At 31.1% G+C, this 72089-nt stretch overlaps 6 protein-coding genes across 22 annotated transcripts in view; 4 read left to right on the plus strand and 2 right to left on the minus strand.

The window, feature by feature from the left end:
• Positions 1-6200: 6200 nt before the first annotated feature.
• On the minus strand, positions 6201-6731 carry LOC150024800 (uncharacterized). Its single transcript, XM_090296169.1, has one exon. It carries the CDS (start codon positions 6729-6731, stop codon positions 6201-6203), a length of 531 nt encoding a protein of 176 aa, XP_090152295.1.
• Positions 6732-6748: 17 nt separating this feature from the next.
• LOC137822187 (uncharacterized) lies at positions 6749-9988 on the minus strand. The gene is made up of 4 exons (XM_090296170.1): positions 8699-9988; positions 8279-8574; positions 6879-8196; positions 6749-6820 (listed from the first exon to the last, which is right to left on the minus strand). The coding sequence occupies exons 1-4, from the start codon at positions 9986-9988 to the stop codon at positions 6749-6751; spliced, it is 2976 nt and encodes a 991-aa protein (XP_090152296.1).
• An 11156-nt stretch (positions 9989-21144) lies between these two features.
• LOC137818275 (helicase with zinc finger protein) lies at positions 21145-28071 on the plus strand. 5 transcript variants are annotated; one of them, XM_090296312.1, is made up of 9 exons: positions 21145-21795; positions 22512-22636; positions 23836-23991; positions 24158-24263; positions 24625-24807; positions 25646-25819; positions 26279-26592; positions 27040-27129; positions 27703-28071. In XM_090296312.1, exons 6-9 carry the CDS (start codon positions 25665-25667, stop codon positions 27762-27764), a joined length of 621 nt encoding a protein of 206 aa, XP_090152438.1. In that variant the 5' UTR covers positions 21145-21795; positions 22512-22636; positions 23836-23991; positions 24158-24263; positions 24625-24807; positions 25646-25664; the 3' UTR covers positions 27765-28071. The 5 variants fall into 5 exon arrangements, with proteins under 5 accessions (XP_090152438.1, XP_068477691.1, XP_090152437.1 ...); XM_068621590.2 differs by having other exon boundaries at positions 21145-21607; positions 25651-25819; XM_090296311.1 differs by having other exon boundaries at positions 21167-21607.
• Positions 28072-44475: 16404 nt separating this feature from the next.
• LOC137818666 (cyclic nucleotide-gated ion channel 1) lies at positions 44476-50322 on the plus strand. 2 transcript variants are annotated; one of them, XM_068622220.2, is made up of 9 exons: positions 44476-44615; positions 45253-45324; positions 45934-46426; positions 47255-47467; positions 47553-47851; positions 48127-48238; positions 48519-48755; positions 49079-49476; positions 49833-50322. In XM_068622220.2, exons 2-9 carry the CDS (start codon positions 45296-45298, stop codon positions 50131-50133), a joined length of 2082 nt encoding a protein of 693 aa, XP_068478321.1. In that variant the 5' UTR covers positions 44476-44615; positions 45253-45295; the 3' UTR covers positions 50134-50322. The 2 variants fall into 2 exon arrangements, with proteins under 2 accessions (XP_068478321.1, XP_068478322.1); XM_068622221.2 differs by having other exon boundaries at positions 44586-44830.
• Positions 50323-69201: 18879 nt separating this feature from the next.
• On the plus strand, positions 69202-69888 carry LOC137819169 (uncharacterized). The gene is made up of 2 exons (XM_090296399.1): positions 69202-69442; positions 69541-69888. Exons 1-2 carry the CDS (start codon positions 69269-69271, stop codon positions 69733-69735), a joined length of 369 nt encoding a protein of 122 aa, XP_090152525.1. The 5' UTR covers positions 69202-69268; the 3' UTR covers positions 69736-69888.
• A 108-nt stretch (positions 69889-69996) lies between these two features.
• Positions 69997-72089, plus strand: part of LOC150024801 (peroxidase 4-like) — a 5443-nt gene continuing 3350 nt past the window's right edge. For 8 of the 12 annotated variants that reach the window (XR_016516274.1, XR_016516276.1, XR_016516279.1 and 5 more), the window contains exons 1-3: positions 70001-70767; positions 71387-71414; positions 71542-71843. Coding sequence is in view for 5 of the 12 variants with exons in the window: in XM_090296403.1 (XP_090152529.1) it covers positions 71835-71843 (9 nt within the window). In the remaining 7 variants the exon portion in view is untranslated. Of the gene's footprint in view, positions 70768-71386; positions 71415-71541; positions 71844-72089 lie in introns of all 12 variants that reach the window. The other 4 variants (XM_090296402.1, XR_016516280.1, XM_090296404.1 and 1 more) reach the window with 4 other exon arrangements.

Consider the following 72089-nt stretch of genomic DNA (forward strand, 5'->3'; position numbering starts at 1 on the left):
GTGTGCAACAGGATAGAATGAAAACCTAATAGTTGCCCGTGTGGATGTAGGTTGCAGTTGGCGACCAAACCACGTTAAATCATGTGTTGTTTATTTTATGCAGTTGATTTGTGATTGTGTGTGTTGCTTCCACGAGCATTTTTTCCATCAAGTGGTATCAAGAGCCTTGGTTCGTTTACACACTAGAGATCCGATCAGCAGAAATTAATCGACGAGACGTGAAAATTGCGGCTGCAGTAGCATCCCAAAGTTAGGGTTTCGCAGAGGCGGCAGTAGTGTCCCAAAGCTAGGGTTTCACAGAGGTGGCAACAGCATCCCAAAGCTAGGGTTTCGCAGGGGCTGCAGCAGCGTCCCAAGGCTTAGGGTTTCACAGCGGTGCAAGGAGGAGGCTCCCAGATCTGCTTCACAACAGCGGTGAGCAGCAACGGTGGTGGTGCAGAGCGCCAGTGCAGTGAGGACTGCGACCAGGTCTGTTGGTGAGTGATTTTGGGTGGTGCAATTTTTGTGGTCTTGATTTAAAAAATAAAAAATAAAAATTGTCAAGATCTGAAATTAGTTGTACCGAGTATCTCGACTAGTCGTTTGAGATGGCAGAAGACGAGAAGTTTCGAATTAAAAATTCGATGGTACAAATTTCAGTTGGTGGAAAATGCAAATTGAGGATTTGCGAGTTCAGTTACTGAGCACATCAATATTCGATCTTAGCTAGACTTATGTCAGTGGGCATTAAGTTCGATGATAAAGTTCAAGCTTTACTACTGTTATTGTCTTTGCTTGACAGTTGGTCCAGAACGGTTACAGCAGTTACCAGTTCAGTGGGATCCAACGGATTCACTTTTGAGAAGATTCGTGATCTCATTCTTGGTGAGGATGTCCAAAGAATGAGTTCTGGGGAATTATCTAATGAATCGCTATATGTCATCAGAGGTAAGAAAAATATCAGAGATAGTGGGAGCAAGAACAAAAGAAGGAGTCAGTCAAAGACTCGAGATTGCTCAAGTGTAACATGTTGGAATTAGAAGGAGGTGGGGCATTTCAGGAATCAATGCCCAAATGATAAACAAGTCAACATTGCAGAAGACTCCGCGAACGAGGACCTTTTAGTCTGTTGTGTGGATAGCAGTATGGATTCCTGGGTCATGGATTTTGAAGCATTGCAGAATCTAGTTATTAGAGACTTTGGAAAGGTAAGACTAGCGGACAACATAACTCTTGATGTTACGGGCATGGGTGACATAGTGTTGATGACACCAGTTGGTTTATGGACTTTGAAGGATGTCAAAGTTGTTCCAAGCTTGAGGAAAAGTTTGATTTCTGTTAGGCAGTTGGACGAACAGGGACATGAAGTGAAGTTCGGAAATCAACAGTGGAAGGTCATCAAAGGAAATCTTGTCATGGCCTGCGGAAGAAAGAGAGGTTAGTTGTATATGGTCGGATTACCGTGTCTGAGGGAGTGACCATCCCAGTGCAGAAGATAAACAAAGTCCGGTTCACAGAATCTCGTGGGCAGAAGAGGGTTGTCTTTACAAGAGAGAAACTCAGAGCCACAAGTCAGATTCAGGATGAACGAGCATGGAAAGGTTCAGGTTGACCAGTCAGAGGTACTTGTGGCAGTGGGAGCACGGGTTGTGTTTCAGCTGAGGTTCCTAGACGACAGTGGGTTAGGAGAACCAGTATTCCAGGGGTTGAAACTTCTCCAGAAAAATTCTTGTTGAATATGAAGAGTGTTTGTTCTCAGGTTGTTCCTGTAAGTGGGAGTCGATAGGAACAGAGAACGGGTCAGTGACTGACGTGTTGAAACTCAGGGGAGTTTTAACGAAGTCTTCAAAATGATTAAGAAGGCTAGTGGCAACTAGAGGTGTTCCGACAGATTACAAAAGTACATGTACACAGTTGAAGCACAGGTGAACATTGTTCCGTGACTTCAAGTGGGAGATTGTTGGGTATGAAGTCAGGACCAATTGAGTTGGGTTGAGTAGACACCATGTTTTAGTGAGTGGGCTTAATCATTGTGTCCCTTTATTATCTCTATTTAAATAGATCATTGTACTTGTAATTAGTGTGCAACAGGATAGAATGAAAACCTAATAGTTGCCCGTGTGGATATACGTTGCAGTTGGCGACCAAACCACGTTAAATCATGTGTTGTTTATTTTCTGCAGTTGATTTGTGATTGTGTGTGTAGCTTCCGCGTGCGTTTTTTCCATCAATTTTTTAATAGATGAGTGCCCTAATCTTTTTTTTTTCTTTGTCCTTTCTCCTAACCCCAATATCCTCTTTATTTTACATTTTGAACCAATGGGAAAAATTGCATAAGTGACTCATTAAGCTAGAACTTGGTTAAGAAAGTGCCCATGTGTCATACCTTTTAGAAAAGAGATATTTTCTAGGACTTATTTCTTGGTAGAGCATCCAAAAACATTTAAGGGCTTAATATCTTAAAGGAGAGAAAATTTACTTTATCTCTTCTTCACTTCAAACATTTGAGCATCCAACCTCTAAGAGGATTGTGAATTAATCCAATTTCTTCCTCAGTGAAATTATAAACCATGGATTGAGTGGAAAGTTTTAAAGCCTTAACTATCAAATGAACATTTAAGTGATAATATTTCATCTTAGCATTAAATGTCACTATTTCAATATTGTCTCAATGATAATACATTGTGAGAGTGACATTACACCACTAACAAACATCAAATCCAATTAAACTGAAATCTTACATAATTATGTAATTGTCAAGTGCTTTTCTAATAAATAATAAAATAAAAAAAACCAATAGTACATGTAAAAAATAACCCATAAAATTAAAGAATTCTTTTTATTACAACTTTTAAAATTTTCTTAACCAATTGTTCCCCTTAATTCCAATAATACACATGTCTAAATCAATTCAAATATCACACTGGAGTTCAAAACCTCACATTCTTCAACTTTAACTCAACAACATATTGAAATAGTATAATATTTCAATTTTCTTCACATACATCTTACATTGTTCACATATTTCTTTTATCAAATATTGAAATTATTACTAAGCATTTTATAATAACTTCTCTTACTTCTAAAATCACAATCTAAAAAGTTTTTTAAAATAATAAAAAAAAATATTATAAAAATATTTTAGGTTAACTTATCAGTGACGTAAATATTATAACGTTGAAAATTCGTTTGTTAATAAAATAACATTGATAAGAATTCCAATAAATACTTTATTACAAATATTTAAGAAGTATAAAGTTGATATTGGAGATCAAATTAATTTTACATTATAGTATGTACACGAAAACCATATTTAACAGTTTAATTCATAAACCAATTTTTTTTTTCCAATATATTTTAAACGGACAGAATTTTAAACTTGTCCAAAACAACCAAAATTCTAATATCATCTTTGTATAAATTTAAAGTTAATAAAAAATGTTTATGTCCTAAAAAAATCTGGTATTTATTTTTAAAAAAATATATAAAATCAATTAGTGATGTTTCATTTTTAACTTAATTTATCTTGACATTGACATTTTCTTCTGTCATAATTAATTTTTAAAATTCAGTGATAAATAAATTAAAAAACCACAGCTCTCAAATTAATACATTCATTTTTTATACTATTTTTTAAGTATATACAACTAAATTTTCTTAATTTGAATTTAGTGGCTATTCCCTTATAGAACAAAAAATTACATTCAAAACCAATTAAAAGACACTGTTTTTTATTTTTATTTTACCACACCTTTAAAATAACTTTATAAATCTATTGAATTTTTGTGTGTATTATTTACTCTTTTAGTTTTATTTTTAATTTCAAATTATAGTACTTATAAAATATTCAGTTTGCATTTTAAATAAGAGAGTGAAGATGTTATTTACTTTATTATCTTAGGTCACCATCAGCCAAATCCAAAGTTGATAACTTAATAAAATTTAAACACTGAATTAGTTTAAACCTACATCATTAAGACACCTAAAGTTTAACTATATGACTAGCTACATTAGTTATTTAATTTTCAGGTCAATTTTTATTATGGATTTATTAAAACCCTAAAACGACACTGTCTCTTCAATTAATACATGGTGTTTTTAGTGCAGCAATTTGATGGCCAAATCTGAGTCTTGTAATTCATAACAACCAATAGCATCTCTCTATTTGGATATTTAAATACTAAAAAATATTATTACAGAGAAAAGAAAAAAAAAGAAAAAAAGTAATAAACGAATATGCTAGTGACAGTCATGGCTGAACGAGCACCGACAAATAATGCTCTTGCATCTTACACCTCAATAATCTCGACTTGTGTAACATCCTTAGTTTTACCCATATATAATATAATAAAAGTAAAACAAGCAATATCTAATTACAAATAACATATACTACTTTCTCATATGTGTATCTCAAAAGAAATATCCCTCTTCATAGGGATTTAATATATATACATCAAAAGTTTTAACAACAAAACAAAACATTTAAATAAAACTATCTCATTCTCCAGCTGTTCACTAAGGAGCTCTATCACCTGAAATCTCATCTGCTCCCATGTAAAACACGATCATCACAGATAAAGAAACAAACACAAACAAATAACAGGTAAGCTATCTATATAAAAAGTTTTGATATAATTTAAATTTCAAATTAATAAGCATAATTCATCAATTCTCATATGATTTCTCAAACCATCAAGAGTCTATTACATTCATAAAATTCATCTTTCATATGTCAGACTTTTACGGACTCACAACACATAGACACTTGACTCTACTTCCGGAAGACTCGTGTATTGAAATTAGCATCCAGAGACCTGCACCTGTCATACTACTGCTGTGAAACCCACACAGCCATGCACATAATTATCTCAATATCTCATCATCTCATCATCTTCATATGACAGGGTAAATCCATTTGATATGCTCTGATCAGTTCTTTCAAACCTCAGAATCAGCCAAATGGACCTCCTTCGACTCTCACCAACTGAATAACTTCATCTATTTGATTCCATTATATCAGTAGAGTCAGGATCGTCTCATTCACAGGACACTCACAAATCAATACACCTTAATAACAATCTCAACATGGTATTTCCTTTCCTGAAAATACTACGTCTTGATCACACTTTAACCTCATTACATACATCATTTAACATATCAATGCACCACTCAATCACTTCATATATATAAACTTTCTAAACAATCCAAATATATCTCAAACTTTACTTAAAACACATAATTAATTCCAAATATATGCTCTTTAAATCAATCATCATCTGAAATCACACAACCACTTCTCATCAAACATCTCACTTAAGTAATTCAACCAAAATATTCAAAAAGAATAGTTCAACTCATTTATATTATCATTCAAACACTTTCAATTCTCAATCACAAAGTTTCAACAAATTATTCCCATAACAGATTCAAAATCAACCATTCCAGTCAATATATTACTTTACTCTTCAAGAGAGACAATCCTGCAAGCAAAAACAATTGGAATTGGTGACCACGTCACCTCCACACATCCAGAATCTTCTAACCTAGGGTTTTATTGAAAATAATAAGACTAGCTTCCCTTACCTGAACTTTAGTTGATGCTCACTAAGAGCTCCAAATCTACCCAAAAGCTTAAAGGTAATTAACCTGCACCACAGAGTCCTAATCAAAATCTAACTATATAACTAGGACCTTGAGTTAACAGAGATTAACCCTAAAGCTAAAAGAGTCACACGTAAAACTCATGTAGACAACCTATCAAGTTCAAAATTTGACTCAAAGAAAAGGGCCAAAAATGAACTTACTCTATTTAGGATTTTGATCGGGCAATCTTGTAGAGTTCATTGACAGGAGTTCAATGACAGACTCCGATCGTCAAACTGATAACTGAGGATGTCAGAATCATAGAGAGAAGGAGAGGAAAGGAAAAGGGTACGAAAATAAACTTACTCTATCAGAGATTTTGATCGGGCAGTCTTGTAGTCTTGGCTGCCAGGAGTCTAATGGCGTACTCTGATCGTCAAACAGATGAACGAGGAGGTCAAAATCTTAGAGAGAAGGGAGAGAAAGGAAAAGGGAAACTTTTAGAGAGATGGTGGTTATTTTAAAATGAAACCTGATAACTGAATTTTCTATTTATATGTCATTTTCATTTTAATAATAAAATATTCAGGTATCATTTAAAATATATCACTTCTACTCTAAGGTTATTTTCTAGATCCTTACATTCTCCCTAACAAGAAAAAATTTTCGTCCCCGAAAATTGACTTACCAGAAAAGAGATATGGATAGGTTTCTCTAATGGTTTCTTCTAATTCCCAAGTTGAATCACTAGATTTATCATCCCACACCACCTTCACCATACTGATGGTCTTGCCTCTGAGCTGTTTACTCTGATGGTCTTCAATCCTGACTGGTTTTGCTTCAAAAGACAAGTTATCCTTGATTTGCACATTATCCACTTCCAACACATGACTAGGGTCTGGGATGTACTTCCTTAGCTGTGATACGTGAAAGACATTATGCAGGTTTGCTAATTGAGGAGGTAGAGCAATCTCATAAGCCACTGGACCTATCTTCTTTAGGATCTGATATGGTCCAACAAACTTAGGAGATAACTTCCTTGATTTGATAGCTCGTCCTACACCTTTGGTTGGTGTCACTCTCATGAACACATGATCTCCAGCTGCAAACTCCAAAGGCTTTCTCCTCTTATCTGCATATGATTTCTGCCTACTTTGAGAAGCTTTCATTTTGTCTTGTATCTGTTTCACCTTCTCAGTGGTCTGTTGACCATCCTTATACCAACATAAAGGAGTTCTGCATTTCCTCCCATACAAAGCTGCATATGGTGCCATCCCAATACTGGCATGATAACTATTATTATAAGTAAACTCCACCAGAGGCAACATCTCATCCCAACTTCCCAGATGATCCAAGATACATGTCCTCAACAGATCTTCTAAGGATTGGATCGTCCTCTCAGACTGCACATCTGTTTGAGGATGATATGCAGAGCTCATTCTCAATCTAGTTCCCAAAGAATCTTGTAAACTCTGCCAAAACCGTGAAGTAAACCTAGGATCTCTATCTGAAACAATACTAGAAGGCACCCCATGCAATCTTACAATCTCTTTGATGTATAATTGTGCCAACTTAGTCATAGATATTCTCAAATTAACTGGAAGAAAATGAGCGCTCTTCGTCAGTCGATCAACTATTACCCATATTGCATCATGACCCCTTACTGATCTTGGTAAATGAGTAACGAAATCCATAACAATGCTATCCCATTTCCACTCAGGAACATCTAACTGTTGTAACAAACCACCAGGTCTCTGATGTTCTACCTTTGCCTTCTGACATGTTAAACACGTAGCAACATATAGAACTATTTCTTTCTTCATGCAAGACCACCAAAATGACTCCTTCAAATCTTGGTACATCTTATTCATACCGGGATGTAGACTAAGATAACTCTTGTGACCCTCTTCTAGGATCATTCTCTTAAGTTCTTCATTTGCAGGTATGCAAATTCTGCCATTAAATCTTAAGATTTCATCTTCTCCCATCACAAAGTCTTTAGCCTGATCTGTACCTAGTAAATCCATAGTACGCTTCAGAGTAGGATCCTCTAACTGCTTTTCCTTTATCATTCCAAGAAAATCATTAGTTATAGTTAACTTACTACAACTAATATGATCAACATGAAATTTCACTCCTAAATTTAGATCTCTGAATTGCTCAATCAACTTTTGTTCTTCAATCATCATGGTTGACACCTGTACTGACTTTCTACTCAAAGCATCTGCAACTACATTAGCCTTCCCTGGATGATACATCAGTTGGAAATCATAATCCTTCAAAAACTCCATCCATCTTCTTTGTCTCATATTCAACTCTTTTTGATCAAACAAGTATTTCAAACTTTTATGGTCACTGAACACCTGAAATTGAGCTCCATATAAATAATGCCTCCAAATCTTCAAAGCAAACACCACAGCTGCCAACTCTAAGTCATGAGTTGGATAATTTCTCTCATGAACTTTGAGTTGCCTTGAAGCATATGCAACTGGTCTTTTCTCTTGCATCAAGACACAACCCAAACCCTGATGTGAAGCATCACAGTAAACTTCAAAAGGTTTTCCTGTATCAAGAATCACTAACACCGGAGCACTAGTTAACCTTTTCCTCAGCTCTATGAAACTCTCCTCACATCTGTCAGTCCAAGCAAAAGGTTGATCTTTGCGGGTTAGTTGAGTCAAAGGTAGCTACTACCTTGGAAAAATCTTCAACTTGCTTCTTTAGTTCAATCAACTCAGTTGGAGCCATTCTGTAAGATGCCATTGACACTGGCCCAGCTTCAGGTACCAAATCAATAGAGAATTCTACTTCTCTCTTAGGAGGTAATCCAGGTATTTCTTCTGGAAATACATCCATGAAATCCTTCACCACATGTATACTACTCATTTCTTCTTTATTCTTAACTTCCATCTGAGTTAAGATTACAAAACACTTTGATCCTTCTTTCAATTCTGACCACACCTGCTGAGCAGACATCACATATGACTTCTTGGAATCTGAAAACACTATTTTCTGTTGACCACAATCTATGACAATGTGATTGGCTGATAGCCAATCCATCCCTAAGATAACATCTAAGTCTTGAAGAGGTAGACAGATCAAATTTATTTTTGAACCTGCGTCCCTCTACTATTACTGGACATTCAGAGCAAACTGTAGAGGTCAAAACTTTTCCTGATGTTGGTGTAGAGACCAACAATTCAAACGACAACTCCTTTACTAGAAGACCCAACTCCGCTACACATAAACTTGACACAAAAGAGTGTGTCGCTCCAGAATCAAATAAAACTTTCACATATCTACCAGCTATATAACATACACCTTGTACCAAGTTACCTGACTGAGATGCTTCAGCTCCTGACATAGCAAACACCCTTCCAGTTGCTTGGAGTCTACCACCTCCTCCTCTTCCTGACTGCAAGTTACCTCCAGGAATTATCCTCCTCCTATTAGGGCAATCTTTTGATAGATGTCCTTCTTTCTGACAAGTATAACACTTCCTCTCTGATGAAAGTTGAGGACAATCTTTCTTCAAATGGGGTCCAACACAGTGATAACATGTGGGTCTCCATGGTTGTTGTTGCTGAAACTGTGGTAGAGATGTTCCTGTCCTATGTTGTGGAGGTCTAGCATAAGGTTTATGTTGTTGATGCTGCACCTTGGCCTTCCCACTGGAAGACCCTCCTTGGTGTGATCTGATCACCCTGGAATCACCATTTTCCAGGGTCTCCACCATCTTCACCTTCTCCACCAAGGCGGGAAACTCTCTAATGCACATAGGAGCTATAGTCTTCTTCAGCTCATGTTTTAGACCTTCTTCAAACTTCCTATACCTCCAAGCCTCAGAGGTAGCTTGGGTGTAGAATTTGGCTAGGTACTCAAACCTAGTAGCATATGCATTCACTGACATCTCTCCCTGTTCCAACATGAGGAATTCAGCTTCCTTTGCAAACCTTGCACTATCTGGAAAATATTTCTCTAAAAACTTCACTCTGAAACTCTCCCAGACTAATACTTCATCTCTGGCTTCCATCATCTGTTGAGCTCCCATCCACCAGAACTCTGCTTCTCCAGACAATAAATATGTAGCAAATACCAATTTCTTATCCTCAGGGCAGGAGGTTGCCCTAAAGATCTTCTCTAAATCTCTTATCCATTGGTCTGCTTGGTCAGGAGTGGCATTCCCAGTGAACTTAGGTGGGTTGTGTCTCATGAACTCTGTCAGTCCCATCTGCTCCTGAGACTGACTGACATGGGAAGCTGTTGCACCAGATCTAGCAGTCTCCCAATGATGCATTGCTGCCTGGTGATTCTGAGCCATTGCCATATTCTGTTGTTGGATAGCATTTGCCATCATCTCAATAGCCCTGGCAATCTGGTTCATCTCAGAAGAAGGTTGGGGAGGGGTAGGAGGTCTAGGAGTCATGCTATACAACAGAAAAGAAAGATGTAGGATGAATCTAAAAAATCATAACTATGTAGTTTTACTAACAAACTAACTAAAGCACACATAAACAATCTCATAACCCTTAGGTCTCCTAAGGTTCGAACAGCTCTGATACCATAATGTAACATCCTTAGTTTTACCCATATATAATATAATAAAAGTAAAACAAGCAATATCTAATTACAAATAACATATACTACTTTCTCATATGTGTATCTCAAAAGAAATATCCCTCTTCATAGGGATTTAATATATATACATCAAAAGTTTTAACAACAAAACAAAACATTTAAATAAAACTATCTCATTCTCCAGCTGTTCACTAAGGAGCTCTATCACCTGAAATCTCATCTGCTCCCATGTAAAACACGATCATCACAGATAAAGAAACAAACACAAACAAATAACAGGTAAGCTATCTATATAAAAAGTTTTGATATAATTTAAATTTCAAATTAATAAGCATAATTCATCAATTCTCATATGATTTCTCAAACCATCAAGAGTCTATTACATTCATAAAATTCATCTTTCATATGTCAGACTTTTACGGACTCACAACACATAGACACTTGACTCTACTTCCGGAAGACTCGTGTATTGAAATTAGCATCCAGAGACCTGCACCTGTCATACTACTGCTGTGAAACCCACACAGCCATGCACATAATTATCTCAATATCTCATCATCTCATCATCTTCATATGACAGGGTAAATCCATTTGATATGCTCTGATCAGTTCTTTCAAACCTCAGAATCAGCCAAATGGACCTCCTTCGACTCTCACCAACTGAATAACTTCATCTATTTGATTCCATTATATCAGTAGAGTCAGGATCGTCTCATTCACAGGACACTCACAAATCAATACACCTTAATAACAATCTCAACATGGTATTTCCTTTCCTGAAAATACTACGTCTTGATCACACTTTAACCTCATTACATACATCATTTAACATATCAATGCACCACTCAATCACTTCATATATATAAACTTTCTAAACAATCCAAATATATCTCAAACTTTACTTAAAACACATAATTAATTCCAAATATATGCTCTTTAAATCAATCATCATCTGAAATCACACAACCACTTCTCATCAAACATCTCACTTAAGTAATTCAACCAAAATATTCAAAAAGAATAGTTCAACTCATTTATATTATCATTCAAACACTTTCAATTCTCAATCACAAAGTTTCAACAAATTATTCCCATAACAGATTCAAAATCAACCATTCCAGTCAATATATTACTTTACTCTTCAAGAGAGACAATCCTGCAAGCAAAAACAATTGGAATTGGTGACCACGTCACCTCCACACATCCAGAATCTTCTAACCTAGGGTTTTATTGAAAATAATAAGACTAGCTTCCCTTACCTGAACTTTAGTTGATGCTCACTAAGAGCTCCAAATCTACCCAAAAGCTTAAAGGTAATTAACCTGCACCACAGAGTCCTAATCAAAATCTAACTATATAACTAGGACCTTGAGTTAACAGAGATTAACCCTAAAGCTAAAAGAGTCACACGTAAAACTCATGTAGACAACCTATCAAGTTCAAAATTTGACTCAAAGAAAAGGGCCAAAAATGAACTTACTCTATTTAGGATTTTGATCGGGCAATCTTGTAGAGTTCATTGACAGGAGTTCAATGACAGACTCCGATCGTCAAACTGATAACTGAGGATGTCAGAATCATAGAGAGAAGGAGAGGAAAGGAAAAGGGTACGAAAATAAACTTACTCTATCAGAGATTTTGATCGGGCAGTCTTGTAGTCTTGGCTGCCAGGAGTCTAATGGCGTACTCTGATCGTCAAACAGATGAACGAGGAGGTCAAAATCTTAGAGAGAAGGGAGAGAAAGGAAAAGGGAAACTTTTAGAGAGATGGTGGTTATTTTAAAATGAAACCTGATAACTGAATTTTCTATTTATATGTCATTTTCATTTTAATAATAAAATATTCAGGTATCATTTAAAATATATCACTTCTACTCTAAGGTTATTTTCTAGATCCTTACAACTTGTACCTTTCGCCATTTCAACCAGTTCCAACAAAATTTATTCATCAATATTCTTTATTAAAATATTCATCAACAATAACTTTTTCTTAAATAAACAACAAATTTTTTTACTTTTATAGGTTTTGTTATTTTGCAAGGTGCAATGCAAGCATTTCAAAAGTTTAGAATGTCATTTTAGCACTTTCCTTTTCAAAATCACTTATTTATAAGAAATATTTTATTATATCTAGAAGTAAAAAAAAATTACGATAAAATTTAGATTTCAAAACAAACAATATATATATAATAATAAAATCTAATAATATTATTTTAATAAATTTAAAATTTAAATATTATTATCATTTATGAGAATAAAAAATAGTTTTAAAATTAAATTTTAATTTTTCTTAATTATCGATTGAGATGTTTTTTTTATTACTAAAAAAATTAAATAAAATTTTTAAAAACAGAACATGATTAATTATTATATTAATTAAATTATATATCATTTTAAAAATTATAAAAATTATTAATATTTAAATTAGTTAATAGTTTTTAAATTTATATGTAATTAGCTATTAAATTTTAGATACCAACTTTAAAATCTAAATAATTAATAACTAATTAGATATTAATTTAAAATATATTTATAATAATAAAAATTAATTTAAATATTATCTTTAAAATAATATCTAATTTAGTTAATATAATAATTAATTATTATTTTTCTCTGAAATATGGATTCTTATTTAGTAATTTTTTAGCTGTGTATATTGAATAATTTTATATCACTTATCACTTGTTAAAATAAAATACACTTTAAATAAATATTTTTTCTCTTTTTAATCTTAACTTTGTACTGTAACTATGAATTTCAAAACAACAAAATATAATTCTTCATAGTGATGGATTGTAAAGGATTTGTGTGACTAAATATAAAAATATTATTTTTATTGTAACTAATATTTTGAAATAAAAAATTAGAAGCATAAAAAAGCGAGTTTTGATGATTGGGTGTGGGTGGGATGGAACGTGGTGAAAACACGAACGTTTGCGCTTCTTCGTTTGTTTCTGTTCGTGTCTTTGTTGGGCAGTGGGTGACACTAAGTTATTGGTCTGTTTCTCTATCATTATTATTTATTAAATCACTTCAAATTATTAACCAAAAAAATTAGACAAAACAGAAACATGGTTCTAATTTTTTTATCATATATGGTATTATTATATTATTATATAATAATTATAAAAAATATTAAAATAAAAAATGATTAGTTAATTAATTGTGTAAGATATAAAATAATGATTTGAGTTGAGAGAGATGGGCACTAGTAGACAGAGAGGCACAAGATCACAATCTTAGCGGGAATTTTGAAAGTCGTTCCTCTTTTTTTTTTCTCAATAAACAATTATTATTATTATTATATTTCACCACATAAACCCTAACTATTAACGGTCACGCGTTTACCACGATCCTCCGCTAAATAACCGCCACGTGTCACGTTCTCCACCACAACGGAACAACCCTCCCTTTCATCTGCATCCAAACAAAACCTCTCTGAAGTCTTACGTGTCTCTTTTCCGTTGTTCTGCTTTTTCCCTTTTATTATTTTATAATAATCGTAATAATAACTATTACTTCTTCCTTCTTCACTTAAATTATTAATCAAAATTAATTAATATTAATAATAATTAGTGCAAGCAAATTACTCTGCCCATAAACGGCTCACGCGCCGCCTTTTCTTTTGCAGCCACAATGATCTCAGTAACAAACAAAACTGTTAATTTTAAAATTATTAAAAATAAGACTCAGAATATGTTTTTCTAAGCTAAATATTATAAAACAAAAATATCATTGTAATGTGGTTTCATGATAGTATAACAGGAATTTATACTGTTACTTTAAATAATATTTATTTACTCATCAAAAGTTTACTGTAAAATGTATGAACAATATTGCTAGTGTTTTTATTTATTTTTAATTAATATCTTTTAGACATTTGGTAATATTTTCTCAAAAAAATAAATTAATTTTTATTATTACTTATGCAGTTCAACTAGAAAAATCATTACTATTTATTACTCTTTTAATGTTATGCTTAATATATTAAACATGTGTCACTTTCAACCAAAAAAACAAATCATGATTTACTAATTTGGAAAGAGCTAATCTTTTTCTTCCACTAATAGAGTGATGTATTTATTTCGGGAACATGACAACACTTTTTCAAAAACAAATGTTGCAGATATTAAAATATGTTGAACCTGATTGGTCAACACTATAAATGAATATAGTAAAAAAAAATTTACTTTTTTTTATGTATGAAATTTTGACTTTAAAAAAATTATAATTATATATTTAGTCTAATTTTTAAAATCATGTAATAAAAAATATTGCATGTTTGTTACAAATAATAATGCCAATTACTTTTTTACATTGATAATATTTAACAGAAAAGTTTAACAAAACTCAACGTACAAAAATGATTACTCCATATGGGCTAAACATGCCCATAACTGAATCATTTTGAAATAAATTAATATGTTAAGCTAAATCCTTCTCTTAACAAAAAATAAACAAAAAAGTTTAAGGATAAAACACGTTTGTTAAACTCAGTAAAAATATTAAATATCAAAATACGCAATATTAATGTGAAAAAAATTATAAAAATGCATGAAATATATGTTGACAGATTAATAATATGAAAATAGATTGATGTAATTATTTACATATAAATTTTAACTCATGAATCATTCACCTATCACATGAGCTAGTAAGAAGTATATTAATTGAGTTTTAACCTAAAATTTAATTCATGTAACCTAACTTATGTCCTAAGCATTTATTAACCTATAATTGCTGAACCTAAATAAGTCAGGTCAACTTACACCTCTAAGTACATTTTAAAGTAAATAAAAAAGTTTCCAGTTGTTTTAGTGCGTTCTCAATATTATTGTAAAGATCACTATAATTAAAAAATATATATTTTATGATCATTTATTTATAGTTTAAAAAATTGTCATGTTAAATGTTATAACTAATATATTATTTTTTCAGTAAATATACTCATATTTTGTTTTTTTATTTATAAAAAATGCCGTTTGACTTTTGACCTTTGTAATTTTATTTCAGTTTCTCTAACATGTGTATCTTTTGTTTTAATTTCAACATCATTTTGTCAATTTTCAATTAGCCCCTTTTAAAAAATAAATAATAAAGGTAAAGGGTAAATTATCTTCACGTTACAATGATACAAAAAAAGGATTATTTTACAGAAATTAAAATCAAATAAAAATTACAAAATAAAAATCAACTTTCTTCCCAAGAAAAACACAATTATATTTTAAGGAAAAAACACATTTAAAATTATTTAGAAAAAATTTAAACTTTCCTATTATTTTAATTAGTGTTTATTTTTTCAAACTATATTAAGCATAAGGGGAGAGTGTATGTGAAGCACCATTAAAATAATCCATCAATTAAGCTAATTTTCAGAAACTTAAAACTACATATTATTATTTCATGCATACCTACTTTTATGTGTTTAATTAGTATTTGATTAACATCTTGAACATTTGTAGTGGTTCATGTTTTGTGGGTACTGTTTGAGTTATGTTAATTTAGAATAGAAAATGAGTATTATATTATAAAGTAAAGTAGAAGTTAGGAATAAGATGTGCAGAAGGTTGGACCACGTAAGGAGTGGGGGCAATGGAAGAAAAATGGTAAAGAAAAGAGAAAGGAATGAAGAAGATGTGATGCATAGGTTAAAGCAAACAATGAACAAGTTGAGAGTGCAATAAGGGGTTTTGTCATTTTCCACATAGATCTGCTAATTAGGTCACACCAATCAATCATTCATGGCTTTTGCACTTCATTCATTCTTTCCTTCATATTTCACACCATACCCATCACTCTAATTGCCTCAATCATTTTGCATGCTTCTCTTTCACCATCTCTTCAACACAATCTTTTCTCTAAAAACTTGTGCTACATTCGTTAGTAAAAACGTCTCCATAACTTTCTTCACCAATCTAGTTAAGAATTCTTGAAGGATTTGTGAGAACGAGGTGGATTTGTATAATCTTATTTGCACACATTTGAAAGGAAACAAATTGTGAATCCATTCATCTTACCTTTTTTTTTAATGTTGGATATTGTTTGTGTGAGTATATTTTGATGCACAGTTCGATAGTTACTCGATTGAGAGTCTTATAGCTACTCGATTGAGAATTCGATAGTTACTCGATAAGGATAATTAAATAAATTCAAAAAAAAAATATTAGAATAAATTATAAATGTTTTTCATACCATAATAAAATTAAACTTTAAATTTAAATTAATCTTATAAAACTGACTTATAAAATATTTACATTCATATATATTCGTGAGATTTTAAAGAGATACTAAAAAAATTGACTTGAAATTTTTGGACTACTCCATATATTATAAGAAGAAGATATTTCTCATTCATGTTTGGTTAATATTTTTTCTCAAGTTTTTTGTGAGCTAGGTATTGAAAAAGTAGAACATAAATCATCTTTAACTATTTTTTTAGGTTACAAAATTAGTTATTGCATGTATGGAATTAATTATGCAATCCAACAAATTAAAGGAGATTGTTTTAGTAACTCACATGATCAATCATACATAACTAACTTATATAATACTATGTAAAGGATGTATATCTATAATAAATATAATATATAAGTTTAATATGATAGAAGGATTTTAATCAATAAAAGGAATTAAAAGGATTCTAAAATCGAGTTATATTTTTGTTAAAACTTTCATCATCCTTTATTTATGTATTATGTACAACCACAATATTAAACTAAACAATTACATAACATGACAAGTTAATTAAAATGAAATCAAATTAACATATATAATATTTATTATAATTTACTCCAAAATAATTTATCTCATATTAAACTAATCATATCTAAATCATCTTTGGTTAATATATAGATTTACAACAAATCTAAATACAACTAGACAATAAATAAATAACAAAAAAGAAATATTTCAAAATACTAATATTAAATATGTCATGATATTAAACATGTCTTAGATTATCATGATATTTAAGAATTAAAAATTAATATAATTGTAATTAATATCTATACACATTAATCAATTATCTTGTGCAATAATTTTTTTTTTAATTTATCATCACATGATATTTTAGTTTACATGACTTGAATTATCAATGTTAATAATATTTTTACAACTATGCTTATAAACACATTATTATCATCTACAAAGTAGCAAATCTATCATATTTTATCAATATATTTCATAAGATTTGACTCGTCATAATTGATTATTAATTCATCCACAATGAAAAATCAACTAAATTTTATAATTTTGGTTGTAATTATTTTTTTATCAACAATAAACAATATATACATACGAACTACTTAAGAAGTGATTAAACCTATATACAAAGAAAACAATAACAGTCTAATAACATAAAACCTTCCGGACAACTACTCTAAATATAATCCTGTCAAAAACTCCTACATTCAACAAACTAAAGCAAAGAAAGATAAACAAACGGATCAAATCACCAATCAGAAAAAAGAAAAATAAGCATAAGAGAATTTATAAGTAATCTAAGACTAAACTTTCAATTGAGCCAACGAAAAGATTTCAGAAGAATCTAAAACTCCACCTTTAAAAATAATCTTATTCCTGTGACTTCAGATTGCAATTGCTTAAAAAAGAAATTCTACTATTTTTTTATTTTTTTCAATTTTCCCCTAATTCAAATAATTTTATTTTCTTCCCTATTTTTTCTTTTTTTTTTCCCCTTTACTTCTCCCTCGCTTTCTTTCACACCCGACAAATTGAAAGTACACAATATGAAACCTGAAAAAATGTATTGTGATATTTAAATTAATAGAAATATATTAAGACGACCTATGTTAAATTTATTCAAGTGTTTAAATAAATTGTCTGAGCTAAGATCTTTCATGGCTAATATTATTTTTACTAGATTTCACTTCCTAACTAAGTTTTTCTCATAATTTTTTTTTAAAGTGGGGTTTTATACTAGTGCAAAGTTTTAAACTAAGATATTCAAATTATGCAAATTGAGTCTCAAGTTTCGTACAAACCATTTTTTTAATAGGGATATGCTTAAAGAAAAAGCATGCTTAGTTTTTGAAATCAAATACCAAATGGTTGATTTTTTAAATTTAATAATATATCTTATTGAGCATGTTTGATTTCTATCATTTTCAATTATTTTTCTACCTCCTATCTCATCATTTTTTTTCTATCATAATTAGTTTTTTTTTTATCAGATAAGAAGAAGGTTGACACAAAGACTTTAGAAAATTGTATGTTTTTTTACTGTTATGATAGTTAATTCATCTAATTCAATTTATCTCGTAAAAAAATCTTAAACTAATAAATTCCAAATCTTTATAATTGAAGTAACCAAAACAAATTTATGGGTTTAACATTATATTTTTTCAACAATGATTCTATTATTCTCTAACTTATTTTGTCAACTTAATTATTAGAGATTAACTTGCACTACTACAAGAAAATCAGTAAGAAAATCAGTAAGTAATAACCATGTTTAGAGATTAAAAAATTAGATACCAATTTATTAGTCATTATATTAATTAAATTATATACCAATTTAGAGACTAAAAAATTATTAGTATTTGACGTGGTTTATATTATTAATATAAATTATTTTTAAATTGATATCTAATTTAGTTTAAATTAGTTCCTACTTAGTCTCTAAAAGACCGCGACATAATTTAGAACATAAGTAGTTAATAACTAAATCTTTGTATCTAATAGTTAGATACCAATTTAAAAATTATTTTATAAATTTTTATTGATAATAAAGATTACTTTAGATATCAATAATTTTTTAATTTATGAATAATTTTTAATTTAGTCAATATAATAACTAATCATTATAGTCTCTAAAATTATTTTTTATTTAATAATTTTTTTTAGTATTATAATTATAAGAAAAAAAAAATGACAGTATGATGCAACTTCTTTCAAGAATTTTTTTCATAAAATTTTTCCAACCTTAACGAAATTATTTTATTTTATTTAGTATTTACAACCATTACAAGTATTTGTATTTCCTAACTTATTATTACACAATAACCTTTTAAACTCTCAATTGTTGGTTTTGTTAGTTCTCACCATCATTTTAGATTTAATGTATTGTGTTTCATAACATATTTTACTGGGTTCAGTGTTTTTTTTTGTTACTTTTCTATTAATTTGAGCTTAGATCTGGTAATGATTTTCTATTTTTTTTTCCTTTTCAGTTTATTGAGTATTTTTGGTTTGAGGTGTACTTTTGTGATGATTGGTTTGGCTTTGGATCAGATTGAAGAGATTTGAACCAAAAAAGATAACTTTGGAAGTAATCTGAAAACATTTTGTGTGCTTGACAATTCTTATGGACTTTGGACATCTCCTATAATAAATGTGACATGACATTATGAAGTAAATTTAAAATTAATTATATTTAAAACATACTTAGAGAAAAAAAATTCCATAAAAATAGTTAAGGAGATATTTCAAACAGAATTAACTAAGAACAAAGTTTTTATATACTGTATTCTGTGAAAATTATGAATTATAAGTCTTTTTTAGTGATTTACTAATATGAATGAACTTAATTGAGTGAGAGATAGTTCGAGAATTTAAATATGAATTTAAATGCCATATCGGATAGAGATAAAAAAAAAAAGTATAAAAAAAATTTCAAAATTTATTATCTTAATGCTATGCAATATTTTATATAAATTTAATTCCTATTTCATTGTTATTGAATTTTGTCACAAATCTCATTAAAAATCCCATCACATTTTAAATTCACTTATCTGAATTTTTTAAATATTTTTAAAATAATATAAAAATTATTTATCATAAAATTCATTTAATATTTTGTTTAAGTAACTAGAAGAATTTTATTTTGTCACGGTTTCAGATAGTTAATTAAGATTTCTCAAGTAATTAGAATCAAAATTCATTCAATTTCTTAAGTAAAGTATTAATGTTTTATTTATTGTTTAAAAAAAACATTAATTATTTATAATGTTTTTTACAACAAATATTATAAGCATGAATTTAAAATCAGGTAGTTTGGTTTTTATTGTGGAACCATTCTTGTGCATGGCTTGGTGTGCAAAAACGTTCCATTGTTAAATTTTTACCATATTAGGATGAGCAGTGCACCTGTTTCGGTGAATGAGGTTTGAGGAGTTATTTGGATCGCAGTAGTCAACAAGTTTGAAAGCATAGAAACCGAGTAATTTTAAAAGGAGAATAATTGATGTACTAACAAATTTTGCTTTTGTTCAATTAAAGAGATTTGGTCATGGGTTACATCTAAGTCACAGTTTGCACATTTTTCCTTTTCTAATTGGTGCATAGGTTTGTTGGTTTGTATGAGGTTTTATGACATATTCATTTAAGTTGTATGATTGTTTGCCCCATATGTCTTCTCTGGATTAGATATGAGAGTTCTGTATAGGCTGACTTAAAAATAAGTCTAATTAAGGTTATGATTGAGTTTCATGTATAAAGGTTAGATCACTCCTAAAATAATTCATATTTATTATTTTTTATTACCGATAAAAAAAACAGTTTCACATAGTTAATTAATATTTCTTAAATAATTAGAATCAAAATTCATTCAATTTCTTAAGTAAAGTATTAATGTAATTCATTCAATTTTAAGTAAAGTATTAATGTAATTCATTCAATTTTAAGTAAAGTATTAATGTAATTCATTGAATTTCTTAAATAAAGTATTAATGTTTTATTTATTGTTTTAAAAAAACATTAATTGTTTATAAATTTTTTTACAACAGATATTATAAGCATGAATTTAAAACCAGTTAGTTTGGTTTTTTTCCTTTTTTTTGTTGTTGTCGATTACGTTGTTTGAAGCCGATAAATCAGCGGCTTGAGTGGTATGAGAATTTGAACACTTTTATATTTTTTGTCTTATATAAATATAATTTTTTTTTACTCATCATTATTTATTATTTATTTACTTACCAAGAAAATTAATAATAAAAAGTCCAAAGCACATGAGTCAAAAGAAGTCACAATCCCAAATTGTTTAGTAGAATATATTTTTCAAAAATTTGATTTTTCCATTCCAAAATTTTCCACAATCTATCTCTTTCACTCTCTCTTCACCTTTTGCACAGAACAACTCTCTCTCTCACACACTCTCTCTCTCTCTCTCACACACACTGTAATTTTCTTCCACCACCCTCATTGTCATTCAGACTTGTGTCCCTAATGTAAATATCATTTTCCAACCTTTTCAAAATATCTTCTTAAACCTCAAATGCTATTATTATTATTATTATTATTCACTCTTCACTTCTTCATTCTTTCAACCTCAGCCCCTACTCACCAGCCTTCCCTAATTTTCCCAAATTTCCATTCTTTTTCCCTTTCCATGAGTTGATGCATATTTTCCAAGCTAATTCAGCTTGAAATAGCTGGTGGGGTTTTTGAATCCGTCGATATAACTTTGTTTTTCTTTTTTCTGGTTGGAGATTCAGGAACTGGGTGTGAGGTAATATATATGCTAGATCTTCATTTCCTGTTTTTGCTTCATGGGGTGTTTGTTTTCGGGGGGCATTGGGGGTGCTTTGTTGTTTGGTGGCTTGGAAAGTTTATTCCTTTGAAGGTGTTAGCTTGCTTGATGAATTCCTGTGTTTCTTCAACTTCAGTTCTCAACATCTCATTGACAATTGAGATCTGGTTTGTTCCAAATTTGTTCATCAATTCCTGTTTTCTAAGATTTGAAAAATACTGTTTTTTTTTTTGTTTGTTCTACCATTTTATTTAATTGTAGGAGCTTAGAATTCATTGATGGAAGACATTGGTTCACGACTACCATTTTTTTCTGAAATAATTGCATTCTCCTCTTCCCTGTTCTCGTGTTTTCTAAAATTGAAGATTAATTACTGCTTAATCCTTGGAGAACCCGAACCGACTTTGATTTTTTTTTTTCTGGATTAAGAAATTTGCAATTCAACTTATATACCGTGGCTGCTCATCTGATTTATTCTTTCACAAGGAATGGTGAAATTGCTAAGTTTACTGAAAAGATAAAAACTAAGGAAATTGTGACTTTTTGCGGCATCTCAGACTGGGAGCACTAATTTGCTTAATGTCTACTTTAGTCTAGTAATAAATGCAATTGTCATCCTTCCTTTCTGGGAATTTTTTTAATTGCACAGTTAATGGACATTATTTTCTTTTTAAAGTTTTTTAACAGTACAGGCAAGTGCAACTACATTTTCTTTGCTATATGAGGTTCTCTCTGATGTAGACCATTTTATTTCTTATATTTGTTTAAAGGTATTTTTTGATATTGGATTTCTTTATGGATGGTTTTTGACTCAAATAACCATATGCTTATTTAAGTGGTATGGTTTACCATTCTCTCATTACTCCTCTTGTTTCATATGAAGACTGCTTCAACTTGAGGGTGTCATTGACATGAATGCAAACAATCTTGAATTCGAAGACTGTTAGTGATTACTTAAATCCCTGAAAGATATGCAGTCAGCCTTCTGTTGAAATGAAGAACTTGCAGGTTCCCCTGTTGTATGCTTTTTATCTTGGTAGTAGGTGCATAGTTTGCAATATCCACCATCGCTATGATTAATTTTATGGATCTAATACAGTTGGCCTTATTGGCTGTCAACATTGAGAATATATATGCATGATATTATTCCTTTTAAAATCTATTTACAGCCAACCATTTGATGCATGCTGTGCTGTTTTCTAAGAGAAAGACAAACTTACCCTTATGAAACTACTTAATTCAATCGATATAAGCATATATTTTCCCGTATTAGCTGAGTCTGAAACATCATTAATGAAAACATCACTGTGGTTTGATATATCTTAGTTCACCCATCTATCATAGTTGAAGAATTGAAAAGTTTATAATTTACAAGCTTTAACAAATAATTTTAGTCCAATTTCTTATCAGTGGTAGTTCTGTTATTACTAGAGTACATTTATTATGTATGTCACTCATTGCTAATAGAGTTTATCTGTAACTTTTTCTTAATTCCTCCTGTATAATCTTTTTGTAGTTTTTGGTGTTTGTAACTTGGTTTGAATGGAGATTGAATGATTTTGTCTGTGTTTATATGACATTGTTAATTTGGTTGTTTTGGTGGAAAACTCTGATATGATGTGCACCAACAAGGGTGTTGATATGACGAGGAAAAAATAATGTTCGGTTAGTGTAATGAATTGCACAGTAATGCAGCTAGATAATGGTTTGTGTTTTTAAAATTGAAGAAATGGAGCTTTAGTATGGTGGTTTGTTATCTCATCTGTCATTGGTGTAGCCAGCATAAGTAATAAATAAGTTAACAGGTGTTGTAGTTGCTCTGAATCTAATTGTTATACAACAGGAAATTCACTGGATAATTATGGAATGAAGGTCTATTACTTAAAGGCAATGATATAATGTTTTTCTCAAAATTGAACATGAGGGAGGTTAATGAGAGGCAAAATTCAGCATTTTCCAAAAAAATACTAAAATGTTCCTTGCCATTTCCAGGTGTCTAGTTTGTTGAATGCTTCTATAAGCAAACTAATTTATACATATTTAATGTTCGAAATATTAATGAGCTACATGCGTGCTGTATTCATTGTTACAGAATGATTTCTGGCATTTTACATGGATATGTCTAATCCTCTAGATTTCCTTCATAACTCCTGTAGCTGCTTACATTTGTTGTAGTTACAATAAGCTAATCTTTTATGGATTTGCAGAGCTCAGAAGAATTACAGTCATCAACTCAAGCTTATCATGAGCCCAAGAGTGAACAACCAAACAATCATACAACTGATGCTCCTGTCACAGACACAGGCTCAGCTTCTGCTACAAGTAATGACAGTAAAAAAGTTTCACGGCAGGATATTGAGTTTGTAAGGATATATGTTCTTTGCTGAACATTTGATTAGTTTTCTGTTATTTCCCACTTTTCCACTTGCTTCCTATATCTCATGGATTGAATTTTATGAGGATAATTTGCGGAAGTTTAGCTGAACTAATCTGTTTATTTTTCTCCTTTTGGATTAAATATTCAATCAGGTCCAGAATTTAATAGAAAGATGCCTACAGTTATATATGAATAAAGATGAAGTGGTTAAAACACTTCTGACTCGGGCAAAGATAGATCCTGGATTCACTACCCTTGGTAGGCATCTTAAGCTCTCCGTCATGCCATTTATGTTTTGCATTGTAAATTGTAATCAATAATATATCTATAGAATTCATTTTTACTTGTTCATGTTCTGGAAATTGTATATGCTGTTTGTAGTAAACGTTTGAAATGATATTGATTTGTAAATTGTAATGATTTTCCAAGTTTTATTTAGTCTAATTTGTTATCTGATTCATGTGTTAGATTACATGGAAATTAACATAATTTTAAAGTTGACACATCTTGTGTATATAAAAAATATGAAACTACTTGCCTTCTTGAATTTTTTCCATGCCTTATAAAGTAGATGCAGACTCATGTCCCATTGCTTTGTAATTGGTCCTTTTCAATTCAGTATGGCAGAAGTTGGAGGAAGAGAACGCTGATTTCTTCAGGGCCTACTATATCAGGCTAAAATTGAAAAAGCAAATTCTTTTATTCAATCATTTGCTTGAGCATCAGTATCATCTCATGAAGTGTCCCATGCCTGCGAAGGTTCCATTGGCTCCAATACAGAACGGAATCCATCCAATGCCTGGTACATTCTTTCTTGCCCTCTCTTCGTGTGCGTAAGTGTGCCAGTGTGTGTTAAACACAAAAATCTGCACATCTTTGCTTGGCTAAAAGTAAACCGTGAGATGATTTGAGTGATGACACTTATGTGTCACTTCTCATGTTATGCAATCTCATTCTTACTGCACTCTAAACTTCATGTCCAACAACAGGGAACATATTGTGTCTTGTTGAAAAGGTCTAAAGTGATACTTCATTTTGTGAAAATTAAAAAGTAGTAAGATTCTCTGAAGTTTCTTGAAAGCATAGAGGCTTTGCTGTGTCATTGCTGTGAAAACTTAATTATATTATTAATTGAAGAGAATTAATCAATAATTAAATACATTTTCCTGGTATTAACTATGGTGCTGCCTGATTTCTTGGCATATGTTAATGTTTAGATTTAATAAAAAATTTGGTTAGTTAAGAAGTTTGGATTCTTGAAAAGTGGTCAGTTATTAGTGCTATTACGAGATTTCTTGGAAACTTTTATCTTCTTAGTTCTGAAGTACAAAAATTGGAAACTTCAGTATTTTCTTGTTAGTCTATTCATTTCTGGCTTTGTATTACCCTAAGATCTAAGTTGAGGAAACCTTTTATATATTTCTTGGTTGTTATTTTTATGAACACTGGGGATTTTTTGCTATATTATTGGGGCATATAAATGTTTAGTTGGCCTGCAGGTATGAGTCATTTGCATAATCTGTGTTTCTTTCTGTTTACATTTCAGCCTAAAAAGATGGGTTAGATTATAAATGCACAAGTCACTTTGCTTTACTTTTTTTCATTTCCCTGCATTATTCTTTAACGCCATTTGTTTGCAGTGCAGTCAACAACCTACCTATGGGATACCCAGTGCTACAACAGCCTCCCATGCAAGCAACAGGTCAACCTCATCATCTTGATTCCATGGGTTGTGGTTTATCAAGTTGTCATGTAGTTAATGGAGTCCCTGCCCCAGGCAACTTTCACCCCATTCGAATGAACTCTGGGAATGAGTGAGAACTTATCCTACTACACATAATTCCTTTATGCGGCTTCTATAGAGGACACTATTACAATTTTGATTGATTGTATATGGTCTCTAATTGTTATCTTTTGTAGTTAAGTTGTCTGAAATGTGTAAATGTGTGTTTTGTGGTTAAGTGGTAATTGATTTCATCATTAACTGTTCAGTTGTATGACTGATAATGTATTTCTAACTGTTAGTTAAAAGGATCCTTTGTCATGTAGGTAGGCATTTTAATTTTTAATGAGCTGGTTTACCATGCAACATCTAGTAATTTATTTTACATGTAACTGTGTGCCATTGGTGTTTTTCTGCATCATGCCCATTTTTATTCCCAGATTGTTGTGGCTTTCGTGTGCGTACATATTCATCATTAATTTGAAGTGGAGGGAGGACCTTCCTCTTTTTATATTAAAAGTAATATGCTTTGCCTTTGTCCTTGTTGAAGTATGGTGATGGACCACAACGCTCCTGATATGGCTCCTGTTATTCAACCAAATGGTACAATGTCATCCGTCTCAGAAATGCCAGTAAGTCCGACATCAGTTGCATCGAGTGGCCATTTCCCCTTCACTGCATCAGAAATATCAGGAATGGGTGCAGATGCATCAGCTCTTGATACAGCATTTACATCTGATGTGGCAAGTTCAGTAGGATTACAGCTTGCGCCAGATGGTGGCAATGGAATTTCCAGATCACTGGATCAAATTCAATGGAATTTTAGTCTATCAGATCTAACGGCAGATTTACCAAACTTGGGAGGTAATTTCTTATGTAACTCTTTGATTTGCTTTCAGATATCCACTTAAAAGTGGAGTTGTTTGAGATATACTGCATATGTTGAGCTTGTGATCTGTTATGTCATTCGTCTACCCAAAGTAATCTGAATATTTAAGAAGAAAAAGATGAATCTGTTGGACTCAGTAATAACAAAAAAGAACCAGGTTTACCATCAATATTTAGTTTCTAGTAAAATTGGACTTTATTGGTTTTTTCTTTATTTATGAAGATCTGTTATTATTTTAATGTTTTTATTATAAGTTATCTGATGTAGGTTTTGATGTCTCAAGCGCTATTGGTTCCACATAAATAACTGATAATCATATTAGAAATCAATGAATGCAGTCAAGGATTATACTCAAGATTTTCAAGTATATGTTCAACCACTGTTGGTGTCTTCTTGATTTTACTGTCTTGAGTTCTTTGCAGATCTAGGAGCTCTGGGAAACTATCCTGGTTCACCATTTTTGCCATCCGATTCAGATATTTTGCTCGAATCACCTGATCAACAGGATATAGGTAATGTTCAATGGTGTATATATATATGTGTAGTGGCCCAACAATATTTTGTTGACATAGGATCTAAGTTCTAGACCAACAGTCTGCCAATGACGCTCTAGAGTAATGACAGGGTTTCCATCAGTGTGAAAATGGGGTTTTGTTCTTGTGAAATACATAAAAAGAAAAGGTTAAACTAATCTATTATACCTGGAGTTTAGATAAGGTAATTAGGTTCCAAATTCCAATACTTAAAAACAAAATTTTAGTTGGATTTCTATAGTTCTGCAATGGTAGGTGGATTCAGGGAACTTAACATAATTTTCTTGTTTTCCACTCTACAAAACTAGAGACCAAAGTATAAATAAGAAATATATGAACATATATAAAAATTTAGTAAGTAGGGGACTGCAAGGGAAAATAAATATCAAAACTACAAAGTGGACATTTGAATGAAATCTAAATTTCATGAAATAAATGAACTAGTAGTGCACCTTATACCATAGAAGATAAAGTCTATCTGGAAATTTCTGCTATTGCTTTTCAGTTCTTATTTTGAAAATCTTGACAAAGATACATTTGTTTATGTTTCAGTTGATGACTTCTTTGTTAATTCTGAGCCCCCATGCTCTCAATCAGATGAGGATAAATCTTGAGGTGCGGCACATGTTTCACATTAATTGTTAGATTAGGGAAATTTAGGATTAATAAATGTCATCTAGTTTACATGGCATACAGATTTACTGTTACCTAAGTGTAGGCAGCCTGATCTTTATCATCAGGATGAAAATAGAATGTCAATTGTTCCCTGTAGTACCAAACTAGCAATCTTTTGCATTCTTTTCAGAAATCTGTTATCAGGAAGAGTTGGGACAGTGTTTAGGATGTGTAATTGATTTGATGCATCTGGATATATATATCTATAATATTGTTTGGATCCTTCCAGTCCAAAGTTTGTTGGTATATCTACCTCACAGAATTTCAATGCAATATTTATGTCCTTGACACTCCAATGGTGTCAGATTATTTGTTGTAGCATCATAACAAGATTACCAGTTCTTCTAGTAACAACATGGTTTAATGTCCTTTTTAGCTTTTCATTTAGAATGAGTGTAGTGGTTGAACATGTACTATTGTTGAAGCACTAATCACTGCATTGTCTGTGGTTGTTGCTTTAAGATTACTCAAATGTCCTTCTACACAATTAAAAACTAGCCATTTTTCTTGGTGGAAGTCTTTGCCCTCAATTTGTTACCCTTTTCTTTTAATCATTGGCTGGTTTTATATACTTATTTTTACTGAGTGAGACTAAGTTTGTTCAGATACATTCACACTGCTCGGTTTAGCAATGACTTTTTTAACTGAATCAAACCTCTGATTTTGCTAATGCCCTTCAAGTGATTCTCAAGAAAAATAACATGCTTAACTTTGTTTTATGCATGGTTTCACAAATACCATTTCTGTAATTAAATAAAGATGTGTCTTTCTATAGAAAGTTTTGGCTTTTAAACGTAAGTGGTTTACTTTACATCCGTTGTTACCGTTTTGGGAATTTTTATTTATTTATTATGGATTTTGTCAAAAGTGGTTTACTTTAAATGAAGTAATGTCAGATACACATGATTTTTGTTTTGTGTGTTGTCAAAAGTGAAGTTGTTCTTGTTCCAAGATTTTAGTTCAATGTTTTTGTGTAGAAGTTGTTTGGAGGTTGGATGATTTTGTTTAAGCATGTGATTACCTATTCTCAATCTATTTTTTCTATCAAAAGTTATGATTACTTTTAAGTTTTCTACTAATAATTTTTTATAACTCAAAAATCTATTACTATTATATCAAATATTAAATGAAGTTATCACAAAAATATTTGGATAAAAATAATTTTTACTTATTTTTTATGAATTTTATAGGATTGGTTCAATTGATCTTCTTATTTCTTTATTCTTAGAAGTATATTTTGGAAAACTCTTTCAAAAATACATGAAATATCGAAAAACTTGTTTTAGAAAACTCATTTTGAAAATATATATTCTATAAAATGTTATATATATATATATTCTAAAAATCTTTTATGATTTTTTTTTGGAATGTATGTCATGGATTTCACATCTTGTAAAATTTCCGAAACAGTCAATCCAGAAGTCCCTTTAAGGAAAAGTAAAATGGTCTTTTTGAAAGCTTTGGGGTGCAGGTTCAAATTGGGGGATGCAGAAAGCAATTCCCTATTCTAAAGTAAGGATAAATCTTCTGCTGGCTCAAAGTGGTCCTATATTCTTGACTTACCTCTAACACTTTGTTTATTTGATGCCAAAGAATCACAAAAGTGGAAGAACAGAAAAAAATAAATAAAGAAAAAAAAGAAATTTTATTTTCTTACCATAAAACAGTCTACTACTTTTTCCAGTATAAAATGTGGAAGAGTCTTCAAATTGAACTATGTAGGTAACTATTTCAAGAATAAATAATTTAAATAAAGTTAAAATTACATTCAAAATAAAAAAAAACTTTAAAGCATAAACTTTGTAGATCCTTTTTCTCTACATATAACTTCTTCGTTTTTATTTTATCTGTGTTCTTACAATTTATTCGAGATTGAATATCTTTTATCGAATTACTCATGTCTTCTCTTCAATCCCGATTGCTCTTCTTGGATGTCCGAGAGGATGGGGTACCTGCAAAAATACTATGATGTTCAAGTTAGATGAGGTCAATGTAGGTGATCTAGTTCAGGATTTAGAATAACATTACCTTTTACCATGTGGATCCCCTCTTATTTATATTGTTCTAATGGGTCTTATCCTATCAGAATAACTAAGACAAACCCAATGAACGTTTAATCACGCTTTACTACTCTTAATCGAGATTAATGTTCTTAACTTGTGACGTGACGTGAACATTCCTTTTTACCAAAAGACCGGTAGACCGTCTGGGTAACCGGCCATACAGACTTTCAGTTTTCGCCGAATGGAGACTTTGTTGTTGAGAAACACTGAAGAATTTCAGTGAACCGATTTACCTATTGAACCGTGAAAACCAAACATTTGACTCCAGCTGATCTTTAGTATAACAATACGACTTTACATTTTCATTTAATTGAATAAGTATTTTTTATGCAAAGTTTAAACTATTTTTATTTGGTTTAAAAAAAAAAAGTTAGTGTGGATTCCACAATAATGTACTGAGTCAACAAAATAATATACTGTATACATAACGTTGTGGGTTGCTTCTTTGGTGTTTAAAGCTTTTCAGAAGTCATTATCAATTTATCACGTTTGATAATGGGAAGCCTTTCACAAATTATAATCAAATAGTTATGTTTGATTTATTATACTTAATTTAAAATTAATATTAAAGCCAAAAAGTAGCAAGTTTACTTTTTAGTGAAACAAGAAAAGATGGTTATAAGTTACATTAATTATTTTGTGAGGAAAGTTTAATAAGTCAAATAAAAGTATTAAGCTCTTAATTAGAAAACATGATGTTCTAGATGTAAGACATTTCTAATAAAGTCATACAAATCAATAAAAATAATTAATTTAGTTGAACTTTTAACAAAATATAACTAATATATGAAATTAACCTTCATTATTAGTGATCTTTCTAAAAAATATTCTCATTATTCATTATTATTAATACAAAATATAAATACTCGTGATATTTAATATTTAATAGAGGACAGATAATGAAAAGAAAATCTAAAGTTGTATAAAAATACCTTATTAAAAAGATTATGAATTTATTTTGAAATGTATCATTTAATAACAGAGGAAACATAACCTTTTATGTAAGGGTAAGTGTTTATGTCCAACACATAAATACATATACATATTATTAAGGGTGTTATACATGATTTGTTTCAATATACTAAGAAATATAATGCCACTTTTAATATATAGTAATTTATAACTTTTAAGGGTATGATTATCTCTCTTTTTTTATACCAACTAAATAAAGAAATAATCTTATTTTTCTCCACTTTCATTCATATCAAACTAGTTAAACTTATACTCATTTTAAAAAAAAATATTAAAATTCTTTCTTTCTCTTTATTTCTTATACAAGTCAAATAGAGTGCAACGATTCTCATAATCGAGTAATACTATACTCACAATAAGATTTCTATAACACTTTTTCTCTTTAATTTTTCATCATCACATTGTTGATTTAATTTTACATTGTTTTAATTTCTATCTCCCTTAAATTACTAGAAATGTTGTAAAGAAAAAAGGGTTGGTGTATAATTATACTTTTGAAAAAACCTTTTATACTAGTTTCTTTCCTTCACCATTGGTTCCTATTATCATATTTATCCAAAGGTGATATTCCTTTAAAGTGAATGTATAATATAATGTAAAATTCAAGAAGATTCTTGACTTGGAACAAAATAAAAGAAAGAACAATAAAAACAGTTTTAATGCATTTTTGAAAATAAATGATAAAAAAGAGAAATTGCTATGGATAGGAAATAATTTTGTATAAGAAATCGAAAATGTTATTAATGATTAAGAACATTATTTTTTTTTTCATTTTCAATTTTTGGGTATTAGGGCAAAATAAACTCTAACACCAAATTATAAATAAGAAAATTATATATAGAAAAAAATTCAAAGCAATGTTAGAGTTAATTTTATTTGCATGAAAATCTACATTATTCATGAAGGTCCATTTGTAATGTTTTTATAATTTTTTTTTGTAGTTTTTCTCAAAAATATTTTTGTGTCAATTTTGAAGATGATGAGAAACAATCCAAATCTTATCTATAATTCAAACTAAGCTTAAGATTGTCTTCCTATTTTTTTTTTCTAGTTGGCTAACTAATTTACAGGTGACAAAATACAAGTATAATAGTTATCAATGATGATGATAATGTATGAATTATATATATTAGAGTTAAATATGTTTTTTATTCTTATATAATAATGTAAAATTATTTTTTGTCTCTAATTCAAATTTTAGACTTCTTCGATGCTTGTAATAAGAAAATTATTGAAATAAGTTTGTATCAATGTTTTGTTACGTAACAAACAAATTTTCAACGTGTTAGCGATGAGTCAACATGAAATATTTTAACATTATAATAATTCACACTAGAGATCTCATGTAAAAAAAATCTAAAATGACAAATTTCAATAGTTTCCTTATTACAAGTATATAAGATATCTAAAGTTTAGAATAAAAACGAAAAATATATTTAACCTAAATATTTTTTTTTTTTTGAAAAGAATGTAGAAATTCCTTAAACACATTGTTGTTTTATTCTTCTAACCTTCATTTGAGTTCATTGAAACTCAATGCCATACTAATTTATACTTGTAAGCCTTTTTGCATTATAATTAATGGATTTGTTATTTTATTTCCATTATTTTCAACTTCATTATTTAATATAGGATTTCTGTTTGAGGCTCTATATACCATCTTTAGATCAACTATTATAAACAGACAATTTTGCCTTCAATTTATTCCATCTATAACTCCTTTCTCGAGACTTAATTTTCTTGATAGATAACATTTTTTTTTCAATAATTTACCTAAATAAATATTTTTTATATTAATTTTATCTCATTCAAACACAATATATATATATATATATATATATATATATATATATATATATATAACCCATACTCACAAATACATTGTTGCGATTTATCTAAATTTTTTTCTAAAAATAGATTAATAATTAAAAATCATGAATTTTTTAAAGATTATTTTATAATTTAAGTAAATTTTACTTACAATATATTTAAATAGATGTTACTTGTAAGGATGAGAATATAAAATGCGTATGTAGATTTAACTATTTTATCTTTATCTCTGAAATAAAATTTCATCTCTATTTTTTCATACTAAACAATATATAAATTCTTTTGTCTCATCTCCATTTTCATCTTCATCAATGAGTATAATGCGTCCCTACCTCTTTTCTTATTGTTCTAAGTATTAATAAAATAATATTTATAAAAAATAAAAATTATAGCAAATGAAATATAATATTATCAAGTTTAATATCAAATATCAAGAAAAAAAATTATATTATATAAATATCAAATCAAAATATTAAATAACAATTGGATTTGTTGTTTTACTGCAAATATATTGGTGCTGTCATGGCAGCACGTTTGGACTGTTTTACTGTGAGTAATATTTACCTTTAGATGACGAATGTATTTTGGTTTTTATACGGGACACACTTCAACTTCAAGTGTCACTGTTTTAATTAATTTTATTTTTTCTAATATAAAAAAAACAATTGGATAAATGTCAAATAATTATATAAAAGAGTAAAAATATCAAATAGACATCCTAGAGATAAGTTGCACTACAAGAAAATCATGAAATAGAAACCAATTTTTAGAGACCAAAATAAGTAGTTGCAATAGTAACTAAATTAGAAATCATTTTAGAAACTAAAAAATAATTTGGTTTCTAAATTACTTTCTACTATTGTTAAATAGTTTCTAAATTGGTATCAAATTAGCAATCAAGGTTTTAACTACCAATTATTTAGTTTCTAAATTTGGTCTCTAAAACCCCAAACCCTAATTAGATACCAATTTATAAACTATTTAACAATAATAAAAACTAATTTAGAAACCAATATTTTGTTTAGTTTCTAAAATGGTCTCTAGTTACTATTACTACTAATTATTTTGATCTCTAAAAATAAGTTTTTATTTCATGATTTTCTTGTAGTATTGCGTGACTAAAGACCAAATAAAAATTAATATAATTTTTTTAGATTACCTAATAGAAGATATTCTATTAATTTAAAATATCAATGATAGAAGGAAGGGATGAATGAATATTGAGACAAATATAAAATAAATATGTATATATATTTATTCACATTCTCATATACTTAAATTAAAAAATCGAATTTAGAATTTAGAGTTTAGGATTTTTCACATTATATTACTTTTTTTTTGTTTTTTACTAGAAAAAATAAATAAATAAATAAAAGGGTATTTGGGTACCACACATACCTACTTAATGCATAAATTTCTCGTCGTGAATAACTATTTTTTTTGTAGACAATTGCATGGACTATCATATATTATATAATGCAGAGAAACTAACATTATGTATAACAAATGAGTAGAATATTTTAATATGTTTCTACACAAAACATCAAAGTTTTGGAAGGAAACACGCTGGAAACGCATAATGGTTAACTTTATTGATTTTTCCTTCTTTTCTGTGCTTCTTTTTTCTTCTTTCTTTTCATGTCTTCTCCTTTTCATGTTCAACATTATCATATGAACACCTCCTTTCCAAATGCATAAAAAAAAGTCATAGAGTGAGAAAAAGTTCGCAAGGACACAAATATTATTAGCAGAAACCCTAGTTGGGGACTTATCAAGTATCCATGAATTAAAATACTAATAAATATAAGTCACTCTGTTCTTATCCATTATGATAATAAAGCCATAGAAGATATTTTTTTGGTATAGTTCAAGCTTTAAGATTGTTACTATTGCATGTATATATTCATAATTTAATAATCTTAAAAAATATAATTTAATAAAGATGTTTATATATGCTTGAATTTATAATTCTATTGGGAGAGATAATTTGTAAAATTTAACTAAAATGCACTTTCAATGTGAATTTTTTTTACCCTATTATATAATTGAGTTTACTTGTCAAATTTGATTATAAAAACAAAATTAAACATTTATTTAATTACAAGCCAAATGTTAAACTAAAAAGTTTAGTATTTTACATTTATGAGTTTTTAAGTTTTAAAATATATTTTAATTTTAATTAGTCAACTTGTCGAATCATTCCATTTATAATTTTGAAATTCAATCTTAAATTAGACTAAATTACACCTATCTTATTTTATTTTTAAAAAATTCCTTTTAATTTCGTTTTAAAATATTGTTTTTGAAGATTAACACTAGTGCTGTAAAACAAATGCGGCTATTTTAAATTTACAAATACGGTCATAGAACCACATTTGATCAGCACACATTCGTAAATCGGGCATATACAAATGCGGTCATAGAACCGCATTTATAAATTAGATTTACAAATGCGGTTATTTTAAGTAACCACATTTGTAAATTATTCTGAATGAGGGATGAGGTTTAGGGGGTTTAGGATTTACGAATGCGGTCTTGGTAAAAATCGCATTCATAAATCACATTTACAAATGCGGTCTTGGTAAATGACCACATTTGTAAATAGTGTTTTTTTTTTTAAAGTGCAGTTTGTATTGTGCATAAACCATATAATTTAATAACCTGCATAAGATCAAACCCAGCCAGACAAATACAGAAATATAGTAATCAATTGAAATCATCAAAATGTACATTTACAAGTAATCAAATTACATATAATAAAACCACTATTGTTTACCTATCCTAGAGTTATAAAAATTTATGAAATATGTGGACCAAAAATCTCTAACATATGAAATGCCTTCCTCATTCATTGGTGTTTCTTCTGTGAATAACTGCATTGCAAAGTTGACATAAATTAGTTTTCAGATATATATATGTTCAAGAATTATAAAAATGATTTAACATATATAGTACCTCTTTCCAACCAGTTTTAACACCTAGTCTTATAATGGTAATCATCCATTGCATAATGTAATAGCCACACTCATAGCTTCTTGGTTGTTTATTACACTATAATTCAATAAAAAGTAATATGTTAGTATATTGATAAACAATGATAATAGAAAAAGAAAAAAATTACAAACCTTTATTCTTATCTAGTTCAAATTATTTGAAATTGATCGACCTTTTATGATGTTATATCCACGCCATGAACTGGTTAATATAAAAAACCTCGTAAGTAGATGGTTAATTAGTAACATATACAAAGTTCAGTTTATAATGTACTTATGTATCAATGATATCCTTAAAGTTTGTGGGAATCTTCTTGTGTAGGAAACAGAACCACACAACAGTCTTATCAACCATTGATAAGACAAGTAACTGCCAATGATGCCTATATCATCAATGAAAAGAGTTAGTAAATATTTAAAACATTAAATAATAATAATTGGTGACATATAATTAAACTTACTCATTAATACAAAGGCATAAATAAATTTGTTTTCCCTCTTTTTCCAGGGTGTTAGTGATGTATGCTTGAGTCTCAGTTGAGTTTGGTCCAACGAGATTAGTATATGCAGATCTAAGAATCCATACATATTTTCCTTCCCCTCAGTGATACAGACTCTATGCAAAAACCTACAAGTTTTTAACATAATCAATGATACAGACTCTATGAAAAAGCATAATCAATAATAATTTAACATAAAGTAAATTGAATAATAGGTAAAGATACTTACATCATAAAAAATTGAATTATACTTATATTGAGCTCCTATTTCCCAGATATAAATTCTGATAAATCTGTGTTGTAAATCATCAGTGGCAGTTCAGTGTTTATTTGAAAAAATGTATTATCCCACGGAACTGGAAAAGGTTCATTGCCAATCTGACTAGCAATGAGACGTAGGGAAGCTATAGGATCGTCAACTGGAACCTCACGCTTCTTTTCCGGACTTGGTGGCTGAAAAAGTTTCTACAAGATAAACAACATTTGTATTAAATTATATGTAATATATAAATATAAATAAAAAATAATATAATGAAATGAAATTATTACATGAGGTTCGGGCATAGATCGAATGAGCTTTCTGGGCCAGGCAACGAATGTCTGAAATGCATCGGCCACAGTGGTTACCTCATCTAAAGGTAGTGGAACACGAGCATCAGGAAATCGTACTTTTTCAACTGTTACCTTCGCCACATCAGGGGAGAGAGGAACGTTATGTAAGGTGGTGGCGTTTTTATAGACTTTTCCAAGTGCCACCACCCGAGGAAGTTTGCCGCCCACTACCAGTAGCTCACAATCCTTCGTCTGCCCATTGATATCATCCCCTGTTGGAGGAGCCGCATAACTCCCCTTTGTGCTCTTGGGAGTGGGACTAACAAGGGGTTCAATCGGCTCAGCACAAACTTGTTGCAATAGAAACTCTTGTCGCATTCGATCATTCTCCTTTCTCATCTCTAGCCGCATCAAATCAGTCTTCTCCTCCATTAATTCTTCACGTATCTTAGTCTTCATTTGAGTTTCGTTCTCTTTGGAGGAGGAGGATGACTGTCGTTCTGAAACTCCAAAATATAGTTTAATTCCGACCCCTTGTCCCGCTGCACGAACACGACAAGAGTGCTCAGGTCGTCCAATTGCTTCAACCAGGATATCGTGACGACCTTCAACAACAAATTTACTGTCGGATTCCAAGGAATCCTGCAAGAGTACACAAAAATCATATTTTCAATCATTAATATAATTAATGCTTTAAAATAAATGAAAATAACAAAAATAACTTACAATTTTTTCGATGATAACCCCAGATTGCTCAGAACTTGGTGCACCCGACTTTTTAATTCGGGCCCTCTTCCATTTTACATGGCGAAAAGGTGGTGATGGAGGAGAAGTGAACCCTGTTTCCACATTCCCAGACAACGTCCCCTGTTGAGATTTCTCCTTTTCCACCATAGTGTTTGCTCAAGTTTTCGATACCCCGAACGAGACATAACGTGCGGGGTAAGATTCTTCAAAGCTATCTCTTGAGCTTTCTTCCGACGATCCTGTCATAATTGAAATAAACAAATTGAAGTAAATAAGATAAACTTATTAATGTTATATAAACAAAAAAGTTACTTCACTTACCATCCAAGCCTCATTTTCACGGCTTTCTCTAAAAAGACGCCATGTCTCTTCATCAATATGTTTGTACTTTAAACATGGATTTTCGTCTTTAAGGTCGTCAAAAATGTATCTGGAAGTCAGTCTTGACTTAAAGGTACGAAATTTGAGTCCGATATTGGATATAATCTTTGATTGAAGCGGTTCCACATCAGGAATTTCAAAGTTTGCCTGCAAAATAACATCAGCAAATTAAAATTAATCAATGAATATTAAAAAGCATTATATCAAAATGTAAAGCTTACCAGAACTCCTCCCAGATCATGTTACGGTCGACCTCTGACACCTCATCCCATGAATTAATCAGAATGGAGAGTCTCTCACGAGAAACAACTCCAAGATAGCTCATAAACTCATCTGCCTTAGGACCAAAAGCCACTCCAGTGTTGACGTCAATGTCAACACGTGTCTTCTCACCAGCAGCACGTCTCAATGCGAGACGCTTCAATCTAGTAGGTCCTCTGCTACCTCTTCCGGATCGAGGTTTGAGTGGGGTTTGATCGTCATCCATGTTTCTGTTAAAAAAATTAGGTAACAATTACATTAGTTAATCTGCATCGAATTAAAATCTTATCAAAATAATACATAAAAATGTAAATAAAAAAATGCTTATTTACAGGTTGCATGGGGTTGAAAGTTCATATGTAAATTCCTTCACTGTGGTCTTTACGGGTTGCATGTACATCATCAACTACATCGTCATCTTTATTAATTATCTTTGATGTGAATGAACAGGGGTCACCATTTTCAATATCATCTATGGTCTCCCCTTGTTTTTTGTCGTGTAAAACGACATACCAATGTTCTGACGTAGGATCTTTCACGTAGAAAACTTGAGATGCTTGTTGAACCATTATAAATGACTCATCTCGATACCCTATCTTTCAAAAGTCCATTAGTGTGAATCCTGAATCATCAATTTTAACCCCACTTTTATTGTCAACCCATTTACACTTGAAAACTGGAACGGAAAACTTAGTGTAGTCAATCTCCCATATCTCTTCTATAAACCCATAGTATGCTATTGATCCAAGTATTGGATTTGTATCTTTCGAAGTCGAAAACTGCATTGACTCGGCTTCAAGAGTAACACCAGAATTTTGAACTGGACTCTTTTCATCCATGGAGTTCGTGTAAAATATACAATTATTCACTTACGCTGTACATGAGATGACATCAAACTTCAATCCAGCAGCCAACCAGGTCAAGTGATGCCGTTGAATCCTTGAACACCTTGTCTTTAAACCAAGGCATGAAAGTTCTATTATGTTCCATCAAGACCCATTTCTCTGCTTGTCTTGGGTTATTTGCCTTCACAATGGCTTTATGAGCTTCTATGTAAGGTACAACTTCATTTGTGTTATTCAATATGTACAAATGTACTTGCAAGACTTCTGATCGAGATTTGCTTACAATATTCACACCACGTAAACATTTACTTGTAGAACGCCTGTGGTGCCATGAATTAGCTGGAACACCTATTGGATTTGCTTTTGTCATGTACTCTGAACAAAATTCAATACTTTCTTCAGCTATGTACCTTTCAATCATTGAAGCCTCTGGACGATAATGATTTTTCACATAACCTTTCAAAATTTTCATATACCGCTCAACAGGATACATCGATCTTAAGTACACTAGTCCACACAATCTAACCTCTCTTACCAGATGCACAACTAGATGAACCATGATGTCAAAAAAAGACGGAGGAAAAAACATCTCCAATTCACACAAGATAACAACAATTTCATTTTGAAGTTCATCTAGTTTTGAGGGATCAATGACTTTACAACAGATGAAAGAGAAGAATGAGCACAAACGGGTTATGGTATGTCTAACATTTTTTGGTAAGATCCCACGGATAGCTACCGGCAACAACTGTTGCATCAAGATCTGACAATCATGAGACTTCAACCCAATTAACTTCAAATCTTGCATTGACACTAGGCTCTTCACATTTGAGGAATGTCCTTGAGGCACTTCCACACCTTTTAGACATTGACAAAAACTAATTTTTTCATCTTTTGACATTGTGTAACAGGCTGGGGGCAAATATGTACGCTTACCCATTTCTATGGGTGCCAACTCGTCGCGTATGTTCATCTCAATCAAATCTAAACGAGCATTTAGACCATCCTTCGTCTTCCCGTTAATGTTAAGAAGTGTACCAATTAAGCTATCACACACATTCTTCTCAACTTGCATTACATCTATACAATGTCTGACTTCTAACCTCGACCAGTACGGAAGATCAAAGAAGATTGATTTCTTCTTCCAAATATTTGTCACAGATGACTTTTTTTTTGACTTACCGAAGGTGTGGTCTATGTTATTTACCTTTTTGTAAACCTCAACACCGGTTAATGGAGTTGGTGGACCACTACCCTCTTGGTGTCCATTAAAGGCTTTTTTCAACCTCCGGTAAGGATGATGACTTCTAAGAAACCTCCGATGCCGAAGATATACTGTTTTCCTTCCATGTTTCAATTGTTGAGAAGCAGTGTCTTCTTCGCATATTGGACACGCTTTGTGACCCTTAACACTATAACCTGATAAGTTACCATATGCCGGAAAGTCATTGATGGTGCAAAATAACATGGCATGAAGCTTGAAAGTTTCATTAGCAAATCCGTTAAATACTTTAACACCCTGGTCCCACATTAACTTCAAATCTTCAATTAGGGGACTTAGTTAAACATCAATATCATTCCCTGGTTGTTTCGGATCGGATATCATCATAGACAACATCATGTATTTTCGTTTCATGCACAATCCAGGAGGTAAGTTGTAAATAACTAGTAATACAGGCCATGAGCTGTGATTTGTACTCATATTACCAAACAGATTCATTCCGTCTGTAGCTAAACCAAGTCGGATATTTCTTGATTCTTTACCAAACTCTGGAAAGTCATCATCAAATTTCTTCCATTGAATAGAATCAGCTGGATGTCGGTACATGCCATCGCATTTCCTCTCATCTGCATGCCATCTAAGATTCTTAGCATCGTCTGGGTTTGCAAACAAACGCTTCATCCTTGGAATGATGGGAAAATACCACAAAACCTTCATTGGGGGTCCATGCTTTTCCATTTCATCAATAGAATCATCATCTTTTTGTTTCAACTTATAACGTGATAACCCACACCTCGGACAACTTTTCAACAATTCAAAATCTTTCCGGTATAATATACAATCATTAGGACATGCATGTATCTTTTTGTACTCCATACCCATTGGACAAAGAATCTTTTTGGCCTCGTAATTACGATTAGGTAGACTATTTCCCTCTGGAAGCATATCCTTCAACAGCTGGAGCAATTCCGGGAAGCTTTTATCAGTCCATCCGTTTATTGCCTTCAAATTCATCAATCTTAACACCGACAACAACCGTGTGAAGTTAGTTGATCCAGGATACAAAGGAGTCTCTGCATCTTTTGACATACTTCCATATCCATGCGCTTTTGCAAAACACTCAGCTCCCACATCACGAATCATGTCCTCCAATCGATCATCATCTCCATCATCATGTACTGCTTCATCCATGGTAGAACCCACATATTTTTCAGTTACGAAAACACGTGGTAAATTTAATAGTTCACCATGCCATGTCCAAGTTGTATAAGATCGAAGAAACCCATCACATAGCAGGTGTTCCCTCATGATATTCACATCCAGTATCCTTCCATTCAAACAGTTAACGCACGGACACCTGATCTTTGCTCCATCATGACCACTAATAATCGCAAATTGTATAAATTCCTCTACTCCCCTTTCGTACTCATCACTTATACGAACAACATTAATTCAACCTCGATCCATTATATATTCTGGAATAGTTAGGATTTTCTAATAATTAGTATTCTATCTCACACATTTGCCGAGGGTCGAACACCCCGGACTCAATCCAAACACGATAATTCTATTATAAAAGTAACAATAACTAACATAACATAAAACTTTTATTAAAATGTAATTAACAACTAACTAAATATATAATATAAATTTAAGAAAATACAAATTATATAATACAAATTTATATATAATAATATATAAATTAGTTGTTTCCGTAACTAATTTATTAAATTATATATAAATTATAATAAACAAAAATTCAAAATACACACAAATATATAAATTATTAGTTATTAGTTATAAATTCCAAGTTGTATTAGTTATTAATTAAATATATATTATAATACAGAAAAATATAAATTCAAAATATTAAATAAAAATTCAAAATATTAAATATAAATTCAAAATATTAAATACAAAACCAACCTTTCCGTCGTGAACAAGCTTGATGGTGATCGGGAGTGGCAGAGGCACAAGACAAAGGCGGAGGCGGCGGCGGAAGCTGTGGCGGTGGCGGAGCAGCAAAAAACCAGCGAACACCAATGGAACAGTATCCTAAATGCCACAAACGAAGTTAGGAAACCAAAATGCTAATGCCAACAAAGTGAATAATGAATGATGCGAAAACGAAAACGAAAACGAATGAATGAAACTGAAACTTACAAAATGCAGAGAGAAGAAACTGAAAATGAGCACAAGAACGTTAAAACAAAGAGCGGAAAAGAAGAAAGTGAAAGTCTAAAACTAGTGGTGCGCTTCAAATTTTTAGGGTAAAATTGATTTACAAATGCGGTTGTAGAGTAAAACCGCATTTGTAAATCAATTCCAACGATTTACAAATGTGGTCATATTAAAGATCGCATTTGTAAATCAATTTATTTTCAAAAATGCCATCACGTTTTTTACAAACGCGTTTAAACGCAAAACCGCACTAAATAAAGGATCGTTGTTTTTATATTTTGTACTAGTGTAAACTAAAAAATTTCTTTAAATATTTAACGTAATTAGTAATAATTGAGACCACTGAAACTATCCCACGTCAATTTTTTTATTTATTTATATGATTGTTTTCAGTTAAACACAAATTATAACTTATTATTAAAAGTTCACACATTGTATTTGTATCATTCATGTATTTGTTATCGTGATACTGTAACATGTTCAAACTTAAAATGATAAAATAAATAAAAGATACAGAAAAACTATTGAAAAGAAAAATAAATAATAAGCTATATTTTGATCTAGAAATGGTAAAAAAATACAATTGTAATACAATAAAACTATAGAAATACAACTAAATAGTTTTAATTACATATTTAAATTCTTTTAAAAAATGAACTACTTTAATATAGCGACAATTATTGATGAGTCACCATGATATTTAAAACCAGCTTTGTGATGGGCCATGAATAAGAGGACACAGCACAATGATCTTCAGTGTCTGGAGCTATATCAATTATTATTTCCTCTGTCAAACTCAGTAGTGCTTTTTATTTCTTAGAAGGGATAATAACTCTTCAATGATTAACACATTACCTTCTTTAATCACTGCTCCAAAATTTAAAACCAATCATTTACATTTTATTCCTTGAGGTGAATAGGACTTAAATTTGATTATAGAACATCAAGTCAATAACATGGTCTTAACATGATTGGACAAAGTTCTTTTACAAATATTTTTAAAAGAAAGATAAAATATGAAATAAATTTTAATTGGTTAGATTAGTCTATACAAGATAATAAGTTAAATCTTTTATATAATTTCTGCATATTCTTATTTTTAATTTGTGTAAATTAATTTTAATTTGTAGATTAGTTATTTCTTATTTTTTTAATATGCATGACATTTAACTATACTAATGGGTGTTTGTTTGGGATTATAGATTGAGTAAAGATAAAAATTAATTTATGTATTATATTACATAATTGAAAATAACTTTTTTTTTATAAAAGTTTTCGTTTTAAGTATTATTATACAACTTGAGATCTCAATTATGCTCACACTCCAAACAACAACAATCATCTGCCATCACATTAAAAAAAAAAAAAATATGGAAGAACTATACCAAAACTCATATTTTGTAAGTTGTTTTTTTGAGGTTGAATTAAAATTAAATTTATTTGAGATAGTCAAACTTAAACTCATTTCTTAGTATGCTATTGATTTATTTTTGTACCTTCACTACAAAAAAAACATGAAATGTAAATCAATTTTAGAGACAAAAAGAATTAGTTGTTACAGTTTTTCAGAAACTAAAAAAAATTTGGTTTCTAAATTAGTTTTTATTATTGTTAAATGGTTTCTAATTAACAACCAATATTTTTGCTACCAAATTTATAAACTAAATAATTGGTAGTTAAAACCTTGGTAGCTAATTAGATACCAATTTAAAAAATCAATTTTTTTTAGTTTCTAAAATGATTTCTAATTTAGTTACTGTAACAACTAATTATTTTTTGTCTCTAAAATTAGTTTTTTTTTTTTTTTTTTTGTAGTGATAGTGTAATTCAAAGTATGAAAAGACTATGGATAAATATCCAATCTCACTTTTAGGAGGTTTACCTCATGTTAAAACCCAAATTTTGTGAATTTGAGGGAGAATGAGGTCCAAATTTTTGATGGGTTGGTACGTAGTAGTAATGTATGTACATATATGCATGCATGTACTTGACTCTATTAGTCTTGTAACAACCTCAGTCATGTCAGTGTTGCTCCTGCTTTATTTCACTCTTTCTTCTTTTTCATTCCATCACTATCATACTAGTAAGTGCGTGACCATCACAATTCTTTAGCTGAAGGCTTATTAATGCAACATTTGTTTCTTTCTTTAGCTTATGCTACTCAACTTCTGCTTTTCCTCGGCTAAGTAAAGGAAACAGGGAAGAAACTTTGCACTTTCAGCCAACCTTTACATAATAACAAGGTTCATCTTCCTTTAACCTTCTACTCTTGCCATTTTCTCTTGCTTTCCTCAACCACAACACACTCACTCCATGTCTCTTTAACTTTCCCAGAAGCAAAACATAAAGCCATGTTTGTTTACTCTTCGTTTTTTAAACTTTCTTTGGATTTGTTTTAACCTTCAGAAGAGAGTTTCATAGTTTCTTCCTCGGCTTTCCACTGATGAGAAACTTTGAAGTTAGTTGTTTTTGGATTGAACAAGTTTTGCAATCTTTATATGTTGTGTTCTACATGTAGTTATTCATATTAGCCTTTTAGTTATTCTTTTGACTCTGGTTGTGGTTAGTTTGGTGTTGTGTACTTCACTTAATTGACTTGATGAATTTAAGTAAATATTTGAGCCGTTGATGCTTTCTAGTTAAGAGTTATAACTTTGAATATGTAAGTTATGGAAAAAAAATTGAGAAAAAAGGCAAAAGATTTTTTATAGCCTTGCAGAAAGTACTGAATCTTGGGGAAGCATTCTGGTATAGAATAATAATGGGAACTTATAACAAAATAAAAAGAAGTAAAATAGTTTACCTTTTTCACTAGTTACATGTGCACTAATTTAGAGTTTTTGAAGAAGAGAAGTTTTTATTTGAAGTTGAATTTTGCAGGCCTGAATCTTCTATTCTCAGTGCATGCAGCAGTAACTTAATCATGACTGCAAAGGGACAGAGATTTGTTAGGTTCGTTTGCTAAAAGCCTGGTTTTGTATTTCTGCAATTTTACTTTTTTTAATTCATTTTTGTTACATTTTTGACAAACATACATCAGAATATAACTATAAAAAGATTTTTTTTAAAAAAAAAATAACCATTTTAAAATTATATTAACCAAATCACAATTCTAAATTAGTGCTTTTCAACTTATAATTGTCAAACTAACCTTTTTTTTAATTTCAGCACTCTTTGCAGACTTTTAGAATCATATATTCTGCCTCTGCATATTCATGCTGCCTCAGTCATTCATTTTGCTTTTGTACCAGAAAAAAAGTTATTAGAAAAGCATTTTTAAAAGATGTTTCTCTAATATATGACAAATTGACCCTATACAGTGAAAGCAATAATTGGAAAATGATCTAGTCAACAAGATTAGTAGATTACTCCACTGTTACAAACACTATCCAATATTCCTACCTTTAACTGCTAGTAATGGAATTTGATTATTATACTCTGGTAATTGGTACTAAACCATTGTATTGGCCTTTTAGGAGTTCTGATATTACGATTTTTTATGGGAAAAAATTGATGCTAACATTTACTTGATTCTTAACTGAGTTTCATATTCCTGGCCAGGTTTAAGGATTGGAAGTCATTTTCATCTTCAAGTATCGAGCTCAATGATTCCACTAGTGACGGATTTCACAAAAGAAAAGTTCAATCAACACAAAGTTCTGTCAGTGAAGAATCAATAAGAAATTTGTCTTGTAGGAGGCATGTTCTTCATCCACAGGGACCAACACTTCAAAAGTGGAACAAAATTTTTGTAATCACAAGTGTGATGGCAATCTCTGTGGATCCACTTTTCTTTTACATCCCAGTGATTGATGACGATAAAAAATGCCTTGATTTGGATGGAACACTCAAGATTACTGCCAGTGTTCTCCGCACATTCTTTGATCTTTTCTACATTCTTCACATTATCTTTCAGTTTCGAACCGGGTTTATTGCACCTTCCTCCCGTGTGTTTGGAAGGGGTGAGCTTGTTGCTGACACTTCAGCCATAGTCAGGAAATACCTAAGTTCTTACTTCAGCATTGACATTCTATCAATTATTCCACTTCCTCAGGTATCTTTTTCTCTCAGTTGAAAATCTCACAATTCATTTTGAATCACTAGCATATCAGTTTGAACCATCAATTAATTGTTGTAACCTCAAAACTCTAAATATGTGAAGATTTAATTAAAATACACATGTGTAAACAATTTTTTACACTATCTCACTCTGCAAAAGGTCGATGATAAATTTGTTAACTCTGATATTGACTTCTTTAAAAGTCACTCTAAAGATGATTATTGATTAGTTGACAAACAATTAAACTCAATATATAATTAATTCCTTGGATTGGATGGTTTCAATGCCTTGTAATATATTTATATGTATATGTGTTCTTACTGAGGATCAACGGTCTCTCTTCTGAGTTATTAAATACTGTGAGCTTTTCGAGTGGAACACTTTTCTGACGTTCAAGTCACTAAGAATATAAATGATTTTGTAAGTTAGTGAATGAAAATAAGATTAGGTCTACTTCATGAGGAAATGATGGTATTTATAGACTTTTGGGCCTGAGTCCAATAAAATGACTACTTTATTGTAATTGTTAGGCGACGTTTTTCTTACATGTGACTGCTATTATGTGTACTTGGTAGTTAAAGTCGAGTTGTGAGTAATGTGGGTAGTTATGAGTTATAAGGTAAACTGTAATAAGTGTTTAGCGGTTCTTTTCACTAACACATATATTATAACTGCCTGTATGTATTTTAGGTACTGAGTAGTACAATATGTATTCTCTTGGTGTTTATCCAAAATGAAGGCAACTGCAACAATAAATTTAAGTTCAGTTTTATTTGAAAGACATAATTTGATGTTGTTTTAACACTTTTAATGTGTTCTTAGATGGTGATTTTAGCTATGATCCTATTCCCAACATGCTCAGCTCCTTACGTGGGAAAGGATTTGTTGAAGTATGCAGTAATTGCCCAGTACGTGCCAAGACTTCTGCGGATCTACCCTTTATTCAAAGAAGTAACAAGCACTTCTGGCATATTGACTGAGACAGCATGGGCTGGAGCAGCTTACAATCTTTTTCTCTACATGCTAGCAAGTCATGTGAGTTGATTTTGTCACTTACGTTCATAACTCCTTACCTATGTTCCTAGTAATCATGCTATGTTTTATGAGCATCAACTACCAGGTGGTTGGAGCTTTCTGGTATCTGTTTTCAGTAGAATCAAGGGTGAGGTGCTGGCGCAAGCAGCTGAAGAATACTACTTTCTTTCATGAATCCTACCTTAGCTGTGGATCTTACAATTCTACTGTTCAATCACTTCTTAATCACTCTTGCCCTATCAATGATCTACAAAACATTGGAGACCTGGAACCTTTCAATTTTGGAATGTTCATAGAAGCTATAAAGTCTCGAGTGTTAGAATCAACTACTGATTTTCATCACAAGTTCTTCTACTGCTTTTGGTGGGGTTTGCGCAGTCTAAGGTAGGCCAATAATCTTCTCTGGATTGCATATGCAACATTTCCATTTTATGAACTTAGGAACTTCATTTAATCTACCTGTGTTCTTAATTTTGTTCCTAACTTTTCTATCTAATTGCCGATATTAGTGCATGTTTAATTTGAACTTCGGATCATATCAAACATAAGTCAAACGTAAATCCGTGCATCCAAATCCATGCAAGCTGAAAGCATAATACAACCTTAAGATGGAGGCTAAAAGCATGCAAAAGTCATATTTGTTTTGTGATCTTTTGCAGTTCAGTTGGGCAAGGTCTCGAGACAAGTACTTATGTAGGGGAGATAATCTTTGCTATCTCCATTGCTGTCTCTGGATTGGTTCTATTTGCATCACTTATTGGAAACATGCAGGTAAGTCTATGAGATGAGATAATAGACAAGAGAATACAGTGATCTTGTATACATTGGTGTATTTATACCTCCCTAATCATAGATACAGTGTAATTCATGAGTCTTTATTTTTCATTTTTTCAAATTAAAGGCCAATCAGACAAAGGGACAGATTTAAAACCTCAAATAAGAAACAAAATTTTCATGAATTTGGAGTGTTATAGAAGAGTTAGTTTCATTCTCCCACCCTTGTCATTTGTAGAATTTCATGGATTCGGTACTGTGTTGGTTATTGTTGCAGAAATATCTACAATCTACCACTGTCAGAGTTGAAGAGATGAGAATCAAAAGGAGGGATGCAGAACTGTGGATGTCCCACCGTATGCTACCTGATTTCCTGAAGGAAAGAATTAGACGGTATGAACAATACAAATGGCAAGAAAATAGGGGTGTTGAGGAGGAGACATTAATTCGCAACCTCCCCAAAGATTTAAGAAGGGACATAAAGCGCCATCTTTGCTTAGATCTACTTAAAAAAGTGTGTATCATCCATAACCATCTCTCCATTCACTCGGTTCTTTCCTTATGAACAATATGTTTTTGGTGTTATTTTTCAATCAGAATCAGAATTCCTTAAGTACCTTTTGTTTATAAATTCAACCAGAAATGGAGTTTCAATTCAGTAACTTACTCTACCTTTAATGCATGTTCTTATTATGCAAATTAAATTATCTATGAAACTTCTGATAAGTGATATACAGAAAATTACTCAAGCAACTGTATCTGAGTTTTTTTCTTTTACCTTCTTTTCTTTTCCTCCTTCGTATGCTTCTAACACATTCTACCTTCTTACTGATCTAGGTGCCATTGTTTGAGAGCATGGATAATCAATTGTTGGATGCACTGTGTGATAAACTGAAGCCAGTCCTGTACACAGAGAAAAGTCACATAGTTCGTGAAGGGGATCCAGTTGATGAAATGCTGTTCATCATGCGTGGAACACTTGCAACTGCCACAACAAATGGTGGAAGAACTGGTTTCTTCAACTCCTCTGAGATCAAGGCTGGTGACTTCTGTGGAGAAGAGCTTCTAACATGGGCCTTGGACCCCAACTACTCCTCAAATCTTCCCATTTCAACTAGAACTGTGGAAACTATATCAGAAGTTGAAGCCTTTGCTCTCATGCCTGAGGACTTGAAATGTGTTGCTTCCCAATTTCGACGTCTTATAAACAACAAACAACTCCAACACACTTTCAGGCAACGATTCACCTGATTAAACTTTTTTTCCTCTTTGATAATGCATCGTTATATTTTAAGCAAAGCATTACAACAAAATATATATGAATAGATAATATAAGCACTAGATGAAAAAAATGTCAATTCTGATAACAGTTATAATCTTAAAAGTCATGTCAAAGATGATTTTTGATGAACAGATAAGTGAACCAATCTGAAATCTATGTTGGTATAACTTTTAAGAGAATTATCATTATACTGTTATAAAAGTCAGCAAACATATATCATTCACATCAATATGAAACTAGATCACAGTGTGACATTTTTTGGTTATTACACAGAACTTAGGATTATTCTTACATTTAGTTTTGGTTCAGGTTCTATTCCTTGCAATGGAAGACATGGGGTGCATGTTTCATACAAGCAGCATGGCGTAGATACAGAAAAAAGAAGGCAGAGAGGCTGTTACGTGAAGCAGAAGAAAGGATTCAAAATTTGGAGAATGAGGAAGGGTCCGCACCAAGCTTTGCAGCCATTTTACATGCATCAAGGTTTGCATCAACTGCATTGCGCCACCTGCGAAGTGGTAAACGTACCAGAGTGCCACAGCCACAGAAATTGCTACCCCTGATGCCTCCGAAGCCTTCTGAGCCAGATTTCACTGCTCTGAAAAACTAGTTTCTTAAGAAAATTTACAGCAAAACTTGTTGTGATTTCACTTTTGTGCATATTCAACATGCATGTCCTTAGCAATTTTGTGAGCATATATGTTAGTAGCAAGTGGTGTTAAGGATTTCCTATATGACAACATTCTGTGAATAATCTTATTCTAATTAGTTTACATATTCTAGTATTTTCTTTGATAAACTACTTGTGTTTTGTCTCCATTCATGATAGTAGTACATTCACATCTTATCTTAAGATGATTATATATTATATGTTTTAGAAGTGCATTATGGTTGTTTTCAGAAATGATTATGTTATATGTTTTGTTATGTTGACATCTTGGTTAAAATCATGTTAAATGTGTTTTTTTTAAATTTTTTTTATTATAGTATACTTTCCATTACCTTTATAGGTCTAATTTAACAATAATAAATTAATTTGAACTAAAATGAGTATTATTTTTTAAATTTAAATTAAGTACTATTCTGAATAAATGAATTTGAATATTTAATGGTCAAACTAGTTGCTAAGAAATTTTTTTATATTTTACATCTTTCTTCTCTAAGTAATAAATTTATTATTTATTTCAATTCTAAAATGAACACTACAATAAATTCATTAAATAATAATTAAAATTAGAGACAAAAATAATTAGTCACTATATTAACTAAATTAGATACTATTTTGCATAGTGATATCTAACATGAAAACTTTTATCTAAAAAAATAAATTAGATACTATTTAGACACTATTTTATTTAAAGTAATTTTATTAATAAAAAAATATAAAGTAATTTTTAAATTGCTATCTAACCATTAGCTACCAATTTTAAAAATACTTTATAAATTTTTATTAATTATAAAAATTATTTTAAATATTAATAATTTTTTTAGTATTAAAATAGTCTCTAATTTAATTCAATAATAACTAATTATTTTAGTATTTAAAATTAGTTACAAATTAATAATAATTTTCTTGTACTAAAAATACGAAATATTTAATCATATTTATATAAGTAAATGATGACATTTCCTTAAAACTATGATGCAAGTTAATAAAGACACGTTATCTTATACAATTCCGTCATTTATGTTTACTAATTAGTTAAGACATGCATGCATTTTATTTTAAAAATTCTTATCCAAGTCTAAATATTAAACCAAATCCACATTTTGTAAAAAAAATAATTTGGATTTTATAGATTTAAATCTAAAGAATTGAATTGTATTACTCTATTTTAAATCCGTATTTTTTTAAAAATGTTTAAATGTTTATATAGTTTGGTATATCCAAGTTTAAAATTATTCTCAACTTCAGTTTTTATTAAAAAGTTTGTTGCCCTAGGTAAATTAAATTATCATAATCTCCCTTTGCATCTTTAGTAATTAAATTTGAGTATAAAAATTGGTAAATTTTCTATAAATTTAAGATTATAACCATTTCAATATAGTGTACTTTGCATATATATAAATACTTATTAAGATTTTAAGTATATGCACATAAATTTATCATTATATTTACAGTGACAATTTTGATTATCTTCATCTAAATCGCATACATTCTTTTCTTAGCTATGTACTTTGTTCACCTTAAAACAACTATTTTTTTTTTAAATATCATTGTAACTATAAAGAATAGACAAGTAAGGATGTTGGTCTATAGTTATTGCAATGTTACATATTATATATATGTGACATTATCCTTATATATGAGAATTAAACTAATTTATACACACATTAAATTAAATAAAAATTAATTTTAAAAATTAAAATAATTAGTTATTATTTGACTAAATTAAAAAATATTTTATAGATTAAAAAAGTTATTCGTATAATGCAGAAATTATTTTATAAATTTTTATTAATAATAGAAATCAATTTAGATACCAATAATTTTTTAGTCTCTAAATATCTAATTTAGTCAATACAGTAACTAATTATTTTTCTCTCTAAATTTGATGTTATTTAATGATTTTCTTTATGGTGTGTATGGATTAAGAGGAGAAGATTTGAGAAAGTAGACTTTGAGTGCTTTGAGAGGAAAATAAGGTTGTTTGAATTAAGGTATGTATAATGGATTTATGAGAAAAATTTATTGGAGTTTGCGAGTGATGTGATGGTTTTAAAAAGTTTATAACTTTACTCTTATCTTTAAAAAAAATATTTGAATAATAAAATATGAGGTATTTCTTGTTTAAATTTGAATTAATTAAAATTTTATACATTATTTTCAATACGATTGAATAATTATTTTTGAAAAAAATATGAACTACTTATTATTGTTGGAAATTAAAAAATTTCATTATAAATTAAACTATAATTAAAAATTATAAAAAATTGTTTAAAAATAATTTTATATAATAAATATAATTAATTATTTTTTAATTAATAAATATATTAATTAAAAAAAATACATATTTATATAAAATCTATTTAAAAATATTATTAATCAAATATTTCATTTAAAAAAAAATATAAATTATCTAATTATAAAAAATACATTTTAATAAAAATAAATAATATTCAAATATTTAAAATTATTTCTATATTAAATAATATTATTATTTTTATATAGTTATTATTATATAAATTATCTTTTATTATAAATAATTATATTTATTATTATTATTTTACCATTGTAATTATTATTAATATTATTAAATATTTTTATAACATAAATTTATTTAGTATTTTATTTTTTAAATATTATAGTTTTGATTTATTTACATGGATTCTTTCAAAAGTTTAAGATAATTTGATTAATTAGGATAAAGAAATTTTTGGACACATAGGAAGATAAAGAAAACCTATGCATTTGGGCACTCACAAACAAGCAAAATGTACATAATTTCTTTCTTTTTGTTACACAAAGTAATCATCTGCTTTTTCTTTTCTTTTAATCTCCCATAATCACGTGCCCAATCAAAAACTGAAAATGTTGTCGCTTCCTTCCCATTATCCCTTTCCACTATCACCAAGGGGAACAAGATCAAGAAAAAAGCATATTGACACCAAATCTTTAACTCCAATGATTACTTTAGTATCAGCCTCAAATTCTTGAAGAAGTTCTATTTTTCACTAAGTTATTTAAGATAATCTTGAACCTTAGTTTTTCTAATAAAATATTATTTATAATAAAATAATGTTTTTTTTTCTAGTTTCTTTGGTGCACCCTAGTAGTTTTGTCTTTCAAAAATGTTTTTTTGACATTTATAAAAAATAACATTCATTTAACAATTCATCTTAAAATATAATAATGTATATTAGAATTTTAAATTAAAAAACAAAACAAATATTATTAAAATATTATTATTTAAGAGTGTAACGTGAGTGAGTGCTTTTTATTTTGAGGGTGTTAAAATAATCACAAAAATAAAATAAAAGATGACAAAAGTTGTTCCTTAATGGCAAAAAATTAATCAGAAAGTCAAATAAGATCTTATCATGTTTCTAAAAAATTTTAAAATTGACACCAATACAAAATTTTAGTGAGAAAAATGAAAAGGATAACTTAACTTAACAAAGGGATTAGAGGTTTTTTTTTATCACTAGTGTGCATAGAATTACACAAAATACTCTTATTTTATTTTTGTATTTTTTATCAGATAAATTTTTATAACTCAACTATAATTCTATTTAATTTATCCTTGCCAATAAAAATAAAACAAATCAATAATTTATTATAACCCAGTTGGTTAAAAAATGATTGTCACTAGTTTATAGTAAAATAAACAAATCAGAAAATGAAATAAAAACAATATTAAGTAAAGAAAATATAAATATCATAAAGTTTTATTTATATATAAAACTCACCACTTATTAATTGTGATATGTTGTAAATAAATATGAACCTTCTCGAATCATTTTCTTAAGAGATCATGAGAGTCAATGTCATGAAAAATATTCTTCTTTGAGTGATGTTGAAATCGGATGCAATAGTATGCAATAATACAGATGTACTTGAGAAACAAATAAATTAATATTTTAATCATATTATTATATTATTATAATGGTTTGTGAATTGTATGAATTTTACTTTTTTGGTGTGAACAAAATTTTCCTTTTCTTTTTTTCTTTTTTCTTTTTTCTCTTTTCTCTTTCACTTGACACTGCTTATTAAGGAAGTAAGGTTATGTCTTGAAAAACATTCATCCACACAGTCTGTCAACTCACACATTGACACTATAAATTAGGGCACTTCCTGCAAAGCTTAAACATATTACCATCCTTAAAGAAACATTTGAGAAGTGTAGAAATGAGTGGGAGAGACAACAAGAGGGTTTGTTCTTGTTCTTGTTCATGTTCATGTTCAGAGAAGAAGAACAAAAGGGTGATGAAGCATGGGAAAAAGCCTCTTCCTGATCTCAATTACCCTCCTCCTCCTGATGAACACCACCAACATTCATCATCATCTTCTTCTTCTCCCCCTCCTCCTCCCAATTACGATAAGGTTCCACACTTCTCTCTATAATGTTTTCATCTTATTTAGATTCCACTACTCATTACTTATAAGTTACTGAGTGAAACTAACTTAATTATATCAGCTTCAGCTTCTGGGGGCTGCTCGTCAACACAGTCATGCTGCTGCTGCTTCTTCTGGGAAGCCTAAGATGGGAGAGAGTGAGAGTGAGAGTAGCTCTCACTGGAACAAGGAGAAGAAGAAGAAGGATGAGCCAGCACAATAACTCTGAGCCTGTCTCTAAAACTCTTTCATTATACATATGTTGTTTCAGTGGTTGTTTCAGTGATTTGTGTTGTTGGTGTTGTGTGATGTTGCAGTAGGCTAAGTTATGTGTGTTATAATAAATTACTGGAGCAAGGTCGTGAAAGTATTATTTTTCTTTGTGTGATGTTGCAGTAGGCTAAGTTCTGTGTGTTGTAATAAATTACTGGAACAAGGTTGTGTAAGTATTATTTTTCTTTGGAATCAACAATGATATAAAATAAAATTATCGTCTATAATTCTTATTGCTTTTATTTTTTATCTGTTTACTTTTTTTTTTCTTGTTGCATGGGAGTTACTTTCTGCATCCCATAACTTAAAACCAAACTCATATATAATTTAAAAAATCATTTTTTATTATTTTGAAATTTTGAGGTGACCAACATAAAGGCAAAAGTTTAAAGTAAAATTTTATGCAAATCCACACCTTTTGAATATGATTCACAAAAGTAAATTAACTTTAAGTATATGAATGCATAGTACCACAACAAAATAAATAAATTAAGTTAGAAAATAAAATGAATAAATATTCATAATAGGATTTTCATCAAGTCCATCATATCTTTAATTCTTTAAATCACTAAATTTTATTAGTTATTCTCTTAACTGGTTGCAAGACAAATAACTTCACCCATATTCCTTAAATTGAACCTCACTGTACTCCCAAGAGTTACAAAATATACTCTCAAAACACATAAATCTTGAATTTGTTTTTACTTTCGGTTTTGCTTTGAAAATATGGTTTAGTAAACAAATAAAAAAAACTTAAGTCTCCCATGATCACATAAAAGGAACAAGACAGAAATTTTTATCTTATTATCTTTAATTATTTCATTAAAAGTGACAGTGAAAGAAATTATCATCTTATTATCTTTAATTATTTCTGATAATAATATTTTAATAAAATTATGCTTTTTATACGGGTCTTACCTACTTTAATTCTTTCTTGAAGAAGACCTATTTTCACAAAGTTATTTCTGATAATCTTGAACCTTATTTTTTTATTAAAATATTATATTATAATAAACTATTTTATTTTTAATTTCTTACCTAGTTCACTTTCTGAATTTTAAGAAACAAAGTTTTGTTCTTTCTTGTAAAATATTATATTATAATAAAAACTATGTTTTACTAAGTTTGAGAATTAATTTGAAAGAAAATAACAAAATGTTCACTAGTAGCCCCAATTGTTCACTAGAAGCCCCACTTGTTCACCCGAAAGAAAGTTGTGTGGCAATTTTTTTTTTCTCTGATGCACCTTCTTTAGTAATTTTGTCTTTGAAAAATGTTTCTTTGACATTCTTTAAAAAAATAGCATTCATCTAACAATCATTTTAAGATATAATAATGTATATTCAGATTTTAAATTAAAAAAAATGTTATTATTTAAGAGTGTAAAGTGAGTGTTTTTTATTTTTATTTTGAGGGTGTTAAACTAGTAATCACCAATAATAATTTAAATATTACAATATTATTTAATTATATTATACTTTTAAAATTAAATCACAACAAACAAAATACCTCCAATTATTTTATGATAAAAAAATAGGTCCAAGTATTCATTAACTTCAATTTGGATAAAGATTAGTTACTGATTTCTTTATAATATAAATAGTATAATGTAAGATGAATTTTATATAAAAATATATCCGTCTTCTTGTGAATTAAATATTTTTAAGTATATAATTTTTTTCAACAATAAAATAACACTGAAAGGTACACAAAATCGAGAAAGAAAGTTTTAAATTTAAAACATAGTTGATTATCATAAAATACATCAATTACATAAATTAATTATGTTTAAATCAATGTTGATTATATATAAATATAATTAATTATATTTAAATAAATATAATAACTTTTTTAATTTAAATTTATGATATAATAAATAATTAAATTAAATATTATTATAATAAAAATGACAAATATGCAGTAGGGCAACTTTTGTGTGTTATAATAAATTCAGTATTTTTATATAGAATAATGTTTGTTTATATAATATTTTTTATAAATTTTGTAAATAAAAAGTCAACTTATTTAATGTTTTCAAATTTTAAATATTCATTTTATTTTATTTAATGAGTTGGAATCGATGTAAGAAAATTATAGGCTCCTTGCAATTGATCATTTCAAACTTGTAGATAAGAAAAGACTAAACTACCCTTAATAAATTTTACATTAGGTCAATTGAGATATATGCACCCATTGCAATGAGAGACCTGCACCCAACCCGCAGCTGCAGTGAGTCATCTGCACCCAACCCACAACCACAACGAGTCATCTGCACCCAAGTCTTCCTTTTTGTTTTCGTAGTGAACCACAGCGCAGCCGTCAACCACCTTCGTTTCGTTCGATTTCGACGGCAGAGCAGCAGCCGCCACGACCAAGGACTTCGCACTTTTCCTCTGAAGGAGCCCTTGAACAGAGAAGAACCCCAGAGCGAACGTCGGAGAAGACAAGGTAAGTGACTTCCGGATACTTTTATTCGGAATTATAGTTTGTGTGATCCGGATAAATTTATGCGTAATGATAGTTTGTGGGTTCTGAATATTTTTGTGCGGAAGTCATATTTGACTTGCGGATATTTTTATCCGGTATTTGTTATTGTTCTGCGGATGACTTCGTCCGTAAGTTGTGTGAATTTATTCTGGATATTAATATCCGTATTTGTGTTAGGTAGTTAGCGCAATTCGCAATATATTATTTTTGGTTTGTTCTTTTATACTATTTGTGTTCCATTGTAATTTTGGATTGAATGTTATTTTTATGAAAAGTAAGATGGTGAGGACTAGAGGAGGAGGAAGTTCTAATTTGGACCGTGTGCAACCAACTGCATCGGTGAGAAGAAGACGGGGTGATCCTAGTACATCGGTTTCAAGTGAACACTTTGGAGATTATATTGAAGAAGAAGAACTTGAGATTGATGATGAAGGTTATCCAGGAGGGCCAATGGATAAGTCGTTACTAATTAAATATGAACATCATGTAGCCAGACAATTATGAGATTGTTTGGTAAGTAATGAAAATTAATTTATTGTATTTGGTATGTATGTATTTATTGATGATATATGTTGATTATTGTAGGATTGTGGTGAGCTGAAGGTCGTTTCACATGGGAGGAAGATAAATAAGTTAGGAGCACCTCATGAGCGCATAGAGGCTGCTGTAGAAATGTGTGGCTTAGGGGGTCTGCTTCATGCTAGTTATGAGGCTTTAGATCGATGACTGTTGTGTGGTTTTGTAGAGAGGTGACATGTAGTGACTAACAACTTCATTTACTGGTTGGGGAGATGACCATCACTCTTGATGATGTGTCAAATTTGTTGCATTTACCCATTGCCGATCAATTTTACACGCAGAAAACCCTAGAGGCAGATTCGACGATTTATTTATTGGTACAAGCTCTCCGTGTTGACCATGGAGATGCATCTGAAGAAACAAGATATTGTCGGGGAGCTCATGTGCGCCTGAGTTGGTTAAGAGATGTGTACGAAGACGCATGCTCAAGGAAGCAGTGGACTATGGCTGCCAGAGCTTACTTACTTCACCTTGTCGGTTGCACTAAATTCGCCGACAAGAGTGTTACATCAGTTAATGTGTTTTATCTTGGATTTTTTGTTGATATGAGGTTGACCGAGGGATATTCTTGGGCGGGAGCTGCATTAACTCACATGTATGAACAACTAGGAGACTGTAGTTATGCAAACACTAAGCAACTAGCTGGTTATGCGACATTGTTGCAGGGGTGAATTTGTGAGCACTTCCCGTCTATAGGGATGAGACGTATGCAACCATTGTATTTTGAAGACCAACCTCGGTGTAGGATGTATGATGCAGGAAAAGGTACTTCAATTGTTGTTGTTCGATCATAGTTAGATACATTGACACCAACTTCAATTCGGTTTTGTCCATATGACGAGCACAGGAAAGAACGTCCATTCGAGTGAATTTCCTTATTTTCTGGTTATTTGAGGCTTGGAAATTGGACATAATTGCACATGCCAGAACGTGTTCTGTGTCAGTATGGATATACACAGATCATTCCTCGCAACCTATTTGTACTTAGACATGGTGATCCGAATACAAATGAAATGGACCGTCAATGGTTACATTATGTTGATTATGTCATAAATGATATAGCCAAAGCACCTTATCCTGGCGCTTGCGTTGAAGAGTACATGTCTTGATTTAGATTTGTATCACATTCATATGTGATTCATGCGGAGGATGACGAGTGTCCTCTACTGGTACCCTCATATGCACGTGGCCACGGAGCACGTCCTGAGGAGTCACATCCTGAACATCCTGCTCTGGTATGCTTGTAACTTTATTAACGTATTAATACAAGAGAGAACATAGAAACACAAAGAGAGAACATCTTTCATACAAGATGCAAAGTTTTAGAAAACATATGTTCTCTCATTGTGGATAGTGGTTCTTGCTGCAATTGTTGTAGCGCTAGGATGGTTGAAAAGCTAAGTCTAAAAGTAGTCCCTCATCCAAAACCTTACAAACTTCAATGGATTAATGAAGATGGGGAACTAACTGTAGACAAGCAAGTGAAAGTCGAGTTTTCTATAGGTAACTACAAAGATAATGTTCTATGTGATGTAGTTCCTGTGGAGGCTTGCCACATCTTATTGGGTAGACCTTGGCAATTTGACAAGAAAACCATGCATAATGGTCTAACCAATGAGATTACCTTCACCCATAATCAAAAGAAGTTTATACTTAATCATTTACCACATTCACAAGTGGCGAGAGATCAAGTACAAATGAAACAAAAAAGGGATGAATAGAGAAAAAAAATCAAAATAGAAAAAGAGAAAACCCTTAGGGAGCAAAAGGCGTGGGAGAAGAGTGTTCCTTCCCACAAGGTCATTCAACAAGACAATCCATCTAAAAATACCTTTGAAAATATGTTTCTTATTGAACAATCTCAAAGTCTTACCTTTTGTAGAGGAACACTTGCAAGCATAGTGAAAAAAGAATCCTTAAAGGAGGATTGCATAGATAAAAATGTAGTAGATTATTTTGAATATGTACTAAGATATCACCAACAAGTGAAGGTCAAGTTATCTATAGGCATCTACAAAGATAAATTTTTATGTGAGGTAGTGCCTAAAGAAACTTGTCATGTCTTATTGAGACGACCATTGCAAAGTGTTAAAATTTCCATGATCAATGGTCGTACCCACGAAACTACCTTCACACATAAAAAAGAAATTCTTCATGAAGGAGAACTCATGGGCCAATTTGGAGTTGATAAAACTCTAGAGCTTTTAAAAGGAAAATTCTTTTGGTCACCCATGAGAAAAGATGTTCAAAGACATTACCCTAGATGCATTTCTTATTTTAAAACTAACTCTAAGGCAATGTCTCATGAACTCTATGCTCCTTCACCCTTTGCAAGTGCTCCTTGGGAAGACATAAACATAGATTTTATATTAGAACTTCCTAGGACTGCAAAAGGTTTTGATTCTATTTTCATGGTTATGGATAAGCTCTTCTTTAGAGAAGTGGTAAGACTTCATGGTTTATCTCCAAGCATAACGTTAGATAGATAACCAAAATTTGAAAACCATTTTTTGAGGAGTCTTTTGGAAAAACTTGGAACTAAGTTGAACTTTTCAATTTCTTATCATCCTCAAACGAATGACCAAAATGAAGATATAACTCTTTCTACTATGCCTAGAGTAATCATGAGAGACAATCACAACTCTAGGGATGATTATGCAAACAATAAAGTAGTTTACAAGATTACTAATATTTCTTCATTTGAAGTTGTATATGAGTTTAATCCTCTTACTCCTATAAATTTATTACCCCTTCCTAATCCACATACCTTTGTGCATAAGGAAGGAGTCACAAAAGCTGACTTTGTTAAAAACATGCATGAGAGGATTAAAGAACAAATACAACAACAAATAGAGAAATATTATGAGAAGTTGCCAAAAACAATAGAAAAACAAGAGGAATGGCAACTTCATAAATACTTTGCTAACAAAATACACGAGCCTCTGGACGAGATCCTGCTCTTGTACTATGATCGAGCTGATTGTTTGATCTGTGACTGCGAAGTAGAGACGCAGGGGAGTACCTGGCAATGGCTTGCACAGAACAGGCGGGCTAGCCAAGTACTCCTTTAGCTTGAGGAACTCCTCTTCGCACTCACTAGTCCAAATGAAACGATTGTTCCTTTTTAAACACTGAAAGTACGACAGCCCCCAGTGCCCTCCAGCTAATAAGAACCGGGACAGGGCTGTCATTCGCCTAGTTAACTGTTGTACCTTCTTCACCGAGGTCGGGCTCCTCATTTCAATGATCGTCGCACACTTCTCGGGGTTTGCTTCTATTCCTCGCTCGGTGAGGAGAAACCCCAATAACTTCCATGCTTTCACCCCGAACACGCACTTATTGGGATTCAGCTTCAAATTGTATTTAACTATTGTGGTGAATAGCTCTTCTAAATCAGCAATGTGTTGATTTCTCTCCGTCGAGGTGACGACCATGTCGTCCATGTATGCTTGCACATTTCGCCCGATCATGGGGGTGAGAATCATATCCATCAATATCTGATAGATGGCGCCACCATTCTTAAGTCCAAAGGGCATTACCTTATAACAATAACTCGAGAGCTCTGTCATGAACGTCGTCTTGCATTCATCTCAGGGGTGCATGCGAATTTGGTTATATCCTGAGAAGGCATCCAAAAAGCTGAGGAGTCGGCAACCTGATGCGCTATCCACCAAGGCGTCGATGTTGGGCAGCGGATATGAATCTTTAGGACAAGTCTTGTTCAAATCCGTGAAGTCAATGCACATTCTCCACTTCTTGTTGGCCTTCTTGACCAACACCACGTTTGCTAACCACTCAGGGTATTGAATTTCCTTTATGTTACCAACACTCAGTAACTTCTCAGTCTCCTGCTTGATGACCAGGTGTCTCTCTTCATTAAATTTCCTTCACCTTTGTTAGATAGGCCTGACCTTTGGGTCCACCGTGAGTAAATGACACAGAAAGTCAGGGTCAATGCCTAACATGTCTGAGGTAGACCATGAAAATGCGTTCAAATGTCGTGCTAGGACTTTGACGATTTGGTTCTGCATTTCTTGACTTAGGGACTTTCCAAGCTTAAACATTTTTCCTTCGATCTCTCTTTCTTGAACCTCACTTGCAGGTTCAGGTCGCCTCTCCCTGGCGATCTCCACACGAGTGGCTTCTTCCACCACTTGAGGTTGGGTGGTGACCATGCATACCCCTCTTTTAATCTTCAAACTATTCTCATAGCATTTCTTTGCCACCTTCTAGGCGGACTTGATAGTAATTACCCCTCCCCCCAAGGGAGGACAACTTCACTTTCATATGCCTCGTTGAGGCCACTGCTCCTAACTTGTTTAGAGCAAGTCTGCCTAGAAGAATGTTGTAAGCTGATGGAGCGTTAACGACGAGGTATTTGATATTGATGGTATGAGATGAGGTGTCGTCTGTGAAAGTCGTTCTTAACTCCACATGCCCCCTCACATCCACCTGGTCTCCAACGAAACCATACAGGCAGTCGTCGTATGGTTTCAGCTGGTCGGGCGACAACTGTAATTTATTGAAGGTTGACCAGAACATTACATCGGTCGAGCTCCCTTGGTCGATGAGGACTCGATGTACCCTTTTCCCTACTATAACTATCAAGATCACCACTAGGTCGTTATCATGTGGGACCACATCCTGCAAATCAGCATTAATAAAATAGAGATCGGGCTCAACCAACTGGCCAGGCTCTCGCGCCTTTACTGCCATCACTTCTTTATCGTACTTCTTTCGCTGGGAGGCGGTGCATCCTCTCTCTGAAAATCCCCAGAGATCGTGTCAACTTCGCCATGGACTGACACCTCGTTCCCCTGATCCTCTGTTGGTGTCACCTCCTTCGAGCCTTTCTGACCTTCTAGCTACTCCTTCAGGAAGTCGTCCCTCGCCAACTGGTATCCAAGGGCTATACAATTCTCCACGTTGTGCCCAAAGGCCTTGTGGAACTCGCACCAGGTGTCCTTACTTGGCCCCAAATTCTTATTAGACTTTGGGGCAAACCTCAAGTTCTCAACCACGCCTAGGATGACAATCAACTCCTTATAATTCATCTTGAACATATGTCGACAGAGTGATAAGTGCCTAATTTTAGTAATATTTCATATTAAAATATAGAAAATTATGAGGATTTATTGCTAATTTACATATAAAATAATCCTTAATTTATGAATTTATACCTTTTTATATTTTTTATGAGTTTTATTTGAATAAGAGCATTTTATTCCTAAATTTGGTGTTAATTGCAGATTTTTAGGGAAAATTGAAGATTTGGAGCAAAGGAGAATAATTTGAGCTAAAAAGAGAAAGATAGAAGGTCACAGAATGGAAAAAGATGCAAAGAAAGATTGAGCCTTTTTATGTTTTATCACTTAGCTCATTGGCGCGACACAGGAAGCAACCTAACCCTAGAAAATTAGGATAAATAGGGGGCTAGAGGTTCAACCCTAGTGTGCAGATTGAGAGGAAAACACCATAAAGTGAATTGTAACCCAATTGGGAGAATGGAAGGTGCTAGAAGTATGCGTGGCTAATTCTACCATGGGATTATGAGTAATTTGCTCAAACTCTTATGTATAGAGGTGATATCTTATATATTAATATTCAGAGTTCTTGATTGATTATTAGTATTGTTGTTTTACTTTTAACTTTCCGTGACAAATTGAGAATCTTAAATCTGATCGTATTTTTAGGGTTTAGACCTAAACATCAATACTTAACATATTTGAGTGCTAGGGATAAACTTGAAATGTTAATTGTTTTTAACGTCTGAGCTTCGTTCTAAGTTGTTCTCATAATTATGCGAGGGATCGATAGTTAGGGGACATTCTTAAGGATTTTATATGCGAAGAATCAATATAAATGATTTTTATACGAGCATCAATTTCAATCAAAGAACTTAATATTGACATGTTAATCAAAATACATGAGAGTGAGAAATGAAACATAATCCCTATTTTTCCAATTGAAGCAACTAATTTTTTGTTTGTTTTCTTATTGATCAGTGCCAACATAACCAACTCAAAACTCTTTTTATTTTTCTGTTGTTATATTTAGCGAATATTGTATTTGATAATTCATTGTTCCTTGTGGGATCGATATTCATCCTTAGAGACAATTATTACTTATGACAAACACGGTGCACTTGTCGTAAAAAGTCATCAAGTTTTTGGCGTCGTTGTCGGTAAACAGGTTTGATTTGTTGAGTATAATTTCCTAAATATTATGAATATACTAACTTTTTTTTTTAAATGTGAATAATATTTTTTTTAGTTTTTTTAGATTTGAATATTTTTGTAAAGATTCTGTTTTTCTTTTTACATGTGAATAATTTTTTTTATAAAACTGTTCTTTTATGTTAGTATTTTTCTTTTAAGTTTTTTTTATTTGTTTACTTTATTTATTTTGTTCTGTTTTTATTTTATTTTGATTTTGTTTTTACGTAGTTTACGTAGTTTTTTTTGTTTACGGTAATTATTCTGTTTTGTTTTCGTTTTTATTTTATTTTCATTTAGATTTTGTTTTATTATATTTCAATTAGTTTTTTTTTACGTTTAACTTACGTAGTTTATTTACAGTTTTACGTAGTTTTTATTTATTTATTTTGATTAGTTATTTATTATTATTAGTTTCTGTTTTATTCTTGTTTCAGTTTTTTTTTTCTTAGCAGTTATTTATTTATTTATTTTATTTTATGTTATTCTATCCTTTTTATTTTTAGTTTTATTATTTTCTTTTATTTCATTCTTAGTTTTTATTACAGGTAAGTTTTTTTTTTGTTTCTATCTATATATTATGTTTCAGTTTTTAAGTTAGTTAGTTAGTTATTTAAGTCTGTTTTAATTTTTTTAATTTTGTATTTTTTTATATATTATTCTTGTTTTATTTATTTTATTTTTCTCTTTGTTAAAAAAATTAGTTTTATTTTATTTTGTTTTTAGTTTTTATTTAAGTAAGTTTTTGTTTCTTTTATTTTATTTTTTTTATTGTTTTGTTTACTTATTGATTTTTCTTTTGTTATTTTAAATTTTCTGTTTTTTCTTTATTTTATTAAAAAATTATTTGCTTGTTATACTAATCCTTGCTTGAGTTGATTTATGATATTAAGAAAACATGTTTGTATAGATTGAAAAATTGAAAAGATAACTTAGAAGAATAAAAGATAAAAATAAAGAAAAGAGAAGCAATGAGAAGTTAGAAAAGATCAAGAGTTGACGATGACGTTACATATCACCAGTTGAGAGATAACATATATGGTTTTAATAATGAAGTGGCTAGGGAATTCTCTCTAGCCAATCACTCCTATCAAATAAGTTCAGCTAGGAAACTATGGAGAATTTCAAGGGAAACCCAACCCATATATATCGCCCTTGAAGGAAATAGGCGTTAAGTTATATGACGTTAAACGAGCGCTTGCTGGAAGGCAACCCAGTATAAAATTTAGTTTTATGATTTGTTATTTTTTGTTTTGATTTTTACTTTTAAGAAAAAAAAAAATTCAAAAGCACTCAATCCTTATATGCCTCTCGATCAGTTTGTAGCTTTTGTATTTTGACCTAGGGACATGTTCTATTATTTTGGGACGCAGATCCAGACAATGAAGCAGGGCCATCTACAACTATAGAAGAAGATTTTAACATAGAGTTGGATCACTTCTTAGGAAGGGAGGATTGAGCAAAAATATGGTTTTGTCTTTCTAATTTTCTTTATTTTTAGTTATTTGAATTTTTATTTTTTGTTTAATTTTTTTTATTCTGCCGTTGTTTTATTTTCTGTTTATTTGTTAGTTTGTTTTATTTACTTTTTGTTTTAATTTTCTGTTAGTTGCTTATTTGGTTTTTTATGTTTTGAGTTATTTTTCAATAAATTTAAGTTTTAATTTGTTTGTTTTCTAGTTTTTTTTTCTCAAATAAAAAAATAACTAGAATATTAATTTTAAATTGTGAAAAAAAGAATTTGTGTTTAAATATTAAATAGTGAGATTAATTAGACTCAGGTTAGAAAAGAAAATATGATTGAATCCCTATTCAAATATAATTGAAATTGTGATACATGAAGTTTAACAGGATAATTTATTAAGAAAGAAAATGACAAAACAAAAAGGAATAAGACCAATTAAACCAAGTGAGTGTGTGGACCTTAAACAGTTTTAAGAGATTTACTAATGAATTGACCGTTGTGGTTGCTTAATTTTTATTTTTGTTACATCATAAAAGAGCATGAAGATGATTGAGGCATTTGTTTGTCTTAATTAGGAAACCAGGGCTAAATAGCCAACCTTTATCATATTAGAATTTCATTTTTTTATATATCCCTTTGGGCCAAGAATTTTTGTTATTATTGCACCTTAGCCTTTGATGATATATTTTCCTTTCCTTTAGCATGTTTAAAGAAGGAGAACATAGATGCAATACATTTAGAAAAGGGAATGGTTGGTTCAGATTATGAAAGCTAAAAAAAAAAAGAGTTGAAAATAGGAAGAATCTTTTCCTATTAATGAAAAAAAGAAGAAAAAAGAAGAAAAAAATAAGAAGAGAGAAACAAAAAAAGGAAAAGAAATAGAAAAAAAAAATCATCATGAAAATCATGAAGAGTTAGAAAAGAAAAATGAGGAAAAGTGTGAACTCAAAAGAAAATGGTGATTAGATAACATATATGTAGAGAATTGTTCCCTGAACAGTGTAGAGAACTGATCGAATGAGGTTATGTGGCCATCTAGGAGACTAATGAATCAATCCAGTGTTGTGTCTGCGAACGTCCCCATGAACAGTTTGCAATGCATGGCGTCCGTTCATCCTGAAATCATCATCTGGGTATTCGGTACTTGTGAAAGTGATCTTGGGTGTCATGAAATTCGTTGGTATTACGACATTCATGATCGCTTGCGAGAACGGCATGGGGCGAGCCCTAACCGGGATAGGCGAGCTCCGCTCTCTGGCGACGCGCTCCCCCAAATGCTGTAGATCCCTACGCAACTCCTCATTGGTCCTGCGTAACTCTTCGTTGCTTGCTCGCGACACGTCCAACTCGACCCTAAATTGGTCTTGTCTGTGGGCCTGCTCGACCCGAACCTCGGCCAAGACCCTCTCCTAGTCATCCCTGGACGTCGCCACTGCCGGTTGGAGAGTGCTGACGGTTTCCATGAGTTGCTGTAGGGCGGAATTGTCACCTTCCTCCTGTCCAGATGGGCCTTGTCGAGTATTCCTCATATCGACCGGTAGCTTGATCACAATTGTGGATGGACCTGGTTTTATCGGGCCCCACGGTGGGCGCCAAATGCTCTTACCAGTCGACCTGGTCGCCGGTTGACTTCGAAGACAAGCGGTGGCTCCACCTATTTCTGGTGGATTCTGTGCTTCCCTTTGGGTGCCGCTCCGTTAAAACAGAGGGGACCCTACCTATTGATTGCACTTCGACGATCAAGTCAGTACAGGACGTATAGAAACAATAAGTAAGTAAGTAGTTTCAATCTAAGAAACAGTGTACCCTTACCTGGGATCTCAAGTCCCCTTTATAGACTACTTTTAGGTTACCTCTTGTAATAACCTTCTCTCACGAGAACCTTATCTCGAGTGAAAGCACGTTTAATTAGGGGAGATTCTGTTATAATGCGCACAATCTTAGCACGACAACTGCACAAAATCTTATCTCTTTGGAGTGCATAAATCTTTAACAGAATGTCAGTCAGGGTACCAACTCATGTACCTGCATTAGGGGTCCAATCTGTAGGCGTACAAGTCTCTACGTACCATGCATGCAACTTATTCCCCCCAAAACCCTAGCGCTCTTGGACTTAGACGTTGTAGGGAATGTTTTACTTATACTAGACCTGAAAGTACTAAATACACCCTTAGGCGCAACAACACTCTTCACTAGCCTGAGGCCTTATGCGCAAAAGATTATATGAACAAAAATCAATACACATACCTGAAGCCCACTTACGTTATCCAAAAATATGACGCAACGACCAAATTAACCTATTTAATACAAGTGCTGATGTCCGACCACCGAACGCTAAACTCAATCATCTGATCAGTACATATATAAATTGTACCAATTCCTAGTTGTTGTGTGTTGTAAATAAACATAAAACTTTTAAGTCATTAACTTTTTTCTTGTTGCTATGGAGCCGTCTCCCGGCACCGCATGCATGTCCTTTCATTCAAAGGGACACTGACAAAAATTATTATCTTATTATCTTTAGTTATTTTTATTGAAAGGGACACTGACAGAATTTATTATCTTATTATCTTTAGTTATTTTTGATATCATTGTCATAATCTTGAACCCCTTTTTTTTAATAAAATAATGTTTTTTTTAAGCGTCTTACTTCAATTCTTGAAGAAGTACTTATTTTCACTGATAATCTTGAACCTTCTTTTTTCTAATAAAATACTCTTTTTTTTTCTAATTTCTTACCTAGATCAGTTCCTGAATTTTAAGAAACAAAGTTTTGATCTTTCTCATAAAATATTATATCATAAAAAACTGTATTTTAATAAGTTTGAGAATTAATTTGAAATAAAATAACAAAAATTGTCACTAGTAGCCACAGTTGTCAAAAGACCGACTTGAAAGAAATTTGAGTGAAATTTTTTTTATTTCCTTATAGGAGGTTTGTAAGTTGGTTCTTAAGACACTCTTCAAAAACGGGTGATGATATCTTCATATCATATAGCACCTAACAGACATATATTGAGAAATAAATAAATTAATATTTTAATGATATTTAATTTAATTTTTAATTTAAAATATTATTATATTATTGTAATGGTTTGTCAACGTGTATTTTACTTCTTGAACGTCAACAAAATCTTTTTCTTAAAAAACTAATATTCATTGAACATTTTAAAATATAATGATATATATTAGAATTTTAAATTAAAAATAAAACAAATATTATTACAATATTATTGTTTAAGAATGTAAAGTGTGTGTTTTTTATTTTGAGCGTGTTAAACTAATAATAATAAAAATGGCAAAAAGTTGTTCCTTAATTACTACGAAATTTTTTTCTTTAACATCACACATAATAAAAAACATACATTTAACACTATTTGTCCATATATGTCTGTTAGTGCTATATGATGTGAAGATATCATCACCCACATCATCTTTGAAAGACATTATTCCAAAGACAACCCTCCTATGCGTCATAGGAAATATTCCTAAAACAACTGCCACAGGCATACACAAAAGTCAATGTCAGTAGATACATCCAAAGTCTTGATTTTTTCTGAGGATCTTAATACGTTGATAATTTACCTAATAAATAGATCACTTCCTGCAGAGCTCTAAAAGTATTACTATCCCTAAAGAAACATTTGGGGCTGAATTAAGTGTAGAAATGTGTGGGAGAGACAAAAGGAGGGCTTGTTCTTGTTCATGTTCAGAGAAGAAGAAGAAAAGGGTGAAGCATGGAAAAAGGCCTCTTCCTGATCTCAATTACCCTCCTCCTCCCGATGACGACTACCAACATTCATCATCATCATCTTCTCCTCCTCCTCACAATTACGATAAGGTTCCACACTTCTCTCTATAAATATATTGTCATGTTTTCATCTTACTTAGATTCCACTCATTACTTATAAGTTACTAAGTGAAACTAAATTATATCAGCTTCAGCTTCTGGGGGCTGCTCGTCAACACAGTCCTGCTGCTGCTGCTGCCTCTAGGAAGCGTAAAATGGAAGAGAGTGAGAGTGAGAGTAGCTCCCACTGGATGAAAGCATACTGGAACAAGGTCATGAATTATATCATATCCAATCCCAACAACCCCAACAAGAAGAAGAAGAAGGATGAGCCAGCACAATAACTCCAAGCCTGTTTCTAAAACTCTTTCATTATACATGTTGTTTCAGTGATCGTTTCGTTCGTTTGTTTAGTTTTTGTTGTGTGATGTTGCAGTAGGCCAAGTTCTGTGTTATAATAAATTCAGTATTTTTATATACGAGAATGATTATGATTATTTGAGAACGTGCGACACTATACAACTCTATCAAATATTAATATTTTAATTATTTTTAAAAACCGGTGATTTCTTTTAATTTTTTAACTTTTTATTTGAGAACGTGTGTTTTTTTTTTTTTTTACTTTTATATGCAGTTACACATTTGACGGTGTTGATTTTCTCCTGTGTTGTCTGTACTTCATTACACTTTGGACATTTTATTATTATTAATAATATTATTACTCTTTTTATTATTATTATTGATAATAAATATTATAATAATATAATAAGTTTAATATTAATAATAACTACAATAATATAAATAATAATAATAATTATAATACACTGCCAAAAAAAGTTAATATAATCTCCGTAATTGGATTTAATTACCGAAAGTTATTTTAACCTCTCTTAAATTCTAGAGATTTATTTTAAATTCACTAAAATAATCTACATTTATTTATTTTAAATTTTATTTTTTCTTTGTTTATCACTTTCCTCCTCTCTTTCAGGTAAACCCTAATTCTGTCGTTTCCTCTTCACTTCCCTCTCTCCCTCTAATCCTTCCACGTTATAACCATTCGCTCCTCCTACCTTAACGCCATCCTCCGCCTCCCGCTCCAACGCCACTACACTCTTTTGCTGCGCCGCTCCATTCCGCAATGCTAACAAGTCGCTCCAATTGGAACTCCATGCTCGAGAACACCAGTGTGTGTGATTCCTTCAAGGTTGTTCTAATTGGAGACTCTGAAATTGGGAAATCAAATCTGCTCTTGCAAAAGATGTATTCCGGTTGGATTCCAAACCCACAATACGAGTGGAATTTGCTTACCGGAACATAAAGGTTGGAGAAAAACTGATCAAAGCTCAAATATGGGACACTGCAGGCCAAGAGAGGTAAGGAACTCACTATTCCTTCTTTTTCTTTTCTCCCTTCCAATGGATGACTCTTTGTTTTCTCTTCAATTGGTCATTGCTTTCAACTTTTTAATTCTTTTTGGCTCTGTAAACTATAATAAAATTACAGTTTTGTTGTATAGAGTATGTTTTTACAGATTTTTTTTTCTCTGTTGCAATAGCAGTGCCTTTTTCTATCAATCGCATAATTTAGTTATTCAATTAAATTTTGTGTTGAAAATATTTGCAGTTGAATGAATGTTGTTGAGTGTAGTGTAAAATATGTAGAACAAATATAAATGTTATTATCTCTTGAAGTTTGGTGTGATTTGAACGTATGGAACTTGCGAAATCATAATTATGAAGACATGGCACTGGTATATAGGATAATAGAAATTTGTGTGTGATTTCATAGTTTGCGTGGTTAACTTAAGGCTCTTGAGATGAATTGAATGCATTGGTTAACTTTAAGTGGTATTATCAGGACATTGCTTTAAGAAGTTAATAAATATAATTGTGTTCTTAAATTGTAAATTATGTTCGTAACTAAAAGAGAGTGTATCTAACGTATTGAATGTTTTTATTTTCTTGATTTACTTTTTTATTTCTCTTTCTACAGATTTTGCATCATAGAAGGCCTCGAAAAGGTGCAGGATTTCGTCAAGATGGAGCTTCAGGATTTCATCATTTAATTATATTAAAGTTTTTCATAAATTAACATTATATTTTGCCTATATATATTAATGAAGCTTGGTTTCTTTTTGTTCTCTCTAGTTTTCTACCTGATACTAGAACCTGGGATCTTCAAAGTAGAAGCTGATGACCATGATGATGAGTTTGTGAAAGTAAGAGGGGTGCAGCTTGTGTTGAATGAGAGACCCTACTATGCTAATGGTTATAATGCCTATTCGCTCATGTACATGGCCTCTGATCCATCTCAGAGAAACAAGGTCTCATCTGTGTTTTAAGTAGCTGCGAACCATGGACTTAGCATAGCAAGAACATGGGCTTTCAGTGATGGTGGAGATAGGCCCCTTCAATACTGTCCTGGATCATACAATGAGTACATGTTCCTGGTCAGTTTTCATCTCCATTTTGCAGTCTCTAATCTTTGAATTTTTTTAGAGATTGTGATATTGAATTAGAATAAAGATGTTAATTAGTTGTTTAATCTTTTAAAGCACTTAATGATCATGTTATGTTATATATATAGTCTATTTTACCCTGGCATTCCATCACAGATAATCATTGAATTAATAGTTAACACAAATATTGTAATAAAAGTGAAAAAAGTTTATGCATATATATGATGGTTTGATGAA

This window comes from Phaseolus vulgaris, chromosome 10 (assembly GCF_051622355.1).
Source record: "Phaseolus vulgaris cultivar YP4 chromosome 10, ASM5162235v1, whole genome shotgun sequence".
Taxonomy (NCBI): domain Eukaryota; kingdom Viridiplantae; phylum Streptophyta; class Magnoliopsida; order Fabales; family Fabaceae; genus Phaseolus; species Phaseolus vulgaris.

Excerpts from the sequence above, each read along its gene's own strand:
- LOC150024800 (XM_090296169.1), bottom strand. The coding sequence starts at position 6,731 with ATGAAAGCTTCTCAAAGTAGGCAGAAATCATATGCAGATAAGAGGAGA.
- LOC137822187 (XM_090296170.1), bottom strand. The coding sequence starts at position 9,988 with ATGACTCCTAGACCTCCTACCCCTCCCCAACCTTCTTCTGAGATGAAC. Across the intron at positions 8,575-8,698 it reads CAGTTTGCTCTGAATGTCCA|AAAATAGTGTTTTCAGATTC; the intron begins GTAATAGTAGAG and ends TGTGGTCAACAG. Across the intron at positions 6,821-6,878 it reads GGGATGAGATGTTGCCTCTG|CTTTGTATGGGAGGAAATGC; the intron begins GTGGAGTTTACT and ends CACCATATGCAG.
- LOC137818275 (XM_068621590.2), top strand. Across the intron at positions 24,264-24,624 it reads TCCTGGATTCACTACCCTTG|TATGGCAGAAGTTGGAGGAA; the intron begins GTAGGCATCTTA and ends TTTTCAATTCAG. Across the intron at positions 25,820-26,278 it reads CGAATGAACTCTGGGAATGA|TATGGTGATGGACCACAACG; the intron begins GTGAGAACTTAT and ends TCCTTGTTGAAG.
- LOC137818666 (XM_068622220.2), top strand. The coding sequence starts at position 45,296 with ATGACTGCAAAGGGACAGAGATTTGTTAG. Across the intron at positions 45,325-45,933 it reads AAGGGACAGAGATTTGTTAG|GTTTAAGGATTGGAAGTCAT; the intron begins GTTCGTTTGCTA and ends ATTCCTGGCCAG. Across the intron at positions 48,756-49,078 it reads GCTTAGATCTACTTAAAAAA|GTGCCATTGTTTGAGAGCAT; the intron begins GTGTGTATCATC and ends TTACTGATCTAG.
- LOC137819169 (XM_090296399.1), top strand. The coding sequence starts at position 69,269 with ATGTGTGGGAGAGACAAAAGGAGGGCTTGTTCTTGTTCATGTTCAGAG. Across the intron at positions 69,443-69,540 it reads CTCCTCACAATTACGATAAG|CTTCAGCTTCTGGGGGCTGC; the intron begins GTTCCACACTTC and ends AAATTATATCAG.